At 48.1% G+C, this 71,760-nt stretch overlaps 2 protein-coding genes across 6 annotated transcripts in view; one reads left to right on the forward strand and one right to left on the reverse strand.

The window, feature by feature from the left end:
* Positions 1-423: 423 nt before the first annotated feature.
* eif2ak2 (eukaryotic translation initiation factor 2-alpha kinase 2) lies at positions 424-46,228 on the forward strand. The gene is made up of 21 exons (XM_078399093.1): positions 424-553; positions 8,368-8,511; positions 10,245-10,377; positions 12,574-12,716; positions 17,025-17,148; positions 17,599-17,684; positions 18,042-18,138; positions 19,298-19,410; positions 24,137-24,245; positions 26,615-26,670; positions 27,100-27,163; positions 29,538-29,566; positions 30,516-30,558; positions 32,910-32,944; positions 34,605-34,724; positions 35,858-35,941; positions 37,877-38,057; positions 38,381-38,512; positions 39,566-39,667; positions 42,658-42,720; positions 43,066-46,228. The coding sequence occupies exons 2-21, from the start codon at positions 8,381-8,383 to the stop codon at positions 43,222-43,224; spliced, it is 2,004 nt and encodes a 667-aa protein (XP_078255219.1). The 5' UTR covers positions 424-553; positions 8,368-8,380; the 3' UTR covers positions 43,225-46,228.
* Positions 46,229-48,463: 2,235 nt separating this feature from the next.
* The window catches only part of slc35f3b (solute carrier family 35 member F3b), a 46,710-nt gene continuing 23,413 nt past the window's right edge, over positions 48,464-71,760 (reverse strand). For 3 of the 5 annotated variants that reach the window (XM_078399097.1, XM_078399095.1, XM_078399098.1), the window contains exons 3-8: positions 62,701-63,076; positions 60,574-60,793; positions 59,284-59,409; positions 58,374-58,566; positions 57,249-57,338; positions 48,464-52,447 (exon numbers count right to left, since the gene is read on the reverse strand). In XM_078399097.1, coding sequence (XP_078255223.1) covers positions 52,188-52,447; positions 57,249-57,338; positions 58,374-58,566; positions 59,284-59,409; positions 60,574-60,793; positions 62,701-63,076 — 1,265 coding nt within the window. In that variant the 3' untranslated portion in view covers positions 48,464-52,187. Of the gene's footprint in view, positions 52,448-57,248; positions 57,339-58,373; positions 58,567-59,283; positions 59,410-60,573; positions 60,794-62,700; positions 63,077-68,456; positions 68,829-71,760 lie in introns of those variants that run through there. The other 2 variants (XM_078399099.1, XM_078399096.1) reach the window with 2 other exon arrangements.

Genomic DNA, 71,760 nt, shown 5'->3' on the forward strand with positions numbered 1-71,760 from the left:
ACACCCCTCACCCCAACTACACCCTCACCCTAACTACACCCTCACCCCAACTACACCCCTCACCCCACCTACACCCTCACCCCAACTATACCCTCACCCCAACTATACCCCCTCACCTCAACTACACCCCTCACCTCAACTACACCCCACCTACACCCCTCATCCCAACTACACCCTCACCCCAACTACACCCCACCTACACCTCTCACCCCAACTACACCCCCTCACCCCAACTACACCCCCTCACCCATCACCACATCCTTCCCTGCCCCTCACACACCCCCAGACTCCAGCACCCACCCCCTCCCTCACCACCCCTCCTTCTTTCCCCTCCCTCTTTCCCCCCCGGCCCCGCTTGCGTTGCTCAGCTCTCTCTCTCTCTCTCTCTGCAGGCGGTTCTCCCGAGAGAACCTACGCTGTAAACTGGAGGAAAGCGAAAGTGAAAGCGCCAGGCGCCGAGGAAACGTAACTGAAGTGGGGTTTGCAGCGGCGGGTCCCTGACTCTGCTGGGAGGAGGCGAGCAGAGCTACTGCGGAGGCGACGGCTCCACACGGTAAGTGAATGGGGTCACCATGTAACCATTTACAGCGACCTGAGTTTGTAAACATACCTCGTGGAGGGGAGAGGAATGGAGGGAGGATGAAGGAGGGGGGGGGGGGAGATGGAGGGGGAGGGAGAGACGTGGAGGGAGATGGAGTGGGAGTGGGAGGGAGGGAGAGGGAGAGAAGGGGGTGAAAGAGGCTCCAGGGAGGGAGAGAGAAGCAAGAGCGGGAGGGAGAAGGAATGAAAGAGGGGATGGGAAGGTATGTGGAGGGGGAGAGTGATCGTGGGGAGGGTGGAGCGGGTGAGAAAGCGAGGGGGCAGGTGGAGAGGGTGGAGGGAGGGAGAGGGGGACGGTGGAGAAACTGTCATTTCTGGTTTTTTTTTGGCAAAACCATCAATCAGATCCCAGCCATGACAGATTAATAAGCTGGTTTGCTTGGCAAGAGCGCAACTGCATTAAAACAAGGAAATATTCCCAACCTTCCCATCTGCCTCATCGCAGCCCTTGCACTTTTTTAATGTGCCCTTAGTTTTCTCTGCAGTTGTAACACTATAGTTTGTACTCTTGTATCCATTCTCTTTTTGCACCACCTCTTTTACCCCCCCCACACAATCAATCTGAAGGGTCTCAACCCAAAACGTCACCAATTCATGTTCTCCAAAGATGCTGCCTGACCCGCTGAGTTATTATCATATCATATCATATATATACAGCCGGAAACAGGCCTTTTCGGCCCTCCATGTCCGTGCCGCCCAGCGATCCCAACACATTAACACTATCCTACACCCACTAGGGACAATTTTTACATTTACCCAGCCAATTAACCGAGCACTTGTCCTTTTTTTTGTAAAGCAGCATCTACAGTTCATTGTTTCTAGATGAAAACAACAGGAGCCAGGAGTCCAAATGTCAATGCATCTAAAAGTCATCATTTTTTTACTCACTTCACTCATAAATAAAAGCTGCTCAAGCAATCTGAACCAAAGTCAAAAATGGCAACTGAAGCCATGGTAACAATGTAAAAAGTTGATGAGTGGGGATGAGTCTGTTTCTGCTGCCTGCGTATTTAAATTGAATTCTCATTGGTTTATAAAGTAGCCCACTGGGGACTTGCTGATTTTTTGGAATATAGTTTGGGCAGCAGGGACAGGTTTTGTGGCGCATGTAATGTAAGCATCTGGAACTTTCAGCCTAGGTTGAAGCTGTATGTTTAGTCTTTACTTTGTTCTGGAGTATGGTCAGACCAAAGCAATAATTGATATGAATGCTTCATTTTTGGTTAAAGGGAACTGAAGATTATCCCACAAGTGATATATTCTGTTTGGAGTTCAAATTCTCCCCCTCTATGTTTCCCTGTGCTAAGCCTTAGGATCTGCATCTGCATATACATTCCATGAGCCATATCTAACCTTGTCACTTAATACGTCCATGTTCTCCATAAGAGCAGCACAATGGTGCAGCTGGTAGAGCCCCTGCCTCACAGCGCCAGAGAATCAGGTTTGATCCTGAGTTTGTTTGCATGTTCTCCCTGTGACAGCGTGGGTTTCCTCTGGGTGCTCCGGTTGCCAGAGGTGCGGGTTTTTAGGTTAATAGGTCTCTAAATTGCCCCTAGTATGTAGGAAGTGGATGCAAAAGTGGGGTATCATAGAACTAATGTGAACAGGTGAGGAAAAACTTTTTCAGTCAGAGAGTTGTGAATCTGTGGAATTCTCTGCCTCAGAAGGCAGTGGAGGCCAATTCTCTGAATGCATTCAAGAGAGAGCTAGATAGAGCTCTTAAGGATAGCGGAGTCAGGGGGTATGGGGAGAAGGCAGGAACGGGGTACTGATTGAGAATGATCAGCCATGATCACATTGAATGGCAGTGCTGGCTCGAAGGGCCGAATGGCTTCCTCCTGCACCTATTGTCTATTGTGATCAATGGTTGGTGTTGTCTTGGTGAGCCAAAGGGCTTGTTTCCAGGTTGTATCTCTAAACCTAAACTAAACTAAACTCTCTATGATTTCCTGCAACTGTACTCACCACATTGCTATCAAATCCACACTAATTTTATATCTCACCTACATTTGGGGAAATTTGCAGTAATCAGTTAACTTACAAACATGCAGCTGAGGAAACATGGAGAATGTGCACACTCCACACAGACAGCAATGGAGGTCAGGATTGAACTCAGACCAGTGGAGCAGGGAGGCACAGATATTTGAGCAATAAGGCAATATCAGATATCGTCTCGCCAGCTATTCCCAATGAGGTCGTTAAAAGGCCTTTATTTAATGTCAACACTTGGCAATGGAACTTCTACAAATATCCAGTAAATAAATGTGAAACTAAATGAGAGATAGGGAGACCATCTATAGGGAGACTATAGAGAGGCGAGGCTGCTCCTGCTTTTAGCCGGTCTCGAATAAAACCTGAGGGCTATAAGACTGTTGACGGTAAAGTTATTGTGGAGGACGAGCTACTTAACTTTCTCGCCGTGAAAATTAAAACATTAAGCCAGGACGAAATTGTCCTGTTGGCTGCAAACACGTTTGATTTCGAGTGGATTGAGGCCTCGAAGAAAGTTCTGTTTGAACTCTGCCCCATTACCCAGCGGAACGTTTCCCATAAAGGAACACAGAAAGATGTCAACAACATAAAGAGTTGCCTTAAAGTAATGAATGAGTGTAGAGAAAATATTCCCAGATTTGTTTCTCATTACTTGGATGAACTGCCGCCATTTTCCAACATGGATGTCTTGAGTCTACTTGGGAGAATGGAGCAGCTGTACGCTGAGGTCTCTTCCATGAAGCACGCCAAGCAGCTACAGGCTGATGTAAGCGAAGATTTTCGCGGCATCACAGTGGAAATTAATCAGCGAGTGTGCGCATTGGAGCGTCACACTGACCTGACTCGGGGTGGTGGTCCGGTTGCGTCGGCGGCGATGGATGGAGCCTCTGGCATGGTTGCACAGCGCTGGGGGCCACACCGGCAGGAGCCTCGGGCTTGGTCGCCGGAGTGAGGGCTGCGGTGGGGGACTCCGTTTTAAACGTGTAGAGGGCTACGACAACGGATGGTCCCAGTGGATTAACGTCCTTGCCAAGCCCTCCAAAGTGGTCTTGTTGTAAAAAAGGGCTGAGGTCATGCTGCAGAGAACACTGCTGGTAAGCCAGGACTACGCACTTTTACACCCGGACTGAAACATAAAGCCGGTAACGTTATATCTATTGTTGGTACCGGAGCTGCGGGTAACATCAAAATGGTTAAGACCAAGCTGATGAGTGGTTTTGCCTCCAAATTTTCATGATACTTAGATGCCGAAACCTTATCTGCGTATCTTAAAGAAAAACTTGGCCGTGAGGTTACCTGTCAAAAGATTGACACTGTACACAGTAGATGCTGTTCATTTAAAGTGTCTGCTGAATGCAATGAGGTTGGCGAAATGTACAATCCGGAGCTCTGGCCAGAAGGGGCATTTGTCCGGCGCTATTATGAGCCGCGCAGGGCTGGAGTCATCGGATTAAACACTGTGCCTGCAGCGGGGGGAATGAGTCTGTCTGCTGGTGCGATGGGCACTCACTGGTCTCGCTAAATGACCATACGGGTTTTGTCGTACAACTGTCGTGGCCTGCGTTTGGGCCAGAGTGCAGGGGATAAAGCTCGCCGCATAGCTGTTGACACCCTTCTGGAGAACTGTGACATGCTATGTATGCAAGAGACATTCTTAGCGAAGCAAGACTTGGACAAACTAAACTCTCTCAATGTTAACTCATGGGGCTGGGGAGTCTACAACTGACCTTGGCATGGGCACAGTCAGAGGTAGGATATCTGGAGGTGTGGCTGTTCTATGGAACAAGAAGCCTGACTCATCAATAAATGTGGTTAGGCTTGATGCTGGCTGGTGTATTGCAATACACTTTGTTCACAACAACAAGGAATTTGTCATCCTAAATGTGTACACATCCTACGAATGCTATCAGAATGAGAATGAATATTTAAATAGGCTTGCATTCATCAATTATTTTATTCAAAATAATAATTATTCTAGTGTATATGTCACTGGGGATATGAATGCAGATATCTCAGACAGGAACTCATTATTTGCCAATCATATGGTTCAGTTTTGTCAAGATAATAATCTTATTTTGCCTAGCAAGGTTCTCTTACCTAAAGATAGTTATACTTACATTAGTGAGGCCTGGCGTAGTACGTCGTGGCTGGACTGTTGTATTAGTACAGCTGATGCACATGCCTCATTGGGGTGTATGAGCATTCTGTACGGGGCAGCAATGACTACTCGTATACCTGTTGCTATGTCAATAAATGTTGAACATCTACCTGTGGTATCCAGAGATGGAGATAGTGTTAACACAGAAAAACTGGATTGGTCGACCCTCACAAAGGAAGACATCTTAACCTATTATGCTCATACAGATAAATCCTTAAGCAATATTCATCTACCTAAAGAAGTTATTATGTGTAGTAATGTTAATTGTAAAGATGAGAGGCAGAGGAGAGATATCTGCTCCATGTAAGTGCTTTATATGTAGGCAGTAAGCCCTACTACAAGCATAAAAATAAGACACATAACATCAGGCCTGGATGGAATAAGTACGTAGCTGAGTAACATGCTGAAGCCCGTGAAGCCACTAAATCATGGGCTAGAGCAGGTGGACCCAGACAAGGCCTTGAGCTTGTGTACAAGAAGCTCACTAATGCAAGATATAAGTATGCTGTTCGATTCATCTGTAAAAATGAGCAAGCCATGAGGGCTGATTCCATGGCTAAGAAGCTGCTAAGTAACAATGTAACTGATTTTTGGAAAGAAGTGAGAGTTCTTAACAACTACAAAACTTCTTTACCATGCACTGTAGATGGAATTTCCGGAAACAGACAATATTGCGGTTATGGCGACAGCACTATACTACTTTATTGAACTGTGTCCAAAGTGATTTGTATAGGGTGGACAATATTGAGAGTAATGATTCAATGGTGATTATGTCACATGAGGTGTATCAAGCTGTCTGACAACAAAGCAAGTGGTTTAGATCATATTACTGCTGAACATATTAAATATGCCAGTATGAGGATAGCTCCTCTCCTTGCTATTTGTTTTACTGGTTTTATGATTCATGGTTTGTCACCAATGTTGTCTGTTCTGTTAGTGCCAGTCATTAAGGACAAAGCTGATAAAGTGGGCAGCCTAGATAATTACAGGCCCATAGCTTTAGCAAGTATACTATCAAAAGTTCTAGAACGAATTCTGCTGAATAGATTGAATGAGTTTGTTCAATCCACAGATAACTAGTTTGGTTTTAAAGCTAAACATTGCATCGACTTGTGCATTTATGCCTTAAAGGAAATTGTAAACAAATATAGAAGTAAAAATTCATCAGTCCTTATGTGCTTTATTGATGGCTCAAAGCCATTGATCGTGTTAATCATAGAAAGTTGTTTGTTAAATTGAGTCAAAGAGGGGTGCCCAAATACATTGTGAGAATTCTGGCTTACTGGTATGCCCACCAGACTATGCAAGTAAAATGGGGCAATAGGGTCTCAGCCCCATTTGGGGTTAGCAATGGTGTCAGACAAGGGGGAATCTTGTCCCCAGTTCTCTTCAATCTCTATATTGATGATCTGTCCAAGCAATTGAAAGCCTGGAATACTGGGTGCATGATTGGTAACACTTTAGTGAACCATATTATGTATGCAGATGATCTTGTGGTCCTTAGTCCATCTAGCGCTGATCTCCAGCAGCTCCTTACTATATGTTCTGTGTTTGGTGTGGAACATGGTATCAAATATAATGCCGGTAAGAGTGTTGTTATGATCTGTAGAACCAAAGAGGATAAATGTCTAAAATTTCCTGATTTTAAATTGACTGATAATAATCTTAGTGTATGTAATAAGGTAAAATATCTTGGACATTTTATTACAGAACAAATGACAGATGATGGGAATATTTATAGGTAACGCCCCTTGATGAATGCACAAGCAAACATTCTCTTGCGAAAGTTTGGTGCATGTACAGATGGGGTGAAGATGTCTCTGTTCAGAGCATACAATATACAACTCTACACTGCACACCTGTGGTGAAACTATTTAAAAAAAGCTAGCTTACAGAGTCTTCAGGTAGCTTTTAATGATGCCATGAGGATATTACTTAAGAGACCTAGATGGTGTAGTGCAAGTGAAATGCTTGTGGCTGTAGGAGTTAATACCCTACAAGCCGTGCTAAGATATTTAATGTATAAATTTATTTGCCGAATTAATTACTCTGAAAATGAGATCATCTTAGCATTATCACTAATAAGGTTTAGTACTACACGCTACCAATCACAGTTGTGAAGACATTGGTATAGTTGTCTCATTGTTGATCACTGATGGCTGATGCTTTAAACCATGCATTGTGCTTGTATGTAATTTATTGTGCTTTTGTTAGTAATTTGTTAGTAACTTACTGTGCTTTTGTATGTAACTTATTGTGCTTCTGTATGTTTATTATATGTAATGTCTTGGTTTTTATCTGGACCTTAAGTCTGTAATAAAGTATTGATTGATTGATTGATTGATTGATATACCTTCTCAGAGAGTAATAATAACTCGGGATGCTTACTGTTATCCTCAACCCAGTTAATAGAACTCTTAACCTTTGGGTTCAGAGGACATTTGAGTGAAGCTGGACTCAAACCAGTGTGATACTGGCAAGTGTCTTTTTGTTGGAAGTGAAAAGCTAAAATGCGGCTTCAAGCAGGTGGATATGTTTCTGTCCATACTGACACTATCACAGGCAGGTTAGGTGACACCCATCTCATTGCTGCTTGTGGGACTTGCTATACACAGACTGGACACCAAAATGTACCTTATTGATTATGAAGGACATCGGCAAGGCCATCAGCATAATCAAGGACAAATCTCACCGTGCTTACTCCCTCTTCGCCCCTCTCCCATCAGGCAAGAGGTACAGAAGTGTGAAAACACACAGCTCCAGATTCAGGGCCAGTTTCTTCCCAGCTGTTATCAGGCAACTGAACCATTCTATCAACAACCAGAGAGCGGTCCTGAGCTACTATCGACCTCATTGGAGAGCCTCAGACTATCTTCGATCAGACTTTACAGGACTTTATCTTGCACTAAATGTTATTCACGTTCCATCACATATTTGTACACTGCGGATGGCTCGATTGTAATCATATATTGTCTTTTAGCTGACCAGTTAGCATGCAACAAAAGCTTTTCATTGTACCTCAGTACACGTGACAATAAACTAAACTCAACACATCCCGAGAACAAGACAAAGGTCGTCCTCCTTCCGTTAAACACATGCTTGATGTAATGTTAATTCTGAAATTGGAGAGACCGGAATATAGAAACTGGTATCTGTTTCCAATTCAATTAGATAATGTCTTGTTAGTATATGTACTGCACCTGCCCACTTTGTTTCTGTAGCTATTAAATACCCTTTCCTAAAAAATAAATTCCAATTTTGAAATTTTCAATGGACCCCTGGTTTGCCCAGTTTTGTGGGGAGAGAGAGAGGTCCAGAATTGCACTGGCCTCTGTGTGAGTGTCCGGCATTACTGTTGAACCACGTATTCTAACTTTATTCCTCATTATCTGGACCCCCTACACCAAATCCATCAATTCCCCTCTCCTATCCCATCACCCTTGGATCACACACCTCAATTAGATATAATTTTGACCTTTGTCTTTAAAGGATGTCAAAGTCCAGCCCCATCCTCGTAATTTTAACTCTTCTAGATCTGCTGAATGTGTGGTGCTTTGCTAATTAACGGGTTGTTTGACACCTCACGATATATGAATGGGGTTTTAATTTTATTTCAGCTCCTGAAAGAAAATGGCGACTGCAGAATCAGGAGAGCCCGATGCTTCATACGAATATGTGGAGCAACTCCAGCTTCATGCTGGGAAAATCAAGGAGCCCTTGGCCTGGGACGAGTCAAAAAGTGGACCACCTCATGACACTGTGTAAGCTGTTAAGGAGCATGTTTCTGATCTTGCCATTCACAACTGCAAAATACAACACTTCCATGGCCACAACCCTCCCCTTCATGTTAGAACCATAACACATAGAGGCAGAATTAGGCCATTCGGCCCATTGATCACAGCAGATCAATATTTTCCCTCTCAACCCCATTTTCTTGCCTTCTCCCCATAACCTTTACTAATCCAGAACCTATCAATCTCCGCTTTAAAAGTGCCTAGAGATTTATCTTCCACTGCTGTCTGTGACAATGAATTCCACAGATTCACCACCCTCAGTCTAAAGAAATTCCTCCTCATCTCCGTTCTAAAGGTACATCCTTTTATTCTGAGGTTGTGCCCTCTGGTCCTAGATTCTCTCACTAGTGGAAACTCCTGTAACCTCTTCCAGATGTATTGTCCATCATGATCTTGGTGCTCTCCCATAATTTTGTGAGAAATTGAAACAGGAGTTAGCTATTTGGCCCCTCATGCCTTCTTTACCATTCAATTAGGTCATTTCCCTCAGGGCTATTTTTCTGTACAAGACCCATATCCCTCGATTTTCTTAATTCCCTTAATTTCAAAGTAGCTTCACATCCACAATAAATATCCTCAGCCACCGAATGTCCAAGAGTCTTTTTGGGGGGAGAATTCTGAGTCTGAGTGAGGAAAGTTATTTTCATTTCATTCGTGAATACCCTTTCCTAATCTCTCTTAACTTTGACATTGAGAGAGGTTCATTCGTGTTATATCCAATTTGCAGTGTGTTGTGTGCAGGTAGGAACTGCAGATGCTGGTTTAAACCGAAGGTAGACACAAAACGCTGGAGTAACTCAGCAGGGACAGACAGCATCTCCGGAGAGAAGGAACTCTGCAGCAGAAGACAATTCTCAGTACTGGACAGCTGTAGAACTACAGGTCTAATAATGGCCCTTCCTTCCTTCCAGGCATGTCGTTCTTACCTCGGGTTATATATCAATTAACTTGTGCAATCTAAATTTCAAATGAAAGATAAATTCATTCCAAGACGTAGACATATCAAACCAGAAGAAATTGACAACTAATCTTTGGTGGAAAGGATTCATTGTTCTGGTCATTGCCCTGTATCGGTTCTCACTTTCCATGGGAAAAGCCCAGCCTTTTAGTTTCTGAATTGCTAGTTCTATTTATAGAACATAGAACGGTACACCGCTGGAACAGCCCACAATGTCTATGCCGAAGATGATGCCAAGATAAATTAATGTCACCTGTCGCACATGATCCATATCCCTCCATTTTCTGCATCTCCGCGTGCCTATCTAAAACCCTCCGAAATGCCACGCTTGGAAAGCACATGTACGAAGGAGTCAAGTCAAGCAAGTCCAGAGGAGCCTTCAGGTGTTTCTTGGATCTGGAAACACGCAGGCGGAAAAAATCAACTGTTCTAAGTCTTTTAGGACCGAGATGAGAAAACATTTCTTCACACAGAGAGTGGTGAGTCTGTGGAATTCTCTGCCACAGAAGGTAGTTGAGGCCAGTTCATTGGCTATATTTAAGAGGGAGTTAGATGTGGCCCTTTTTGCTAAAGGGATCAGGGGATATGGAGAGAAGGCAGGTACAGGCTACTGAGCTGGATGATCAGCCATGATCATATTGAATGGCGGTGCAGGCTCGAAGGGCCGAATGGCCTACTCCTGCACCTATTTTCTATGTTCCTTTGCTAATCTCAACCCAATGCTCCTTTTTTTTAACTTTAGGTTCATAATTAATGCAAAGATTGGGGAAAAAATATTTCCCGAAGCCCAGGGTAAAACGAAGAAGAAAGCTAAACAGAAGGCAGCTAAAATTGCCTGTGAGGAATTGGGTCTTCAAAATGCAAAAACCAATCAGGTAAGTGGTGTGCGTTGTATTTCAGTCATTAACTACCACTTTAAAACTGCTCCGATACGATTAGAAGCACATGTTTTGTATTGGATCTGTGTTTTAGCCAGGGGGGGCATTATTATAGTCTAGACTATTAAAGTGAAGATGACAGACACTAGGAACTACAGATCTATGTTGGCCTCAACTCCTCTTCTATATATCCTCTTCCTACCCCTTAATTTCCTGTGTAAAACACAAACTGCTGGAGCATCTCAGCAGATCAGGCAGCATCTCGGGAGGACATGGATAGGTGATGTTTTGGGTCGGGACCCTTCTCCTCACCAATTGAAAGGGAAGGTGAAGTTGGGACTGTTGGTGAGTGTGGAATTGGGTTAATTAGTACAGAAGATACTTGGCAGTCAGCTTAGATATGGTGGGACATGAGGCCTGTTTCCGTCTCTGTGACTATGCAGCACTATCGGATTCATTGGTCACAGTGAGTTCAAAGAGACGAGGTACAGAATGGATTGCTCCTCCCATCCCACCGGCCTCCTCTTTCTACTCACGAGCGGGCTGTTTTACTCTATGAGTTTCTTCTACAGTTTATTGAGAGCATGGCTGATCTGTGACATTTTCCCCTAATTCCAACAACGTATAAATCAAGTCTGACATGACTGGTCTTGTTTCTGAGTCCGTGTGAGGAATTACTTTCTGCTCCTCTCAAAATGTATGCAGATTGCATCTTCTTAACTTCCAATAGATAGTCCTGTTAAGTGAGGTTTCCCATTAGAATGGTGTAAATTTCCCATTGGAGGTTATTGCCGTCCCGAGAAGTTAGAGAGATACAATAGACAATAGGTGCAGGAGGAGGCCATTCGGCCCTTCGAGCCAGCACCGCCATTCAATGTGATCATGGCTGATCATTCTCAATCAGTACCCCGTTCCTGCCTTCTCCTCATACCCCCTGACTCCGCTACCCTTAAGAGCTCTATCTAGCTCTCTCTTGAATGCATTCAGAGAATTGGCCGTCACTGCCTTCTGAGGCAGAGAATTCCACAGATTCACAACTCTCTGACTGAAAATGTTTTTCCTCATCTCAGTTCTAAATGGCCTACCCCATATTCTTAAACTGTGGCTCCTTGTTCTGGACTCCCCTAACATTGGGAACATGTTTCCTGCCTCTAATGTGTCCAACCCCTTAATAATCTTATATGTTTCAATGAGATCTCCTCTCATCCTTCTAAATTCCAGTGTATACAAGCCTAGTCGCTCCAGTCTTTCAACATATGACAGACCCGCCATTCCGGGAATTAACCTAGTAAACCTACGCTGCACGCCCTTCAATAGCAAGAATATCCTTCCTCAAATTTGGAGACCAAAACTGCACACAGTACTCCAGGTGCGGTCTCACTAGTGCCCTGTACAACTGCAGAAGGACCTCTTTGCTCCTATACTCAACTCCTCTTGTTCCAAATAGAGCTACAGCACGGAAATAGGCCCTTCGGCCTACTGAGTCCGTGCCAACCAACGATCCCCTTACGCTAGCACAATCCTACACACCAAGGACAATTTTATTAAGGGGTTGGACACGTTAGAGGCAGGAAACATGTTCCCAATGTTGGGGGTGTCCAGAACAAGGGGCCACAGTTTAAGAATAAGGGGTAGGCCATTTAGAATTGAGATGAGGAAAAAAAAAATCAGTCAGAGGGTTGTGAATCTGTGGAATTCTCTGCCTCAGAAGGCAGTGGAGGCCAATTCTCTGAATGCATTCAAGAGAGAGCTGGATAGAGCTCTTAAGGATAGCGGAGTCAGGGGGTATGGGGAGAAGGCAGGAACGGGGTACTGATTGAGAATGATAAGCCATGATCACATTGAATGGCGGTGCTGGCTCGAAGGGCCGAATGGCCTCCTCCTGCACCTATTGTCTATTTATAATCTTTACCGAAGGGAATTAACCTACACACCTGTAGGTTTTGGGGATGTGGGAGGAAATCAGAGCACTTGGAGAAAACCTAAGTGTCACAGGGAGAACGTGCAAACTCCGGATCAGAATCAAACCGGAATCTCTGGCGCTGTAAGGCAGCAGGTCTACCGCTGCGCCACCGTGCCACCATTCACGCTCTAGTCAATGCCTTGCTCACCACACAAGATGATGCTTTGGGCACCTTCAGCGTCAGCTGACCGCAGAAACAGGCAGTGTTTGCTGACTTATCTTGGATGTAGTCTTTTGACAGCACTTCCCGAATACCAAGTCCCGTCGGTGTGGAAAGTTACATCAGCAAGCTCAATATATACGGGCAGAAGAAAGATGTGCACATTGACTACATTGTTGATCAGATCAAGACCGGGATGGATCACATACAGAAGTAAGTATAGCTTTCAAAAAATAAATTAATATATCTTTTGTTTCTGAGCCACACCAAACAACCCACCTCGCTTTGTTATTGAGCCTCCTTGTAGAATATAAAACGGTGCAGCACAATATATCTCTGGCTGCCATGATGCCAAATTAAACTAATCCCAAATGCCTGTATATCATCTGCATCCCCCCGTACCCTGCTTGTTTATGTGCTTATCTGAATGCCTCTTAAACTTGCTATCGTGTCTGATACCAGGCAGGTTTCCCCTGGCAGGTTATTCCAGGCATCAACCATACTCTGTAAAAGAAATTTGCCTCGGAAATCTCCTTAAACTTTGCCCCTCTCACCTTAAACCTATGCCCTCTAGTATTTGACATATCCTTAGTTTAGTTTAGAGAAGCAGCGCGGAAACAGGCCCTTTGGCCCACCAAGTCCGCACTGACCAGCGATCCTTGCGCACTTACACTATCTTACACAAACTAGGGACAATTTACACACATATCAAGCCAATTAACCTATAAACCTGTATGTCTTTGGAGTGTGGGAGGAAACTGAAGATCTTGGAGAAAACCCACGCAGTCACGGGGAGAACATACCGACTCCGTAAAGACAGCACCCATAGTGGGGATCGAACCCAGGTCTTTGGCGCTGCAATCACTGTAAGGCATCGACTACTGCTGCGCCATCATGCCGCCCTCTCGGGAAAAAAGATTACGGTAGACTATTCTACCTAAGCATCTCATAATTTTATGAACTTCTCTCAGGTCTCCTCTGAGTCTTTGACGCTGCAGAGAAAACAATCCAAATTTGCTCTCATAACTAATATAAGCACCTCACGTTTTATGCATGCTCGATTTATGCTTTTTTGAAACAATGCATTTTTCTTTTAATACCAAAGCTTGATTTACTCGCTTGTATTTATGGAATAATGCTCTCAAATTTACTGCTGACAGCATAGTGGATTGTGAAATTGCTAATGACGTTTATAGACAATAGACAATAGGTGCAGGAGGAGGCCATTCGGCCCTTCGAGCCAGCACCGCCATTCAATGTGATCATGGCTGATCATTCTCAATCAGTACCCCGTTCCTGCCTTCTCCCCATACCCCCTGATTTAATTCAAGTAAGTGGGAGGTGTTGAATTTTAGATAGTCAAATCAAGGCAGGACCTTTAGAGTGATTGATAGATGCCCGGGGACTGTTGTAGAACAGAAAGATCTAAAAGTATAAGTACATAGTTCCCCTGAAGAGATGTCGCAGTAGACAGTTGGCATGTTAGCCTTCATCGGTCAGTGTACAGAAGTTGTGACGTTATGTTGCAGTTGTACAAGACATTGATGAGGCCACACTTGGAGTATTGTAAAAAAAGAACACACACTGCTGGAGTAACTCAGCAGGTCAGACAGCAACTCAGGAGAACTTAGATAGGTGATTTATTCACAAAATGCTGGAGTAACTCAGCAGGTCAGGCAGCATCTCCGGAGAGAAGGAATGGGTGACGTTTCGGGTCGAGACCCTTCTTCAGACTGATGTCGGGGGTGGGACAAAGGAAGGATATAGGTGGAGACAGGAAGATAGAGGGAGATCTGGGAAGGAGGAGGGGAAGGGAGGGACAGAGGAGCTATCTGAAGTTGGAGAAGTCGACGTTCATACCACCGGGCCGCAAACTGCCCAGGCGAAATATGAGGTGCTGCTCCTCCAATTTCCGGCGGGCCTCACTATGGCACTGGAGGAGGCCCATGACAGAGAGGTCAGACTGGGAATGGGAGGGGGAGTTAAAGTGCTGGGCCACCGGGAGATCAGTTGCGTTAATGCGGACCGAGCGCAGGTGTTCAGCGAAGCGATCGCCGAGCCTGCGCTTGGTTTCGCCGATATAGATAAGTTGACATCTAGAGCAGCGGATGCAATAGATGAGGTTGGAGGAGGTGCAGGTGAACCTCTGTCTCACCTGGAAAGAATGTTTGGGTCCTTTGATGGAGTTGAGGGGGGAGGTAAAGGGACAGGTGTTGCATCTCGTGCGGTTGCAAGGGAAAGTGCCCGGGGTTAGGGTGGTTTGGGTAGGAAGGGACGAGTGGACCAGGGAGTTGCGGAGGGAACGGTCTCTGCGGAACGCAGAGAGGGGAGGGGATGGGAAGATATGGCCAGTGGTGGGGTCCTGTTGTAGGTGACAGAAATGTTGGTGGATAATATGTTGGATCCGCTGGCTGGTGGGGTGGAAGGTGAGAACGAGGGGGATCCTGTCCTTGTTGCGAGTGTGGGGATGGGGAGCAAGAGCGGAGCTGCGGGATGTAGAAGAGACCCTAGTGAGAGCCTCATCTATAATGGAGGAGGGGAAGCCCCGTTTTCTGAAAAACGAGGACATCTCGGAAGCCCTAGTGTGAAACACCTCATCCCGGGCGCAGATGCGGCGTAGACGGAGGAATTGGGAGTAGGGGATAGACTTTTTGCAGGGGACCGGGTGGGAAGAAGTGTAGTCCAGATAGCTGTGCGAGTCGGTGGGGGGGGGTCAAGCTTAGATGTTTTGGGTGTAGACCCAGTTTTGTTCACCCTGCAAGAGGAAAGATGGCATTAAGCCGGAAAGGGTACTGAAAAGATTTACAAGGATGTTGCCAGGAGCTGATGGCCTGAGCTAGAGAAAGAGATTGGGCTAGCTAGAACTTTATTCTTTAGAGCGCAGTAGGCAGGGTCTTACAAAGGTGTGTAGAATCATGAGTCAACCAGATGATTTAAATGTATCATTTTCCCAGAGTAAGGGAATCAAAAACTAGAGGGCATAAATTTAAGGTTTCAGGGAAAAGATTTACTAGGGACCTGAGGGCCAACGTTCCCAGAAAAGCGTGGGTATATGGAATGAGCTGCCAGAGGAAATAATTGAAGAAGGTACAATAACAAAATTTAAAGGACATTTGGACAGGTACATGGATAGCAAAGACAAGGATATGGGCCAAATGCAGGCAAATGGAACAAGCTTAGATGCTTCGTGGTTGCATGGATTAATTGAGCCAATGGGCCTGTTGCCCTGCTGTGTGACTCTCTGACTCGCAATACTGGACACATTCTACATGATTTAGCCCAGGAACAGTCACAAGTATGCTTTGCTCCAGATTAAATTGATTTTGAGTCACAAAGCACAGAGTACACCAACTGAGTATACACTGAGTATAGAAAATAACTGCAGATGCTGGTTTAAATCGAAGGTAGACACAAAATGCTGGAGTAACTCAGCGGGACAGTCTGATTGACGGTCTGAAGAAGGGTCTCGACCCAAAACGTCACACATTCCTTCTCTCTTAGATGCTGCCTGACCCACTGAGTTACTCCAGCATTTTGTGATACCTTCGATTTGTACCAGCATCTGCAGTTATTTTCCTACATAAGTTACATTGAAGATCTGTTCCTGAAAATTGCCCATAAACTGATTTCTCTGTAAGTCAGAAAGGTTTATTTCTACAATAATCCATGATAAATTGTGCAACATCCACTTGCTGTGATTCTTTCATTTCATTGACTATTCACCCTAATACCACCCATAATTACACCTAATGAATACAGTAAACCCTCTTTATTACGTACCTCATTACAACAGATTTCGGTTATAGCGGACGAACCAACTGACTTTCACTGCCAGGCTGGGCTGCCAACTCCACCCCCGGCCCTTACCTGCCCGCAGGCCATGACCAATGACTCCGCCTATCCTCGCATTAACTTGCCTGGATTCAAGGCCAGTTCTATCTACACTGAGAGTCTGAAGAAGAGTCCCGACTCAAAACATCACCTATCCGTTCTCCAGGGATGTTGCCTGACCTGTTGAGTTGAAACTCCAGCACTTTGTGTTCTTTTAGGTATTAACCAGCAACCTTATTTATAGAGTAATACAATGTGGAAGCAGGGCCTTCAACATGCCCATACTGACCAACATGTCCCATTTACACTCGTCCCACCTGCCTGCGTTTAGCCCATATCCCTTTAAACCTGTCCTAATCATTTATCCAGTTCTTTGTTACTGGATACTTTGAGTACAATGATACCATATTACTCGGTAATCCCTTACTCAGTTACAACGGACAATCGGCAATAACGAACACCATTCCTCCCACTATGGTCTACTGTATACAATATTCAGACTTAGTGAATACCACATAGCTTTTACTATTACTACCTTGAAAAATGCTTTACATGTGTCTGGGTGAATTTGTGTAAAGTCAGATCTTTTATACTCAGGTCATTAGTAGCCCAGGGAGCCCCTGTGTGTACGCGTGGCCACATTGCAGCGTTAATGTTACAGTGGCTAAAGCACGTGTCCTTGTGTTGCAGGTTTGTTGCTCATTGTGTCATTGAGAATAAGAAATATCCAGAAGCCCTTGGTGGAAGCAAACAAGTGGCCAAGCGGGAAGCAGCAAAACTTGCCTATGAGGAAATTCAGGAATCGCTTTTCAAGGTATTTACAAAGTAAAAGTATTTACAAAGTAAAAGTATTTACAAAGCAAAACTTGCCTATGAGGAAATTCAGGAATCGCTTTTCAAGGTATTTACAAAGTAAAAGAGACAAAGGTCACTGGACTATTGTCAAGAGTAAAGAGTGTTTAAATGTTATATGTACCAAAATCAGAACCATGATCTTCTCACTTGCAGCAGCCCAACAGGCCTGTAAACAGAGTACAGGCATCTTGCATTATACACGTGTTTGATCTATGCGTTTTTGAAATAACACGTTTGTTCCTTTAATACCAAAGCTTGATTTTTGTGCTCGTAATTTAGGAATAACGTACTCAAACTTTCACTGCTGACAGCGTAGTCACCGCTGGGTGCGGTGGGCCAAATGGCCCGTTTCTGTGTTGTACAATGTCGTGCCTCTAAGGTCAACCTGTTTTCTAATTATTTGAATCAGAGTCAGGCGAAATCATCACTTGAAGAGAGGAGTGAAGAAGAGCCCAAGGATGCAGCTGAATACTTGCCGACCAACAATCCCAAAAGGTAGTACCTTTTTATTTTGGTAGGTGGTACCCTTTTAAGAGAGAGGACATCGTATTCAAAAATTGAGCCCAGTTAATTAATGTCTGATTTATTTAAAGATACTTTTTCCCTCACGCCCTTTTCCCCTCACGCCCTCTTCCCCTCACGCCTTCCTTGCCATCTCGCCCTCCTTGCCCCCCTCTCGCCCTCCTTTGCTTCCCTCATTCCTCGCCCCCATCTCTTTACCTCCCATTCTCCCTCCTCCTGCTTTGTTCCCTGTAGACATGAACAACCCTAAGAATCCCTGCAGAGTTGTAAAGCACAGGGGGTAGTGTTAAGCTCAGGATGGATGACACTTCAAATAAACTTCTTTATTAGTTTAACAGAAGATCAAATGGTGCAGAATGGGAAGATGAGTGATATATCCTCTGGCTCAACCTCCGATGGCAACTCCACAGACTTCAGCTCCAGAATGGTATGGTGGACTTCAAGATGTTCCATTGTGCTGAACTTGCCTGTTGATGTGGGTTCAGCACATTGCTGAACGGAGGGATCCAAATGAAAGCAACTTTCCGCACACACTAGCAGCGCTCGGGATAGTCCGATTCCCAGCCACCGTACAACCAGGTTTTCATTCTCCCCTGCACATTTTTACCAGTGTAAAACTCCCCAAAATATGCCAACACCAGTGCAAGTTACTCTACAGTGAGATTTTCAACCTCACTTTCCTGAAAACAGACTCTTCAGCTTTGACCGCAGATCGTTTCCCTGAAAGTATTTATGGAGATGACACTAAATGGCTTCCTTTGTTAACATTGGGATCTGTGACCTCAAAGGCAGCCTCACCTGTGTCCAAACAGTTTACTCCCAGGAGATTAAGTTTACAGTCCTTTACCTCAGAAATAATTCCAGGCTGCCAATGTTGGCCTGACTTTACACAAATTCACCCAGACACATGTAAAGCATTTTTCAAGGTAGTAATGATCTTTGGTGTTTATTGTTGTATCAGGGAGCTCGCTCAACTTCTGTGCTCAGAGAGAGAAACACCATCTTTTTTTTGTGCAGGGTGGCACAGCTGGTAGAGTGGCTACCTCAGCACCAGAGACCCAGGTTTGATTCTGACCTTGGGTGCTGCCTGTGTGGAGTTTGCATGTTCTTCCTGTGACCGCGTGGGTTTCCTCTGGCTACTCCGGTTTCCCACACATCCCAAAGACATACGGACTTGTGGGTTAATTGGCCTCTGCATATTGCCAGTCTGTAGGAAGTGAATGGGAAAGAGGGATAACATAGAATTAGTGTGAATGGGTGATCGCAGGTTAGCATGGATTGTGGGCCAAAGGGCCTGTTTCCATGATGTATCAATAAACTAGTAGGTTTTCCCAAAGGGCAGATATTTGTACTCTGCACTCATGTTGTCACAGAAACCTCCCTGGTAACCTTGTGCCAGGAGGATCTCCTTGGTAGCTCTGCTTTAAGAACATGCCTCCATGTTTAAGTAGCCCACTATGTTATCTTAACACCATCAATAGGCAGTCAGGAAATCAAGAGCTCCACATCTTCAAACTTGGCTGTTTTTAAAATGCAAAGAACCAATAAACTCAGTTTAAAATAATCTATTTCTTGATTGCTTGCAGTCCTTCAGTGGTTCCAAAAATGTGATTGGAGATTTACATGAAATTTGCCAAAAGAAGAAATGGAACATCAAGTTCGAACAAGTGGACAGACGTGGACCTTCACATGTTCCAGAGTAAGAGAACCATTTTCATTACTTGTTATTATAGAAACATAGAAAATAGGTGCAGGAGGAGGCCTTTTATTGGCACATGTATCGTGATAAAGTGAAAAGCTTTTGTTTACATGAGCTCCAGTCAAATCACGTTATACTATACATGAGTACAAACAAGCCCGACACCCCAGAGCAGAAAATAGTTATAGTGTCAGAGAGCCATATTGCACTGAAACAAGCTACCCAGCCCAACTTGTCCATGCCAACCAAGATGCTGCATCTAAGCTGGACCCATTGCCTGCATTTGGCCCATATACCTCAAAATCCTTTCTATCCATATACCTGCCGAGGTGTCTTTTAAATACTGCTATAGTATCTGCCTCAACTACCTCCTCTGGCAGCTCGATCCATATGCCACCACCCTCTGAGTCAAAACCTTGTCCCCCAGATTCCCATTAAATCTTTCTTCTCACACCTTAAACCAATGTCCTTCTTTGGCACCAGGATGATAGTAGTCTTCTTGAAGCAGGAGGGGACCTCGGAATAGTGTAGGAGATGTCTCTGCCAGCAGGTCCACACAGATCCTGAGCTTGTGGCCAAGGACTCCATCAGGCCAGTTGCTTTCTGTGGGCTCACTCTCACGATGGCTGATCTTACTTCTGCCATGGTAATTGTTAGTTCAGGAGTGCCCAACATTGACTGTGCAAGTGACGTTCCTCCAGTGACCTGCTGATTAAAGGGAGTGTAGAGTGCATTGAGCAAGTGAGGCAAAGATCCAATGTTGCAAGCAATACTGCCGACTTCACTTTGTAGCCTGTTATAACGTGCAAGCCTTGCCACAATCTACGGGTGTCCGTGCCATTGCCTCGGGACTCCAGCTTGTTCCAGATTTCCTTCTTGATGTCCCAGATGTCTTTTCCAAGGTCGGAAATAGATTTCTTGACTTGAACATTGCAGACTTGAACTCCACCCGGGTGTGGACCTCAATGGTTCAATTTGTTATCATGTTACCAAGTTATAGTGAGATTCAGATTTTGTGTACAGATCAGTGAGATTATTGCCATACATAAATACAATCGCTAGTTAGCGCATAGTGCAAAGAAACAGCCCACAGAGTCAATGTGCAATAGTCGCCAGGTTTTGGTGCCATTTCACAGTCGGAGCTGCATTTGGCCATCAAGGCTTGTTGCAGCCACTGCCTCCATCCAGTGAACCATTGTCCTTCTCATTGCCCGGACATCTTCAACTATCGTAGCACGGGGGTGGGGGGTCCTGCAGCCGACCTTGAAGACATGGAAGGTAAGAACCCCCCCCCCCGGTTTTTCCAACCGACCCTTGTGCAATATCCATCGCCATAGCTCACTCCCTCCACCTCATCTCCAGTTCCCGGTATTCGAGGCAAGCATGGGCCGAGGCTCGGCAGCTTCCCTCTCCCGGTCCTGCGGCGGGTGGGCCAGGCCTGCGGCCGCGGTATGGCCGAGGCTCGCCGGGACCTTCTGCCTCGCGCGGCAACCGCACGGTTCATCCATGGTAGCATTGTGTACTTTGGCTCGCTTTCCGCTGCGCACTTGTTGAGCAAGGAAAGGAGGAGGGAACAGAAGAGGTTTTCTTGTGTCGGTATCGGGAATGAGTGGTGGCCTGAGGGAGGTAGTTGAGACCATGAAAGGGTTTAGTGGGTCGATGCAGAGGAGATGGTTCCTCCGCATGGATTCCAATGTAAAGGACCAGAAGTATTAGGGAGCCACGCGGAAGTGTGAGTGGAGTTGAAATTCCTTCATCCAGAGTGCTGGGACTTGCTGTCAGGAGGAGAGGTTGGGGTAACTCACAGAGTGGGCCATTGGGTAAACACATGAATGGTGAGGTGTGGAGCATGTCATTTCTTTAGTCGGAAGCTGGTGAATCTGTGGAGTTCATTGCCACAGGCGGTGGTGGAGGCCAAGTCAATGGATATTTTGGTAAACACATGAAGGGTGAGGTAAGGTGAAATGTGTCGTGTGGAGTATAAAGTCCGACATACAGCAGTTGGTGCCAAGTGGCTTATTTCTGAGCTGGGGTTTCATTGTAATTCTGGTCGTTGGTGATTTAAGCGTTTTTAGATAGCGATCCTTCCACACTGCGCAAGCCTACCTCTCTGTGGAGTTGTTGTGGGAGAAAGCTTTGCCTTAAAGCAGAGTTTACTGCTGAGGTAAAATTAGTTAAGCATTTGAAATGAGCTCAGGGCTGTTGCTGTGCGAGCTCTGGCTTCACATGTCACTCCTTTTCTGATACCTTTTGTCTCCTTTATCACGAGCCTTCTCCACCATCTGTCAATCAATCTCTCCCACCCCGTTCTCATGTATCCACCCTTCACTTGCTTGGCTTTGTCAGCTTTTCCCCCGTACCACAATCAGTCTGAAGAAGGCAGCTGACCTAAAATGTCACCTATCACCTCCTCCAGAGGTGCTGCCTGACCTGCGAGATACTCCAGCAGTTTGAGTTTTACACAGGAGAGTAGGGAGGAAGAGAAGAGGAGGATATACAGAAGAGGAGTTGAGGCCAACATAGATCAGCCACAATCATATTCGAAGGGGGGGCTGGCTTGAGATACCGTTGCCAACTCTTGCTCCTATATTATGTTCAAAATGCAAGTTTAGTTTACAGATACAACATGTAAACAGTCCCTTTTGCGCACCGTGTCCTCGCCGATCATCAAACGGTGTCGGCTCGAATGGTCTACTCCTGCACCTATTTTCTATCTTCTGTGTTTCAATCACCCGTTCACATTATTTCCATATTATCCACTTTCTCATTCACACCCTGCACACTAGGGGCAATTTATTTTACCGACCAATTAACCTATAGGGCGGCACCGTGCCATGGTGGCGCAGCGGTAGAGTTGCTGCCTTACAGCGAATGCAGCGCCAGAAACCCGGGTTCGATCCTGACTACGGGCGCCGTCTGTACGGAGTTTGTACGTTCTCCCCGTGACCTGCGTGGGTTTTCTCCGAGATCTTCGGTTTCCTCCCACACTCCAAAGACGTACAGGTATGTAGGTTAATTGACTGGGTAAATGTAAAAATTGTCCCTAGTGTGTGTAGGATAGTGTTAATGTGCGGGGATCGCTGGGCGGCGCGGACTCGGTAGGCCGAAGGGCCTGTTTCCACGCTGTATCTCTAAATCTAAATCTAAAAATTAAAAAATCTAAACGTACAGAGCCGCATGTCTTTGGGATGTGGGAGTAGACCGAAGCACCCAGAGAAAACCCACATGGTCACGGAGAGAGCATGCAAACTCCACACAGACAGCACTCAAAATCAGGATCGAACCCAGGTCTCTGGTGCCATGAGGCAGCAGTTCTAGCAGCTGCCCTACTGTGCCACCCAGGATAGTTATAGCAGTTAAGTTATACGTTATTTTTTCACAAAATGCTGGAGTAACTCAGCAGGTCAGGCAGCATCTCGGGAGAGAAGGAATGGGTGACGTTTCGGGTCGAGACCCTTCTTCAGACTGATGTCGGGGGTGGGACAAAGGAAGGATATAGGTGGAGACAGGAAGATAGAGGGAGATCTGGGAAGGAGGAGGGGAAGGGAGGGACAGAGGAGCTATCTGAAGTTGGAGAAGTCGACGTTCATACCACCGGGCCGCAAACTGCCCAGGCGAAATATGAGGTGCTGTTCCTCCAATTTCCGGCGGGCCTCACTATGGCACTGGAGGAGGCCCATGACAGAGAGGTCAGACTGGGAATGGGAGGGGGAGTTAAAGTGCTGGGCCACCGGGAGATCAGTTGCGTTAATGCGGACCGAGCGCAGGTGTTCAGCGAAGCGATCGCCGAGCCTGCACTTGGTTTCGCCGATATAGATGAGTTGACATCCAGAGCAGCGGATGCAATAGATGAGGTTGGAGGAGGTGCAGGTGAACCTCTGTCTCACCTGGAAAGAATGTTTGGGTCCTTTGATGGAGTTGAGGGGGGAGGTGAAGGGACAGGTGTTGCATCTCGTGCGGTTGCAAGGGAAAGTGCCCGGGGTTAGGGTGGTTTGGGTAGGAAGGGACGAGTGGACCAGGGAGTTGCGGAGGGAACGGTCTCTGCGGAATGCAGAGAGGGGAGGGGATGGGAAGATATGGCCAGTGGTGGGGTCCTGTTGTAGGTGACGGAAATGTTGGTGGATGATATGTTGGATCCGCTGGCTGGTGGGGTGGAAGGTGAGAACGAGGGGGATCCTGTCCTTGTTGCGAGTGGGGGGATGGGGAGCAAGAGCGGAGCTGCGGGATGTAGAAGAGACCCTAGTGAGAGCCTCATCTATAATGGAGGAGGGGAAGCCCCGTTTTCTGAAAAACGAGGACATCTCGGAAGCCCTAGTCTGAAACACCTCATCCCGGGCGCAGATGCGGCGTAGACGGAGGAATTGGGAGTAGGGGATAGACTTTTTGCAGGGGACCGGGTGGGAAGAAGTGTAGTCCAGATAGCTGTGCGAGTCGGTGGGCTTGTAATAAATGTCCGTCACTAGTTTTTCTCCTGTGATGGAGATGGTGAGGTCCAGAAACGGGAGGGAGATGTCAGAGATAGTCCAGGTATATTTAAGTTATACGTTATAACTGATCAGTTATGTCAGAACTTGAGGGGAAAAAAATTGCAAGGGAGTAAGACAAATTGGACCCCTCGTAACTGAGGGTCGGTGAGGGACTGATGATCCAGACATTTGCTGTCAATGTATTAGGAACTTGCCTCATCCAGTGTTGTGCTGATGAAAGTTGCTGTTCTCTTTTCCAGATTCAGTATAAAATGTATCGTAGAAGGAAAAGAATTTCGAAGTGCCACTGGAAGGACCAAGCAAGAGGCCAAGCAGAGAGCTGCTCAACTTGCTTGGGATGAACTAAAGGTACAGGCTGAGCTATTTTGCAATCCTCCCTGTTTATTTTTGTCCTATCAAGTTAATTTGGGCTTCACCACTTGAGGCCTTCTCTGTGTTTTTGATTAACTCACCCGTCTCCACAAAGCTTTGTGCTATACCCTGTATCGTGTACCTGTGCATTGTGGAAAGCTTGATTGTAAATCGTGTATAGTCTTTCCACTGACTAGTTAGCACACAATAAATGCTTTTCACGGTATCTCGGTACACGTGACAATAAACTAAACTAAACTAAATTAAACTAAGCCATGGATAGACACAAAAAGCTGGAGTAACTCAGCGGGTCAGACAGCATCTCTGGAGAAAGGGAATAGGTGACGTTTCAGGTCGAGACCCTTCTTCAGACCCAACCTGTCTCGAACCGAAAAGTCACCTATTCCCTCTTTTGCAGAGATGCCGTCTGACCCGCTGAGTTACTCCAGCATTTTGTGTATCCGGTTTAATCTAGCATCTGCAGTTCCTTCCTACATAAAACTAAACCATACTGTGTTGTACTTTGTGAAAACAATTGTGGAATATTTCAAGATGAAGAGAGGAAAATAATAGTGGAGAGACAAGAGACTGCAGATGCTGGAAACTTGAACTAAAAATGAAGTGCTGAAGGATCCGAGCAGGTCAGGCAGCATCAGTGGAGGGAAATGCACAGGTGACGTTTTGGGTCGGGACCCTTCTGAAAATCATAATAGTTGTGGATCTGAATTTATGGTCTTGAGCTTATGTGTAAAACACTCTTCCCCTCTCTACAGAAGCAATAGAATTGATTTTAATAACATTCGATTCATTTTTTAGAACATAGAATGGCACAGCACAAGAACAGGCCCTTCGGCCCACAATTTATGTGCCAAACATGATGCCAAGACCATTTCTAAGCTACCTGCACATAATCTGTGTCCCTCCATTCCCTGTACATCCAGATATCTATCCAAAAGGCAAATACCACCATTGTAACTCTTAAATGCCACAATTGTATGTCTTAAATGTTATTTTCATATCTCTTAAATGCCTCTATTTTATCTCTTAAATACCACTATTGTATCTCTTAAATGGCACTAATATATCTCGTAAATGCCACAATGGTATCTCTTAAAAGCCACTGTTGTCTATCTTGGGTCAGTGCTTGCGAAGATTGTTAGCAAAGCCACATTTTAATATGGGGTGATAGGGAGAGGAATAGTTTGATGAAATTAGGACTAGTTTAGTTTAGAGATACAACACGGAAACAGGCCTTCCGGCCCACTGGGGTTGCGCTGACCAGCGATCCCCGCGCATTAACACTATCCTACATACACTAGGAACAGTTTAAAAAAAAGATTTACCAAGCCAATTTAGTGGCATACCTGTACGTCTTTGGAGTGTGGGAGGGAACCAAAAACCTCGGAGAAAACCCACGCGGTCATGGGGAGAACGTACAAACTCCGTACAGACATAGTCAGGATCGGGTCTCTGGTGCTGCAAGTGCTGTAAGGCAGCAACTCTACCGCTGCGCCACCGTGCCGCCCTAATGGAATGTTGTTGTGAAATTAAAGAGATGGTCATAGCAATGATGGGCGGTTATAATCGAGTGCACAGAGGAAACTTACTCACTGATTAGTGAGGCAATAAGAAGATCTAGAGGGGGGAGGAAGAGGCGATATCATTTAACTTGATTAACTAGAAATTAGATTGTTGGTACCTTTCTTCAATCCGCAAATAATGCATAAAAGTATATTTCTCTGATCATGGCAAGTATTGTTTCAGAGCCAGGTACTACCCAATGGGAAATTGAATTGGGTACAATACTGGGGAAGGATTTAAACGTGGGTAAGATGACACGTCCTCATGATTTTTGTACTAAGATTTTGCTCAATTGTGTAATTTTGTTGCAGGCGTCTGATTGAGTGTGAACGCCCATCAAATAACAGTGAGCTGGAGGCACAAGCAACTGCAGGCGCTGAAACACAAGCAGAACACAAAGTGATGGAGCATCTCAGCAGATCAGGCAGCATCTGTGGAGGGAATGGACAGGCAACGTTTTGGATCGAGACACCTTCTTCGGACTCTTCAGAATGGGAGTCTGAAGAAAGATCCCAACCCAGAACCTTATCTGTCCATCTCCCTCCTCAGATGCTGCCTGACCTGCTGAGTTCCTCCAGCAGTTTGTTTATTTCAAGTAACAGTGAACGCCTGTTCTTAAGCAAGAGTTTTGTCAGGGTCTGGCATTGCGGATTCCATGCATACAAAGTGTTTGGTTCGAAGAGTAAATTAAATTTAGGAAATCAGTTTTCTAGTTTGATTAGTTTGTTTACTCGCATACTCGCATACTAATTTTGTTTTTTGTTTTTGTTTCATACATTTGATAGCCCAATAGCTCCAGTAATATGTTAAACAGTTCTTCACAAGATGGGCCTGTGTCCACGTAAGTATGTGAAAGTGCGCACAGATACTTTGTACTTTAATAAAAAGAAGCATGTAAAATTCCAAACATTTCACTTTGCTCATAGTGTTAATAACTTAGAGTCGTGTTGGTAATGTTAGGGGTAATGCTTTTATTAGTTTATTATTTCATAATTCGCTCAAGAGAATATTCATAGAGGTCAGACAGTTTTACAGCATGGAAACAGGCCCTTCAGCCTGCCAAGTCTGCACTTTCAATCAAGCAGTGCAATTTCAGTGCAATTTATTAACAATTTATTTGAATGAATAAAATTAATCCCTGACTTGTTGGCAATGGCGTATGATCTTCCTGGGTGAGTTATATCTACTTCAAGTGGGAGTTCTCTGTTTCAATCAGAATGGCAATGAATCAATTAAAATATATTCAGTTTCCCTTTTCTCATTCTCCTAGGGGAAGTGCCAATTCTGGGGATAACTCCAATTCCACATCATCTGAACCTTCTACACCCAGCATGGTAAGCTACTCATTAAACCTGTCATTAAGCTGGAAAGGCTGCGGAGAGATTTACAAGCATGTTGCCAGGACTCGAGGGGCTGAGGTTGAGCAGGCTAGGACTATTCCACAGAGGATGAGAGCTGATCTTTTAGAGGTGTATAAAATCATGAGGGGGATTGATAGGGTTAAAGCACAGAGTATTTTACGCAGAGTAGAAGAATCAAGAACCAGAGGACCTTTGTAAAAGGTGAGAGAGGAAAGATTTAATACAAGCCTGTTTAGTTTAGATATACAGCTTGGAAATAGGCCCTTTGGCCTACCAAGTCAAATAGGCCTACCAAGTCAAATAGGCCCTTTGGCCTACCAAGTCAAATAGGCCCTTTGGCCTACCAAGTCCGCGCCAACCAACTATTACCCTGCACACTAGTACTATCGTACACACAAGGGAAAATTAACAGAAGCCAATTAGCCTACAAACCCGCAAGTCTTTGGAATGTGGGAGGAAACTGGAGCACCTGGAGGAAACCCACATGGTCACAGGGCGAACTTGCAAACTCCATAAAGACAGTACCCATAGTCAGGAACGAATCCAGGTCTCTGGCGCTGTAAGACAGCAACTCTACTGCTGCGCCACTGTGCCACTAACAGGGCGAGGAACGACTTTTTCACACAGAGGCTGGATGTATGAAACAAGCTGCCTGAGAAGGTAGCTGAGGCAGGTAAATGTAAAAACATTTAAAAGACACTTGGAAAGGATTAGAGGGATATGGGCCAAACGTGGACAGGTGGGACTAGATAAGATGGGGCATCGTGGTTGGCATGGACGAGTTGGGCCGAAGGGCCTGTATGTGCGCTCTATGACTCTGACTCTAATTATAACAGGGAATAGCAAGCCCCTTGCCCTTGGTTATACTTTGCTTTCTGGACAGGGGATTTCCCAGGAAGAGCATCTGGCCTGGTCCCAAGGCACTGCTCGGAATGGCAACAGGTGTCCTCCCCATTGTACCTTGTCTGATGTTTATTCTCCAGCCAATATCAGTATGATATATTTTGTGGCAATGATTCCAGATTTCTCTATGTCAGGGGCCATTCTGCCCATTGAGGCTACGGCAGCACATGGGTTAGCCCCATTCCCCCATTAATTATCCTGACAACCCATTCTCCGCACATTCCCGACAATCCTATCACGCACCTCCACACAAGGGACAATTCACAGTGGCAACGTAATCTGCCAACCTTTGGGATGTGGGAGGAGATTGGAGCACCGGGAGTAAACCCACACAGTCACAGGGCCAACACTTTTCCTAGCTTAAAAACACTAACATATTTCTAAAAGGCTATGAAGTAAATGGAGACATTTTGTGCTGGGGATCGGCCTGTGCTGATCCCAAGGCAGTGGTCAGAAGAGCAGGTGACTGTTCCATTGTGCCCTATCCAATATCCTTTCTATCCCTATGTTTGAAAGCATAATATAAATGTGTAAATATATAACTCAGCGAGATATATTTACACAAATAGCGAGACCTTGCTCCCCTCTACTCTCAGAGATTTTAATGCAACACAGAGACATGATTTGTTTGTGATGGATATTTATCTTCCAGTCAGATGTGCCTGGTCAGTATAACATTGAGGGAGTCTTCCTTCCTGCTTTGGTGCTGACCACACCCAGACTGTCTACAGGTGGGCTTCCCACTGGGAGGGACAGCTTACATCCTTTGCATTATGCTTTCACATTGTTAACTTCCTCTGTCCACTCCTACCCTTCCAACAACCCTGGCCCCATGCTTCCTGTCTCTGTCTCTGCTCACTCCCTCACTCACTCCTCCACCCTCAATCCCTCCACCTCCTCACACACTTCCCACACTTTCTAGCGTGTTTTTCACTCCACAGTGCCTCTGTTCACTCACTCATTGCAATCCCGAACTACCAGACTGGGTCTGTGGGAAATCAAACTCGGGGCAGGTCCAAGGTTCTAATGCAGATACAACAGAACACAGATCTGATGCTGAAAATTCAAAATGACACCAGAACACTCTGTACTTGCCCTTTGCTCTATCTATTGTACTGGAGTTTGATAGTATTTATCTATAGTATATCTGATCTGTTGGGACAGCATGCAAAACAAAGCTTTTCACTGTACCTCAGTACATGTGACAATAATAAACCCAGGGAGCAACGGAGACCTGAAACGTTAACTCTTTTTCTCTCTCCTCGGAAGCTCCTGACCTGCTGCACATTAGCAGCATTTTCTGTTTTTCTTCTTAAAGGAATAAAAGGCTGGTCTGTTACAAATGGCAAGATCTCCCTATGTCCTCCAGTTATGTCGGGCAGGGTTTGTGTCTCCAAGTTCTGTGTTGTCAGTTGTTACTCAGATTTTTGTTCTTACTTTGCAGATGAGCATAAGTGGATCCAGAGCCAGAAGGTACTGTCTCTCACTGTCATTTATGTCCCGACTATGGTGCACTTTTGAACGGAATATTTCACAATTCATTTTACCAGCTTAGTTTAGTTTAAAGATACAGTGGGGAAACAGGCCCTTCAGCACACCGCGTCCACGCCGACCAGCGATCACCGCGCACTATCACTATCCAACACACTAGGGACGATTTACAATTTTACCAAACCAATTAACCTGCAAACAGGTATGTCTTTGGAGTGTGGGAGGAAACTGGAGTAAAGCCCACACAGGTCACAGACGTTTTACTGACAGCACCCGTAGTCAATATCAAACCCGGGGCTCTCGTGCTGTAAGGCAGCAACTCTACCGCTCCCCCTGTCGATTATTGAGAAGGCAACATCATCAAGATCCACTCTGGAGTCCTGAGCCGACTTTTCTGGCTGATGCTGAGTGTTGGCCATGAATTGAGCGTGTGCTACACTGTTGGAGGCATTATCATGCGGCTCCAATGTTAAAACAAGCACCCATCTCCTCATACAGGAGATTCCAGCTCACTCTCCCATAGGTCCGGGATAATATATGACAGCTGACCTAGCCACAGCCTTGTTGTTGTGTATGAGCTTTCACTGGCAATGCATTGGCTGCAATGGTCCTGCATTGCATTATAACCGTGATGCACCTCAGAGGTGCACTGCTGGCTGCCAAACCCTTCCAGACATCCTGGGGTCAGCAAAGACCTGGACCATCTCCAATGCACTGCTGGACTTGACAGACCCTATACTGCCCCTTACATGGAAACGTCTAAGATGTTTGCGAGGGCTGATGTTACAGTTTTGTTTATAGAGGCCTCCATAAGATCATCACTTTGTGCCTTGTAAGTTATTGTCTGACACCTGTCTGGTGACTGAACGTAAGAATGATTGCATGTTATTCTAACCGGGTGATCACTATTCCTTTGTTCTTGTGACGTTAGATCATTAGCACCGACCTGGACTGCTGAAACGCCATTCCATCAGGTACAATAGCTCTAGTCAATATTGAATCACTGGATGAAACTCGTACTACCCTTGTGCACATAGTGACCATGAAGCAGGGAACCATTCAGCCCATCTAACCAATGCTAACTCTTTGCATGGGCTATTTCCATTGACCTCTATTGCTTTCATATTTTTCTTCACCCAAAGAGCTTGAAGAGCAGCTCCTTCAGACAGTGGACGCAGAAGCCTCCCACTTTCTACGTAAATGTGGGAAAAAAGGTCTCAGGAATGGCAGGTGTAACCAACTTCAAACTCGGTTTCAGAGGGTAGCGCTGTATAGTAACCCCCTGTGACTGTGCACCACCGATAACTCGTTGATTGTGAGGTTCTTCCATTTTCCTCTGCATCTTCCGACTGACCCCCCTGTTCCTGAGGCAGTCCCGGTGCAGGGCTGAGGGAGTGCAACACTGCCAGCTCTGCAGTCACTCGGGCACAAGCCCCTGACTGCTCCCTCTGCTGGTTGTGTGGAGCTTCTGCAGTGAGCATAGACGCAAAATGCTGCAGTACTCAGAGGTCAGGCAGCATCCGTGGAGAAAAAGAATAGGTGGCATTTTGGATCAAGACCCTTCTTCAAACAGATAGTCAGGTGAAAGGGAATCAAGAGGTGTAGAAGATACAAGGAACAAATGAATGAAAGGTATGCAAAAAGCAACGAATATCAAGGAAAGGTGGAGCCCACAATGATCCATTGTTGGCTGTGGGCTAGGTGATAACGAGATATGCAGACAGTGCAACTCAACAGGACAACAGTGAAATTAGTACGATAACCAGGTTGGTGGTGGAATGGAGAAAGAGGGGATGTAATGGTGACTTAAAGTTGGAGAAATCAATAATCATACCACTGGGTTGTAAGCTGCCCAAGTGAAATATGAGGTGTTGTTCCTCCAGTTTGCGTGTGGCCTCGCAATACAATACAATATATCTTTATTGTCATTGTACAGGGGTACAACGAGATTGGGAATGTGCCTCCCATACGATGCAATAATTTAATTAATTTAAACAACAACAACCCAACGAAACAAATTGTAACAGTTTTAAGACAGAATAAAGTGCAAGTAGATCTGTGCCGGATCACTGTGTGTTTTGACCATCCGGCTCAGCAGGACCGGTTCATAGCAGCTATGGCCCTGGGGATGAAGCTGTTCCCCAGCAGTTCCACTCTGACAGTGGAGGAGGCAGTGAGGGTGCTGTCACTGTGAGCTGCACACCAGCAGAGGGAGGGCTGTAGGAGCATAGCACCACCATTATTTGCCCAGACACTCTCAAGCGCCAGCAAACAGCAACTTGGGCTGCTGACCTGCTGCCTTTCCTCTGTATCATTTAGATAATAGGTGCAGGAGTAGGCCATTCGGCCCTTCGAGCCAGCACCTCCATTCACTGAGATCATGGTTGATCATCCGCAATCAGTACCCCGTTCCTGCCTTCTCCCTATATGCCTTGACTCCGCTATCCTTAAGAGATCTATCTAACTCTCTCTTGAAAGCATCTGGGGAATTGGCGAGAATTCCACAGATTTACAACTCTCTGAGTGAAAAAGTTTTTCCTCATCTCCGTTCTAAAAGGCCTACCCCTTATTCTGAAACTGTGGCCCCTGGTTCTGGACTCCCCCAACATCGGGAACATGTTTCCTGCCTCTAGCGTGTTCAATCCCTTAATAATCTTATATGTTTCAAAAAGATCCCCTCTCATCCTTCTAAATTCCAGAGTATACAAGCCTAGTCGCTACAGTCTTTCAACATAGGACAGTCCCGCCATTCCGGGAATCAACCTCGTGAACCTACGCTGCACTCCCTCAATAGTAAGAATGTCCTTCCTCAAATTTGGAGACCAAAACTGCACACAGTACTCCAGGTGTGGTCTCACTAGGGCCCTGTACATCTGCAGAAGGACCTCTTTGTTCCTATACTCACCTCCTCTTGCTATGAAGGCCAACATTCCATTAGCTTTGTTCACTCCTTTTGTACCTGCATGCTTACTTTCAGTGACTGATGCACTAGGACACCCAGATCTCGTTGTACGTCCCCTTTTCATTGCCGAAATCTTCCCCTTTGTTCTATCTACCGCACTTGAATTTGTCTTGATCATATTTATGTATAATATTACCTTATCTGATTAATAGCATGCAAAACAAAGCTTTTCACTGTACCTTGATACACATGACAATAATAAACTTACCCTGATCAAACTTAAATGACCTAAGTATTTCTTCCTCCCCTTGGTCTCTTTTGAGGTAAAATACTGTCTCATTGCTTGGCATTAAATCAAGAAATGCTTCCCTAACAAGCAAAACTAGAGAGATTTAATCATTTATGCATCTTTCTGACTTACAGGACAATGGGCAAGATAATAAGAGGGAGATGATGAGGTAAGAGACTATAGATTTGCACAAATATCAGAATCGCAGTTCCGCCAACTGGGTTCAATCCTGACCTCCGGTACTGTGTATGTGGAATTTGCCTGATCCTCTGTGACAGCCCCAGATGCCCAGTTTCCACCCACATCCCAAAGACGTGCGGATGAATAGGTTAATAGGCCTCTGTAAATTGGCCCTTAATGTGTGTAGAGAGTATAGAGATAGCATAGAACTAATTTGAATGGGTGATCGATGGCTGGGGTGGACTTGGTGGGTTAAAATGCCTATTTCCATGCTGTTTGTCTCTAAACTCTAAACTCTCTAAACATAGGGGAGTAGTGGAATCTGAGGAGGATTTGATGGGAATATGGAGAAAATAAGATGGGACCATTGTAAATGTTTGTGGCAGACTCACTGGGCAAGGCCTGATTGACTTCATGCCTCTATATGTTCCTCAAAGTGCAACAGAAGTTCATAAGTTCTGGGAGCAGAATTGGGCCCTTCAGCCCTTCAAGTCTAGTCCACCATTCAATCATGACTGATCTATATTTCCCTCTCAACTCCATTCTCCTGCTTTCTCCCCATAACCCCTGACACCCATACTAATCAAGAATCTGTCAATCTCTGCTTTAAAAATATCCACTGACTTGGCCTCCACAACCTTCTGTGGCAATGCATTCCACAGATTCACCACCCTCTGATTAAAGAAATTCCTCCTCATCTCCTTTCTAAAGGTATGTCCTTTTATTCTGAGGCTATGCCCTCTGGTCCTGGACTCTCCCACTAGTGGAAACATACTCTCCACATCCACTCTATCCAGGCTTTTAAGCGTTGAAATGTACGTTCAATAAAATCTCACTTGGGACACAGTTTAAAGAAAATGGATGGGTCACATGATGCTTTCTCTGTCAGCGTCCTCGGCCTGAGTAGTAGATGAAGGCCAGCGGGGTGTAGGAGATGAACTGGGCCACATCTATGGTCCTAGTGTGCTTTCGGTGCCTCCCATGGAATGTACAGATGAATCCCCTCGGCACCTCTCTCGGGTATTGGCCACGTGCTCTCAAACCCCATCCTTAAATGTCGCAGTCGCTCCATTTTGCAATCGTAGATTCATCAAATCATAGAGCACGAAACAGGCCCTTCGGCACAACATGCCCATGCCCACCTGAATGCCCCATCTACACTAGTCCCACCTGTCCGCGTTTGTCCCACATCCCTCTAAACCTTTCCTATCCATGTACCTGTCCGAATACCTTTTAAATGTTGCTAAAATACCTCCTCAGGCAGCTCATTCCATGTACCCATCACCCTCTGTGTGGAAAAAGTTGCCTCTCAGGTTCTTATGAAATCTTTCCCCTCTCACCTTAATCTTTCCCCTCTTACCTTAATAATCCTTTATAATTTCCAATAACTTATCTTGGCCAAAAGTTTGGTCACTTAGTAAGTCTGAAGAAGGATCCTGACCCGAAATGTCACCTCTCCATGTTCTCCAGAGATGCTGCCTGAGTTACTCCAGCACTTCGTCCCACTAAGGTCTGACTGGGTGCCTTGATGGGTGCTTTAACTATGTGGGTAATGTTCCTGTAAAATGTCTTGCAAGATTACTTACTGATTTCTTTTTGTGTGTTTTTTTTCCCCGAATGCCCTGATGGATTATCTGAAACATCTGCAGCTTTCGTAACTTTACAAATATAGAAATAATTGGTAATGGTGGATTTGGCCGTGTTTACAAAGCAAAGTGTACCCTCGATGAAATTTACTATGCTATAAAGGAGGTTCTTTTCCAGGATGAGTGAGTATATTTTTATTTCTCTTCCTCCCGTTTTAATCTTGATCCTAAAGCTTTTCACTGTACCACAGTACACTTGACAATAAACTAAACTAAAACTAATCTAAAACTAAATCTCTCCTGCTGTCCGTGTGGAGTCTGCATGCTCTCCCTCTGACCACGCGGGTTTCAGCCGGGTGCTCCGGCTTCCTCCCACATCCGAAAGGCATGATGTTCACCAGGTTAAATGTCCACAGTAAATTACCCAAAGAGAATTGGTGTGTGGTGGAATCTGGGGCGAACTGATGGGGATGGGAGGAGAGAATAAAGAGGGATTAGTATGAACGGTTGGTTGATTGTAGGTGGGTCCAAGGGCGTGTTTACGTGTTGCACCATTCTCTGATTTTAAATGTCCACAGAATTCTCTCAAGTGGAATAAAATAGCTGTTTGTAGGTTCAGGTTTATTATTGTAATGTATACCGAGATACAGTGAAACACCTTGTTTTAGCTCTCAGCATTGCAGTGCCAAAGACAAAGTCCAATGTCCGATATGGGATAGAGGTGAATCAGACTGTGCCCTATTTATGGTAGGACCATTAGATAGAAGCCTGATAACAGAGGGGAAGCATCTGTTCCTGAGTCTGGTGGTGCACGCTTTTATATTTCTGTATCTCCTGCCCCATGGGAGTGGGGATAAGAAGGAATGGTCGGGATGGGACAAATCTTTGATTATGTTGGCTGCTTTTCCGTGGCATACTGAAGTGTATATGAGAGCCAATGGTGAAGAGTGGTCTGTGTGGTGGAACGGGCTATATCTACATTTCTCTACAATGACTGGTCGACTTGTCCTTTCTGGCATTGACTAGATGGAAGATAGATGTAAAATGCTGTAGTAACTCAACATGACAGACAGCATCTCTGGATAGAAGGAATGGTGACGTTTTGGGTCGAGATCCTTCGTCAGTCTGAAGAAGGGTCTCGATGCGAATGGTCACCAATTCCTTCTCTCCAGAGATGCTGTCTGTCCCAATGAGTTACTCCAGCATTTTGTCTATCTTCGGTTTAAATCAGCGTCTGCAGTTCCTTCCTACACATTGACTAGATGGACTTCTCATATGTTTTTGATTCCGACATGATGCTTTTGATTTCTAATTAGCAATGTAAGACGTGAAGTCACCGCGTTGGCAAAGATGGAACATCCCAACATTGTCCGATACCACACTTGCTGGACTGAAGAAAGGTAGTGGAAGTCAATGGGTTTGTTACTATGTGAAGAACATTAAATGTCTTTAAGAGAAGACTGTCCTCTGTTTGAACAGCACTCTTACCTCTGAGTTGGCCTTAGATTCAAATCACATAATCCAGGCTAAAACCCCCAGCGTCTTTATTGGGGCAGAAGTGCCTTCTTCTGAACATGAATAAACAGAGATCCCAGCGGCCATTGCAGTTGAATGTTGAAATTCCAATGGAGGTTTAAATGATCAAGGAAGATTAGACTTTACTTTAGACTTTAGAGATACAGCATGGAAACAGGCCCAATCAGTCCACCGAGTCCGCGCCAACCAGCAACCATCCCGTACACTAGCATTATCTTTCACACTAAGGACAATCTAAGATTTTTACTGAACCCAGTCAACCTACACACCTATACATCCTTGGTGTGCGGGAAGACACCGGAGCACCCGGAGAAAACCCACACAGCCGCAGGGAAAACGTACAAACTCCATACAGATCGCACCCTTGGTCAGGATGGAACCCGTGTCTCTAGCGCTGTAAGGCAGCAACTCTACCGCTGCACCACCGTGCTGCCCTGAGATCTCCTCAGAACCCTTCAACATTCACCCTTCAACTAATAACATTGATTATCCCGACAATATCACACCACTGCTTATGTCACACCCCAATTACTCTGTAGTAATTGCCTACCACACATCCCGTGTTGCAGTGGCGATGACAATTTGAGTAATTACACTTGCGATGGAGGGTTTGTGCATGTGCTAAGCTTGTGAAAAGCAAATCGTCCTTTCCTGGAATTCTTGTCTCAGGGCTGTCTATGACTGTTTCCCAATTATTAATGAGACCTCCTTCCACACTTGGGCTGGGAATGGCAAACCGCAGTACTCATCGTTGACAGCTCCACTGATATAAAGGGTAGACATTTGGGATATCTACTTGGTATGTCTACTTTGAAGAAGTTGTCCAACGAGAGCTCTGCAACATCATCTCTTGCTGCTCCCCCCCTGTGATTCCTCCTGTTCTCCGACTCTACAACCATGTTTTAACCCAGACTCGCTACCACAGCCACGTGTTTTTTCTCGGTACTTGCCTGCGTCTCCCACCTTCCAGCTCCTGTTCCAGACTCTTCTACATCGGCGAGACCAAACGTAGACTCGGCGATCGTTTTGCTGAACACCTTCGCTCAGTCCGCCTGAACCTACCTGATCTCCCGGTTGCTAAACACTTTAATTCTCCTTCCCATTCCTACACAGATTTTTTCTGTCCTAGGTCTCCTCCATTGTTAGAGTGAGGCTAAATGCAAATAGGAGGAACAAGGTTCAACGTTTGTTTACTGTCACATGTACCAATTAAGGTACAGTGAAATTCAGCACCTCATATTTCGCTTGGGCAGCTTACAGCCCAGTGGTATGATTATTGTTTTCTCTAACTTTAAGTAACCCCGGCATTCCCTCTCTCTCTATCCCTCCCCCACCCAAGTTGCACCAGCTTCTCATTTTCACCCAACAAACAGCTTACAATGGCCTGTTTCCTTTATCATTGTTCCTTTTTTGCCTATCAATCATTCATTGTTCTTTATCTTTCTACATCATCGTCTATATCGCTCGTTTCCCTTATCCCTAACCAGTCTGAAAAAGAGTCTCAACCCGAAGCGTCACCTATTCCTTCTCTCCAGAGATGCTGTCTGTCCCGCTGAGTTACTCCGTTTTTTTGTGTCCATAGACATTTTGGATGCCTGGGATATACTGTCCAGGTACAGGACATCCCAGCATACATGTTACAGAGGTTGCTGGGGTTACATTAGCTTTGTGGTGAAATTGTGTCTGGTTAGCACGCAACAAAAGCTTTTCACTATACCTCAGTACATGTGACAATAAACTTAACTCATGTGGGTGACTGCATCAAGTTTCTTACGATGTCTTTTCATTTTCAATTGTAGAAATAAGAAGAAATATCTGTGCATCCAAATGAAGTTATATGGCAAGAACTTGAGTAATTGGATAGAAGATCCTAAAAATTATCAGTCCCAGACGAACGTTAAATCGCTGGACATAATGCGCCAATTATTACATGGAGTTGGCTACATTCATCAAGAAAATCTGTTTCATCGAGACCTGAAGGTCAGACCATTGGAATTGTGTGGGGGAAAGATTTAATAGTCTGAGGGGTAACTTTTTTGCACGAATAGTGGGTGTATAGAATGAGCTGCCGGAGGAGGTAATTGAGGCAGGTACTATTAATGTTTAGGAAACATTTAGAAAGATACATGGATAGGACGGGTTTTGAGGGATGTGGGCCAAACGTGGGTAGGTGGGACAAGTGTAGATGGGATATGTTAGGTGATGTGGGCAAGTTGGGCTGAAGGGCCTTCCACGCTGTATGTGTCAATGACTCTATCAAATGTTGCAAATTAACTGAATGGATTTTGTTCTGGTGAAAATAGCCAGCGAACATCTTCCTGACAGAAGAAACCAAGCTGGAGGCAAAGATCGGTGACTTTGGTCTCGTTAGAGTGAAAGACCAGATCCCTGTCACCATGAACGTGGGAACACGTCCGTACATGAGTCCGGAACAGGTATGAGGACAAATCGATCAGTCGCTGAATCACAGGAGATGTTGGCTAGGCCCATAGCCTGTGCAGACACTTTTACAAAAACATTATCCGGTTACTTCCTGTTCTCATCTTCCTGCAAATGCTGTTGAACTGCAGAAGGAGTTAAAAAATGTTAACCTCTTTCAGCTTTCGGCACTTGGCCTTCATCGGTTAGAGTATTATTGGTTGTAGAAGTTGGGAGTCATGTTACAGTTATGTAAGACGTTGGTGAGGCCACATTTAGAGTATTGTGTTCAGTTCTGGGCGCCATGTTAAAGGAAAGATGTTGTCAGTTGTTGATGTAGCAGTCACACCATCGCTCTGCAAGAACGGATTTCGGGAAGCTTGTCCTCCTTCGCTGAGCCGATGATCTTCCAGCAGAACTTGACGTCCATCTCAGAGATCGGAGAGTCCTCTGTACACAGTTGTTGCTTTTGGGGGGGGGCAGGATCCGCAACCAGGATAACTAACGTGCTTTCGCAGTCCCACTGGGCTGGAGGGCAGCAGCAGCGAAATCCCAGCTGTTGTGTTTGGATGAGCTGAGGAGGGGGTGGGAAGTTCTGCTGGAAGTAAAGGAGCAGACCAACATTTATGTGGAAGCAGCATCCTTATGAATTGAGAAGGCAGGAATTGAGCAGGGAGGGAGGAACATACTTTGTAAGCAAGGGCAGCACGGTGGAGCAGCAGTAGAGTTGCAGCCTTACAGTGCTAGAGCCCTGGGCCCCGGGTTCAATCCTGACCACCGGTGCTGTCTGTATGGAGTTTGTACGTTCTCCCTGTGACCGTGTGGGTTTTCTCCGAGATCTTCGTTTTCCTCCCACATTCCAAAGATGTACAGGTTTGTAGGTTAATTGGCTTGGTGTAAATGTAAATTTTCCCTAGTGTGTGTAGGATAGTGTTAATGTGCGGGGATTGCTGGTCAGTGCGGTCTTGGTGGGCCGAAGACCCTGTTTCTACGCTGTATCTCTAAAACTAAAAACAACCACCTGAAGAGGGGGAATGCTAACTAATTTCTCATCTGCCTTGCCTCTACAGTGCACACAGGACTACAACCACAAGGTCGACATCTTTGCCCTGGGGCTGATTTTCTTTGAGCTACTGTGGATGTATCTTGGCACAGAATCAGAAAAAGCACACGTGAGTTTGTCAGTCACATGTATAGGGCAGCAAGGTGGCACAGCGGTGGAGTTCTTGCCTTACAATGCTTACAGTGCCAGGGACTGAGGTTCAATTCCAACTACGGGTGCTGTCCGTACACAGTTTGTACGTTCTCCTCGTGACCGCGTGGGTTTTGTCTGAGATCTTCGATTTCCTCTTAGTCTCCAAAGATATACAGGTTTGTGGGTTAATTGGCTTGGTATAAATGTAAATTGTCCCTAGTGTGTGTAGGGTAGTGTTCATGTGCGGGGTTGCTGGTCGGTGCAGTCTCGGTGGGACAAAGGCCCTGTTTCTGCGCTGTATCTCTAAACTAAAGTAAACTTCCCCTGAAGCCCGGGCCCAGTCTCGGGGTGGGGGGTCGGTACGAGTTGGGACTGGAGGGAGGGGAGAGCCGAGTCCTGGGGCATGTGGGCTGGAGGCGGATACAAATGTGAGGAGACGTGATGGAGGGGCTAGGGAGTGGGTGAGGGAATGGAGGGGGTGGAGAGGGATTGGAGGGTAAGGGTGAAGAGGAGCGGGGGGAGACGGGATAGAGGTTTGGATTGGAGGGAGTGCAGGATAAGGGGACTGGAGGGGAGAGGGAGTGTGGGAGAGGGGACGGTGGTGAGAGGAAGGTGGGGTGCAGTGACGAAGGGGAGTCAGGGAGGTGTGGGAGAGGGGACGGTGGTGAGAGGAAGGTGGGGTGCAGTGATGGAGGGGAGAGGGAGTGTGGGAGAGGGGACAGTGGTGAGAGGGAGGATGTGGTGCAGTGATGGAGGGGAGAGGGAGTGTGGGAGAGGGGACGGTGGTGAGAGGGAGGATGTAGTGAGAGGGAGGTGGGGTGCAGTGATGGAGGGGAGTCAGGGAGGTGTGGGAGAGGGGACGGTGGTGAGAGGGAGGTGGGGTGCAGTGATGGAGGGGAGAGGGAGTGTGGGAGAGGACGGTGGTGAGAGGGAGGTGGGGTGCAGTGATGGAGGGGAGTCAGGGAGTGTGGGAGAGGGGACGGTGGTGAGAGGAAGGTGGGGTGCAGTGATGGAGGGGAGAGGGGGTGTGGGAGAGGGGACGGTGGTGAGAGGGAGGTGGGGTGCAGTGATGAAGGGGAGTCAGGGAGGTGTGGGAGAGGGGACGGTGGTGAGAGGAAGGTGGGGTGCAGTGATGGAGGGGAGTCAGGGAGGTGTGGAGAAGGAGACGGTGGTGAGAGGAAGGTGGGGTGCAGTGACGAAGGGGAGTCAGGGAGGTGTGGGAGAGGGGACGGTGGTGAGAGGAAGGTGGGGTGCAGTGATGGAGGGGAGAGGGAGTGTGGGAGAGGGGACAGTGGTGAGAGGGAGGATGTGGTGCAGTGATGGAGGGGAGAGGGAGTGTGGGAGAGGGGACGGTGGTGAGAGGGAGGATGTAGTGAGAGGGAGGTGGGGTGCAGTGATGGAGGGGAGTCAGGGAGGTGTGGGAGAGGGGACGGTGGTGAGAGGGAGGTGGGGTGCAGTGATGGAGGGGAGAGGGAGTGTGGGAGAGGACGGTGGTGAGAGGGAGGTGGGGTGCAGTGATGGAGGGGAGTCAGGGAGTGTGGGAGAGGGATTGTGGGCTCCACCTTTCCTTGATCATCGATGCTTGTTGCCTATCTTTCTTTTATTCATTTGTTCTATTTACTTTCTACATCTCATAATCATATGTTTTGCAACATACAAGGAATTTGATGTGCCATACAGTCACACCAATAAAAAGCAACAAGACACACAAAATACATTTTAACATAAACCTCCACCACAGTGACTCCTCCATATTCCTCACTGTGATGGAAGGCGGAAAAAAAAGTTCAATCTCTTCCCTTCTTTGTTCTCCCGCGATCAGGGGCCTCGATCCTTCTGTTGATGGGACGATCATGGCTACCATAGCCGGCGGTCGGGCCCTGCACGTCGGGGTGATCAAACTCCTGCATCGGGGGGATCTCAGCTCCCCCGCACCGGGCAATCGGACGCCGGTCGGGGCTAGTTGAACCTCCTGTGACTTTGGAGCTTCCCAACATCAGTCTCTACTCGAGACTACGAGCTCCCCGATGTTGAAATCCGCAGGCCACAGTAGGAGCGTTGATCCCAGGCAAGGAATCGCAGGCTCTGATGGTAGGTCCACGGCCCTGCAGTCGGGCTCATAGTTAGTCTCGAGCAAGGCCGCCAGCTCCATGATGTTAGGCTGCATTGCAGCTGGAGATACGATCCGGAAAACAATCGCATCTCCGGCAAGGTAAGAGATTGAAAAAAGTTTCCCCCTCCCCCTCCCCCACCCCCCACATAAAACAAACCAGAGAACATTAACACAAACTTTAAAAACACACTAAAAATAACAAAAAAGACAGACAGACTGTTGGCGAGGCTGCCATCGCTGACGGCGCCACCCGGTGAATCTTGCATTTGCATTTCCCTGGACTCTTGGTCTGAAGAAGGGTCTCGCTACAAAACATCTCCTATTCCTTTCCTCCAGAGATGCTGCCTGATCCACTGAGTTAGTCCAGCATTTTGTGTCTTATCTTTGAATTTGGGTGGCTTATGCCTTTGGCATGCTGGAGCTAAGTTGGCATGTGATGCTGCTGCCTGTGTGCCCAACTGAAGGGTCTCCAGGAGCAATCCTTGTCCTTCCATTAATTGGCTGTTCAACCGAGGAGGCGGCTTGGGGGGAGTGGGCTGCACTCAGCACATCCCCCCCGCCCCCCCGGTTGGCATAGCAACGTGTTTCCAGCTCCACGCCGCCACTTGGGGGCCCAGAATGGAAGTGGCTCCACGCCGCCACTTGGGGGCCCAGAATGGAAGTGCGGGCAGGTGCACAGTGAAGATAGACACAAAATGCTGGAGTAACTCAGCGACTCCAACATTCTTCAGTGTAAATCAGCATCTGCAGTTTCTTCTTACACATTTTGGGTGTACAGTGAAGTTGCCTCAGGTTGAGGGGGAGAGATAGAGATGGAGGAGTAATTTTAATCTGTTTGTTTTTGGTTTATTTAGCATTGGAATACAATTCGCAAGGGAAAGTTTCCTGAGAAGTTTGTTGAGAAGCATCCCGCTGAGGTAACTCTGACCTATTTAATTCTAATCGTATTTTACCAATCAATCATTAACAATATGATATTGAATGCCTTATCCAAGATACCGCCCAACCCAGGCGATTCTGTGTGCTGGTCACAGAAGTGGACCTGCAATCACGTGTTACAATTCTCCACTCTTTTAAATCTCTACCGCTACAGCGACGTTATTCCCTTATCATGTATCTCTGCACCTGGAATGGCTTGATTGTAATCATGTATTGTCTTTCTGCTGACTGGATAGCACGCAACGAAAGCTTGTCACTGTACCTCGGTACACGTGACAATAAACAAAACTCAAACTAAATCCCTCTCCGTCTGTTCCCATCAGAGCGCCTTAATCCAGAAAATGCTGTCGGAGGATGCCAATGAGCGGCCAGAGGCAGATGAGGTGAGGCGGGAACTGGAAGCTTTGTGTGACCAAACTAAGGAAGAAGACAAGGAGGAAGACCCTCCCCAGATACCCATCTCCGATCAGCAACCCAACTAGCCAGCAACTTTCCGATGGAGAAATCTTGTCACATTCTCTTCACAGCTCTATTTTAATACTTATTTTTTACGATAATTTTTTCACAGCTGCACCAAGCAACGTGCGGTATCTGCTTCTATCATTCGAGATTGGTTTCTGGGGGCAGCTTAACGTAAGATTCCTGTCAATGCAACAGGGAATAACGTTTAAGGCTAAGCGGTTGAAAGGTCACTGTGGGTGAATGGGAATATAGATTTGAACGTACAGTCACAGAAGCTTATTAAATGATGGGCAGAGAAGCCTCCTAATTCATATGTTTGTATGAACATTTGTATGTTCACACGGCAGCATTATAAGGCAGCACTCAGTGGGTCCCAGCCTGGCGGTAGATCTGGGAAGGGTGTGCATGGCAGTGTGAGTGGCAGATGCTGGTTTAAACTGAAGATAGACACAAAATGCTGGAGTAACCCAGCGGGACAGGCAGCATCCCTGGAGAAAAGGGTCTCGACCCGAAACATCACCTAGTTCTTTTCACCAGAGATGCTGCCTGTTACTCCAGCATTTTGTGTCTATCTCCTGTTGTATAGGTAGCCACATCCAGCAAAATTCAGCCCAACATCACAGGCTTTGACTTAACACTTCCTTTTTCCCCTTTGGGGCCATTTCCATCTCTCCCAACTACTCTGCCCAGGATTCTTCCTGCAAAGAAACAAGAAACTGCAGGTGCTGGTGAATACACAAAAGGACATAAAGTGCTGGAGTAACTGAGCGGGACAGGCAGCATCTCTGGAGAACATGAATAGGTGATGATTCTGGTCGAGACCCTTCTTCAGACTGGAGATTCTCCCTGTGAACTTGCTCGTCCTCTTCCCCCAACTCACGGTGCATCCTAAAGCCGGTGGTCCTTTGGTCTGGACTTAATTCTTCTGAGCTCCTCGAGATGGTCCTTTATCAAAAAGCAAAAACTGGAGGACGATGCAAATCTAAAATAAAATCAGAAGTTGCTGGAAATACTCAACAGGTCAGTCAGCATCTGTGGAAGGAAAAACAGCGTTAACAATTTGGGTCAACAACATAAATCAGACGTGGGGAAGGTAAGAAAGCAAATGAGTTTACAATAACAGAGAACCGGCAGGGTTGGAGAGAACAGAAGGAATATTTGTGACAGGATGGAGACCGAGAGAGACTGACTAACACGTGGTGATGGTGTTGGCTGGGAGAGGGTGGTCAGAGAGAAACGCAGCACAGACAGAGGCCTTCAGCCCATCAAGTCCACACTGACTATCCACCATCCATTTACACAAATCCTCGTTGAGTCGAGGATCCAGTGGCAGAGTGGGGTGCTGACTCCAAGGTCCGGGTGTTTGGAGAGGCATGCGTTTGGGATCATGGTGTTGAAGGCAGAGCTCTAGGTAATTAATGGGATTCTGATGCAAGTATCCTTGTTATTCAGACGTTCCTCTGTGTGGGTGCAGGCTGGGAGAGGGTGGGGAATGCTTGTTGACAGTCTGCTGGAGAATGGTGACTGCAAATCCTTGAGAAACAGCATCTTCAGTGAATCCAAAATGGGACGGGCGGAATTCCCATGGAATGTCAGAGCTGAAGACATTGGCTGCGGAAGAAAATTCTGGCCCACCGCTTGTTGGAAACAAGGAATGCAGAAAAGGGAAAGGAGAGGGAAGAGAAACAAGGAAGTGCAGATGCTGGTTTACACAAAAAGACACAAAGTGCTGGAGTAACTCAGCAGGCCAGGTAGTATCTTTGGAGAACATGGATAGGTGACGTTTGAGGTCGGGACCCTTCTTCAGACTCGGAATCTGAAGAAAGGCCCGATCCTAAATGTCACATGACCATGTTCTCCGGAGATGCTGCCTGACCAATTGAGTTATTCCCGCGCTCTATGTCCATTTTTAAACTAAAGGGAAGTCCTGTGAGAGGTGAGGAGATCAGAGCTTCCTCGTGGGGTCTATTCTTGCAGGAGAAGTGGCCATCACCCCAGCAGTGATGGGAAAGCTGGAACCCTCTCCTGGCTTCTCTCCTCCACCAGTCTGCACTTCAGACGGACCCATTGCATCAATGAGCACAAGTGATGTAGCTGGTTGAGCCGCTGCCTCAGCTCCCGCCAGGTTCAATCCTGACCTCTGCTGCTGTTTGTGCAATTCTTTGCCACAGAAGACTGTGGAGGCCTTGTCAGGGGATATTTTAAAGCCAGAGATAGATAGGTTCTGGATTCATACGGGTGTCAGAGGTTATGGGGAGAAAGCAGGAGAATGGGGTTAGGAGGGGAGATAGATCAGCCATGATTGAATGGTGGAGTAGACTTGATGGGCCGAATGGCCTAATTCCTCCTATCACTTATGACCTGTGAGATGTTTTAGCACGTTCTCCCTGTGATCCCTTGAGTTTCATTGGATCAGTCTGGATTTCTCCTACATCCCAAAGATTGGCCACTATAACTGCCCCGGGTATGTGGGTAAGTGGTGGAATCTGAGGGGGAGGGTGGATCGGATTTGGCAGCAAGGGGTTAATATAGGATTTGGGTAGCTGATGGTCATTGTGGAGTTGATGGGCTGAAGGGCCTGTTCCTGTGCTGTGACTCTATGACCACCCTCTTCCAGCCAACACCATCACCACATGGCTCAGCCAGTCCCTACTGAGAAAATTCCTGACCCAGAAACGTTAACTGTGGCTCTCACTCCCCAGACACTGCCTGACCCGCTGAGTGTTTCTGTTTTATTTTCTGTTTTTATTTCAGATTTACAGCATCTGCAGCTTCTGATTTTTGATGAGGGATCATTTAGCTGAGCTGAGTGGAGCCAAGTCCCGACTAAAGAAATGTCTCTGGAATGCACCATGAGGTTTGGGAAGAGGCCGAACAGTTCCGTAGGGAAGGATCAGGGCAGAGAGGGTCCATTTGTTGGGAAGGATCTCCATAGACATTCCAAAGACGTACAGTTTTCTGGACAGTGGGTTAATTGGCCACTGAAAATTGCCCCCCTTCCCAGTATGTGGATGAGGGGTGGAATCTGGGGGAGAGTCGATGAAAATGTGGGGGGGGGGGGGGGGAGAATTAATGTAGGATCAGTGTAAATGGGCGGTTCATGGCCAGCACAGACTTGATGGGCCGATGGGCCTGTTTCTGTGCTTTTTTTTTCCTGGCTAACACTGTAGATACATAATGCTGGAGTAACTGAGTGGGTCAGGCAGCATCCCTGGAGAAAAGGGATAAGTGACGTTTCAGGTCGAGACCCTTTTTCATACTTTTGAAAAAAAAAGTTTGAAGAAGGGTCTCGACCTGAAACATCACCTATTCCTTTTCTCCAAAGATGCTGTCTCACCCACTTTTTGTTTATCTTCAGGTTTGTAGGTCAATTAGCTTCTGTAAATTGTAAATTGTCCTTAGTGAGTAGGACAGTGCTAATGTACGGGGTGATCGCTGGTCGGCACAGACTCAGCGGGACGAAGGGCCTGTTTCCACGCTGTAAGTCTAAAGCTAAAGATACAGCCTGCCCTGCTACATTATCCTTCGGCTGTTCATCTTTCTACACCCATGGGTTTGTTTAATTGTAAGCCGGTGAGAGTGGCAGCAGGGTTATTGTTATTTTCCCTGATGATACATTCCCACTCTGCCTAATCTGACCCTCAGGTTTGTAGGTTAATTGGCTTCGGTAAAGATTGTAAACTGTAGGATAGTGTTAGTGTGAGGGGATCGCTGGTCGGCTCGGACTCTGTGGGCTGAATGGCCTGTTTCCGCGCTAGAATGCTGCAAGGGACCAACACAGAAAATGAAGGATGAGTCTAAAGAAGGGTCCGACTCGAAGTCACCTATCCGTGTCCTCCAGAGATGCTGCCTGATCCGCTGAGTTACTCCCGCACTCTGTGACTTTTTTTTGTAAAAAAGCATCTATAGTTCCTGGTGTGTCTACTCTCTAAGAATGGAGAGCTGCTGCAGGAACTCCCACGGGAATTGTCATTTTATAACATCAGAACTTTATTGTAAAATTGAAATAAACTATGGCCTCTCAACAAGCAATGGCAAAATTCATTTGACAGCGGGCTGATGTGAACTGACCGTGAGGGTGTCCCTTGGGTGCTCCGGTTTCCCTTGGTGCTCCGGTTTCCCTCCGGTGCTCCGGTTTCCCTCCGGTGCTCCGGTTTCCCTCGGGTGCTCCGGTTTCCCTCGGGTGCTCTGGTTTCCTCCCACATCACAAAGAGCCGCTGGACAGTGGGTTAATTGGCCACTAAAAATTGCCCCCCATCCCAGTATGTGGATGAGGGGTGGAATCTGGGGGAGAGCGAATGGAAATGTGGGGGGGAATTAATGTAGGATCAGTGTAAATGGGCGGTTCATGGCCAGCACAGACTCGGTGGGCCGAAGGGCCTGTTTCTGTGCTGGTTTTTTTCCTGACTACAATGACTTTGTGGCCCCAGGTAGTTGGATGATCTTGGTTATGCTTGGAGTCGCTACACAGACAGTTCGTATCGGCGCTGGGTCTCACAATTTCGCCCGCCAGTTCTCTGCTCTGATGTTTTCCAGCCCAGGGGTGGGGAGGGATGCACGGATATTTCAAGAACAAAAGAAGTCCAAAGACCAACTTTCTTACCAATGCATTTTATTGTTGATTTTTTGCAATTTCTTATAAAATAGACAATAATTTTTCATTCCGATCTGACATGATACGCAGGTGAATGAATTTCATCCTTTCCAGATAAAAGTTGTTTTAAAAATATGAGCACAGTCTGAGGCAGGAGAAGCCCCTTTGCCCCATCCAGCCCCCCCTCTATCCACAGTGTTCCAGCACTCATTCTAACAAGCCAGCACATCATCAGTGAGCAAGGACCAATCTAATGTCCTCTTGAATCCCATCAAGCCTCGTTTTATCTCACAACCAAGCCAGCCTCGTGTAGCTGGATTGTATACTTTTGCAGCACAAGATGGACATCATTCAACCCATCATGTTTCTGGCAGCCCTTTGAAGGATGTACGCGATTAGCCTGCTGGATCTCTCGATCGATCGGTCTCCAGTTTAATCCTTTCCATTCCCACACTGACTTTTCTGTCCTGTGTCTCCTCCATTGCCAGAGTGAGGTCACATGCAAACTGGAGGAACAACACCTCATATTCCACTTGGGTAGCTTACAACCCAACGGTATGGGCATTGTAATTTTAGGTAACTACATAACCCCCCCTCTCTCCCTTCCCCCATATAATCCCGTCTTCCCCTTCTATCCCCCGCCCCCATCCTGTGCCCCACCTATTTCTCCCCTTCCACCTACATTCCTTCCTCCAGCTTCACAATTTGCAATTCTTCAATCTTTTTGTCTCACACCCTCTGACTTTTCACTTCTGGCCTTTGACCAACCATCTGCCTATCAATCCCCCCAGCTCACCTGCATCAACCTATTACCCGTCTGACGAAGGGTCATGACCCAAAATGTCACCCATTCATTCTCTCCAGAGATGCTGCCTGTCTCGCTGAGTTACTCCAGCATTTTGTGTCCATCAAACCTATTAACTGCCAGGCTTTGTCATGTGCCTTCTCTCTTCCAGCATTCTCTCCATCCCCTTCTCTTCTCACCCCCACACACCTACAATGTGTCAGAAGAATGATCCTGGCTTGAAACGTCACCTATCCATGTTCTCCAGAGATGCTGCCTGACCCACTGAGGTGCTCCTGCATGTTGGGCAATTCCTTGTTTTTACTGCTCGTGGCACCTGTCTCCACTCTCCTTTCAGTCATCCACTCCCCTTCACAACTCGCTGTGCAAACAAATTCTCAATGACTCACGTCTCGTAACGGAGATCTGAGTTCTCATCTGCTCCTAAACATTTGTTTTCCAAATGCCCACCATCAGAGCCACTTGGCATTTCAAAATATCACCTTAACCGTAAGGATCTTTTTCCCTCTAGTCCCCCTGTAATTGGAGACGTGTACATTCCTGGGATCCCTCTGACTGATGGGAGTGAGAACTCACTTCTCTTTGGTCCCCTGAGCTTGTTGGTGCTCACCCATGGAACTAGAAGCTGACACACTCTCTTCCCTCAGCCTTCGCCTATGTATTGTCCAGTCTGTTCCTACAAAGGGAGAGGTGCAGGCCTTCTACCATGGCCCCAACAATGTTGTCTGAAATCAAACCCCTCTCTGCTCCTCATACACTCATGCCCATCTGCTCTTTGATGTGGATTGAACAGTGAGGAAACGCAACAGGAGCGGTGATCTTCAGTGGCTGGCGTTCATCAGACCTTGGTCTGTCCATGAGCTTTGTGGAGATGTAACAGGTTAGGTTGTCAGCACTCTGGAGTCGGCCTGGAGGCTCCAGCAATGGAATGGTCATCTTGGGAAAGGTGCCGCAAACAAAGCAAAATGGGGAACTTCACAGGGAACAAAAGGGAATGCCTTTGCCTCCTTCCGTCTGTGTTAACACTTGTCTGAAACGCTTTGGATTCGAGGGAAGATGATTCAAGGTCAGTAGGTCTGGCTGCTCTGAGTGGCCAAGTGTTGGGTGGGGGTGACGCGGGGTCAGTGGACCAATGGCGGGGCGGTTGAGTGTAGGGGTCAGGGGGTCGGGTGGTGAAATCTCCAGGGCTCGGTCCAACCAGGCTGGCAACCAGGGGCTGGGGGAGTGGGTGTTGGCAGTGAAGACCATGCATCGTTGATGCTGTTGTCTACCTGAAAGTCATGCTTTCTGTCCAGTGACCAGCAGAAATTTATTTTTAAAAACCACGTACATTCAGACGCATTTAATATTTTGAAGGAACATGCAAGCACTACCTAAAATTGTTTTGGTTGCTACTAGTAGAAAATTCAAAGATGGGAGAGGAGTGGGCATCAGTAAACACAATTGTTCCCCCCTACATTTAATACTGGTGCTTTGATTCAGTTTTAAATATTAAAAGAGCACGTTGCACTTTGGGGCACCTGCACAGGACTGGTGCAGTGCAGGGGTCCCTCAGTGAACCTGCTGTGAGCTGGGGCACTGGTGTTCAGCCCTGGAGATGGTGGGTTTGAACCCTGCACCCAGGGACCTCACCCCACCCCTGGCCTATTCCCCCAGTGCCAAGGGCATGGCGGTGATGCTGGCTTTTGAGGGAACTCCACATGAATAATCCCTCTTTTTCTCGATGGTCTCGTGGGCTGTGCAGCACTCTGGTTAATGTACCAGCTGCAAGCCGGTGGCTACAACATTGTGCCAACCTCCAGGCTGGTTCCATGGGCACCAAGCCTGAAGTCTGACCTGCTGGCAGCGGGCACGGCTGGGCACTAAACAACCTGTGATGTTGGGCAGTGGAAGGAGTGGGGCAAAGGGAGGATGATTGTAGTGTTAGTGTAGGAGGGAAGGGGTTGTGTGAGGTAGAATGGTCACTGGCCACACAATCCCTTCCCTCACGCCTCACACAGACAACAATTGAAGATGGCCTGGGTGGGGCCTCTGCCTTGCAGCTCCAGAGACCCAGGTTCGATCCTGCCCATTGCCCTCGGTGTGGAGTACGCACATTCACATTGCGACCAGGTGGGTTTCCTCCCACAGGTCGGTGGGCGAACTGGCAGGTGTATAGCACACCTTGTGTGTAGGTGAGTGGTGAAATCTGGAGGAGCAGGGGATTCGACATGAACGTGGGGAAGAATAAAATGGGATTAGCGTAATTGGATGATTGGCATGGACAAGGGCCTATATCCATGGTCCGTGACGGGCGTGCCACTTTACGTGTCTGCGTTGCTCCCACCACTCGGTTTGTGTGGGTAGTCTACACATCAGACCACATGTTTCACATTGAAGCACGCCGCCCAAGTCACAATAACTGGGGGACATGAGAATGGGATCTGTGGCGTTTCCCAGGCACGAGGCAGCTCCGTGTCACAGTCCACAGGACAAGGGGGCTCTCCCACTCTGCCCGCCACAGCTGTACATGCAGAAACCATCCCACAGGCAGACCCTCCTCCAGTTACCGTGGCGATGCCTGGGAGGCCATCAGTGGGACTTTAGAAACAAACTGGGGTCACAGCCAGAGAGTAGCTGCACACTGGCAGGTAGACTCCATGAGCAGACGTTGACTGGATTGGGCCTGGGGAATGCCAGGCATGGAAGGGGGAGCTAGCCTTGGTCGGCAGGTCCGGGGGGTGGAGTGGGACGTCGGTGATGCAGGCAGTGGTGGAGGTGGTTCTAGGCGTCGTGTCGCTGAGTGGACCAGTCAGCAGGGCACGGGAAGAGCTGCTCAATGGTGTGAGGCGCGACGGAGAGATCGGCACAAGGCCAGGGAGAGGGTGAAAACTGCACCCAAATGTCATGGTGTAAAGTGTACCCTGTGCCCAAATGTCAGCGTATCAGTTGTACCCAATGCCCAGGTGACAGAGTGTAAACTACAACTGTGCCCCTGTGCCCAAGCAATAGGGGCGAGGGTTCAGTTGATGCCCACTTCCTCCCATGCCCATCAGCAGGATGGAAAGGTTGGATCAATGCCCATCCAATCCCATGCCCGTGGCAGAGGGAGTGGGTTGGGTTGATGCCCACTCTAGCCCATGCCCATCAGCTGAGTGAGATGGTCGGGTCGATGCCCACCCAATCCCATTTCAGACAGTAAATGGTGATGGTACGGTCGATGCCCACTCTATTCTGTGCCCAAATGGCAAGAGGTGAGTGCACAATCAATATCCGATCAACACTACACCTGGACAAGCCAGGAGTCTGGGAACGATGGCAGCTAAATGGAACACCACACATCCCTCTCACAGCCACCTGCCTCCCACATACCTTGAGGCCACCGTCACTCTCCCACCACCAACCCCAGCCCCATCCCTGGCCAATGAAACACCACTGACTGTCAATGTGGACTGTGCCAGGACACACCATCTTACCACACAGCGTGTCTTTGAAGGTCTCGGTACGAAGTAGGCGCCCATTTGCAGCGTGAACTCTTCGTGCCTGCCTGCCTGCCTTTCACCGTGCAGCTGTTGATTGTAGTGCTCCGTGCCGCCGCCGCTGGGCTAGAAGGAGTGGGCCAGCGTGGCGGTGGATGTCCGTGAGCCCTTGCTCCGCCGGCTCTGCCCCGCGAAGCCCCCGTCCGCCCCCGCCGCCACCTCGTCCGCCTCCTCCCGCTTGCTGACACGGAAACGGCTGACCAGCCCCACCGCCATCTTGTCCCACTCCTGGGGCAGCAGCAGCAGCAGGAAGCCCAGGCAGATGAGCAGCACCGCGATCACCCGCACACCGTTGAAGATGATGTCGCTCGTGTAGGCATCCGCAACTGGGCAGCCAGGCAACAGTGGGGGAGGGGGAGAGGGGGGGGAGGGTGGGAGAGGGAGGGATGGAAGGGGAGAGGGGGGGAGGGAGGGACAGGAGGAGAGAGGGAGGGGGAGAGGGAGGGATGGAGAGGGGGGAAAGAGGGAGGGGTGAGGGAGGGATGGAGGGGGGGGAGAGGGAGGGGGGGAGATGGACGGGGAGAAGGAGGGGGAGGGGAGAGAGAAGGAGAGGGAGGGGGATGGATAGAGAGGGGGAGAGGTAGTGGGGAGAGATAGAGCGGGGGGAGAGAGAGGGAGGGGGTAGAGGATGGGAGAGAGATGGAGGGGGTAGGGGAGGGATGGAGAGGGGAAGAGCAAGAAAGGGGGAGAGGGAAGGAGGTAGGGAGGGAGGGGGAGAGTGGGTGAGGTAGAGAGGGTGGGGAGAGAGGAAGAATGGGGGAGTGAGGGAGGGATGGAGAGAGGGAGGTAGGGGTGAGGGGAGGAGGGAGGGAGGGAGGTAGGGGGTGAGGGGAGGAGGGAGGGAGGGGGAGAGACAAGAGGCAGTCTTAGTTCTCTGGGCTGGGTCTCCGCTTAACATAGAACAGAACAGTACAGCACAGGAACAGGCCCTTCGGCCCTCAATGTCCGTGCTGAACATGATGCCAAGTTAAATTGATCCTCAGTCTGAAGAAGGGTTCCAACCCAAAATGTCACCTATTCCTTTACTCCAAGGATGATGCCTGACCCGCTTAAGTTAATCCAGCATTTTGCATCTATATGAGGAGCCTAGCACTGAGGTTCACAGCCTCAAAAAGAGGGATAGGCCATTTAGGAGTGTGATGAGACCAAATTCTGCAATCAAAGGGCGACAAACACTTGGATATTCTTTAGGTTCTGTTATCTAAGAAGACAACAGGATCTAGATCATCTGGGAAAGTGGACAAAGGAATGGCAGATAAGTTAAACCAGAGTCGGACCAGAGAATGGCAGGGCCCTGGAGAGACCTAAGGGGATGGTACATTGTTCCCTGAAAGTGGCAACACAGGTATCCAGGGTGGTGAGAAAGGTCTATATCATGCTTGCCTTCATCAGCTAGGGCAGTGTGCACTGGAGTTGGGATGCCATGTTTAGACTTTACTTTAGAGATACAGTGCGGAAACAGACTTTCGGCCGACTGAGTCCGCACCAACCAACGATCCCGTACACTAGCACTAGGGACAAATTACAATGTTACCATATCCGAATAACCTACAAACTTGCACATCTTTGAAGTGTGGGAGGAAACCAGAGCACCCAGGGGAAACCCACAAGGTCACTAAGAGAATGCACAATCTCAGGTTTGGGGGGCTTTAATTGGCTTTGGTAAAAATCGTAAAATTGTCTCACTCGTGCGTAGGATGGCATTAACGTACAGCGATCGCTGGTGGGCATGGACTTGGTGGGCCGTAAGGGCCTGTTTCCACACTGTGTCTCTAAATTCTAGAGGTCGTCAGGTCGATGCCGGGGATGGCAGCATGCCCACTATGCAGGTCATGAAGATTCCCAAATGTAACCACCTGCCCATGGGGCATAAACCTCCAGCTGACACTCCCTTCCTGAAACACTCTCTCCCTCTGACTTGGCCACGTTATCCGCCACCTCAGTATCAGATTGTGTTCACTACAGCTGCAGCAAGACGCTAAGGGATGTTCCACTGTACTATTAATAAAGCAATGCTGTGTTGTAAAGCGACATTGATGGAATATTGTTGAATCTATCCGCCACATTTTACTTTATTGAGCAATCAATTCTAAATTCTCAGACTGGAGAATTTGTACTCTGCAAGCTCGGATTATCATCCCGAGTCTCTATTTCCACCAAACTTTATTGTGAGTCCTCCAGAGATGCTGCCTGACCCACTGTGTTATTCCAGCACTCTGTGTTTCACTCTCTGCTTTGCCAGCAGTAGCACAGCTGCGACACCTTGTGGCATATTGTGATGTTGCAGCCCAGGGGTCTGATGAAAGGTCCCGACCCGAAACCTCACCTATCCGTGTGCACCAGTGGATGCTGCCTGACCCGCTGAGGTATTCCAGCACTTTGTGTCCTTTCGGGTTAACGAGGCCAATTGGCAGACTGGCCCAGGTTGTTGGCTTTCTTCCCTCAGAGGTTCCTCCATCGCCAGGCTGCAGGGAGCCGATCTCAAACTGTGGCCCATCTGCCGTCCAGGAGGTGTACCAAGGGCCAACACCTGGTACTTGCAGCTGCCACTGGCCCCAACCCAGAACCCACCCGAGGAGCACAGAACCACACGTCGCTGGCAACCAGCGGAGGGGGCAGAGATCTGAAGGCTGGAGTGAAACTACAGAATACAGGGATAGATTTGAACGAGCATCAAACAGCTCCCGTTACCTCTAACTGTTCCGGAATCACAACCCCGGTATCTTGAGGTGAGCTGACAGGCCACTGTGAATCACCTCTAGTGTCTAGGGTTGAGGGGGAGAATCTGGGGGAGTGGATGGGACTGTGGGGGGCATGGGAAATGAGATCAATGTAGGATTAGTGGAAATGGGATAGGGAGTTGTCACTTTCGATGGGATGAAGAGCCTGTTTCTGTGTTGCATCTCGCTATGACTCCATGAACTCATAGAGACATACAACATGGAAACTGGCCTTTCAGCCCAATTTGTCCATCCTGACCAAGATGCCTCAACTAAGCTAGTCCTATTTAGCTGTGCATAGGGTGGTTGGCATGCAGTGGGCCTGGAGATGGCTATCGACAGGGGCAAGGTCTTTAAGGCCCACTGACAACTGGGGGCCATTGCCTCTGGTATTCTCATGAACCACCCCCAATGAAACAATGACACATTTGTATGGCTTTTAAGGGCACAAAGTTAGAGTGACAAACTGATTTTCCTGAAAATGTCCCGTTATGGGACCCTAATCCTCTCCCGCCCCTGCCTCCATGGATTAACGAACCTTGCGCCTGCTCTGGGTGATGCCATCTCACTCCCTGCCTCCACGCACAAATGGAAGTCATTCACACCCCTCAAGCCTGTCCTGCCGTTCAGTCAGAGCACGGTCCATCTGTACCTTGACCAATGGGCACTGCATGGGTCCTCAGCTCCCGGTAGCAATGCAGTCATAGAGTCTTACAGCATGGAAACAGGCTCTTCAGTCCAACTGACCAACATGCCTCATCGGCACTAATCCCATTTGCCTTTGTTTGGTCCATATCCCTCTAAACCTGTCGTATACATAAAGGCCCATACGAGGTCCATATCCGCAGTGAACAAAGTCCATGGAAAATGCTTCAACACCTTCCGCGTTTATGGGAGGGGAGGGAGAGGGAGAGTTTTACCGATGTCACTACCTGCATCACAGTGAACAGCTCAAAGATTCTGCCTCCCTGGTCTGGGTTCCTCTGCCAGTGAACCCAGATCAGGGTTTCCATCTAACACAGACACTAAAAGCTGGAGTAACTCAGCGGGTCAGTCGGCATCTCTGGAGAAAAGGAATATGTGAGGTTTCGGGTCGAGACCCTTCTTCGCCCTTCCCATCTACCTCAATGGATGCTTTCATCACCCTCATGTCCCAATTAGATCTTCTATAATGGGACCTCATATGTCGACAACACTCAGACACCAAAGGCACACTGTCCTCGCCAGATGCTGCAGAGGTGTGTGGGTCATCACACGGGAACCTCTGCTGCTTTAATCACACTGCCTCAGAAAAGCAGCCAACGTAAGCAAAGACCTGTCCTGCCCCAGTCATGCCCTCTTCTCCCTGCTCCCATCTGGCAGAAGAAACAGGAGCTTGAAAGCGCACATCAGCAGACTTAGGAACGGCTTCTTCCCTTCTGCTATTAAACGCCTGACCCGTCCTTCTCCATAAGCCAGGGTGCTGTCCGATTCACCTCTACCCCATTGCGGACAATGGACTTTGTCTCTGGATCTGGTGCACTACATTGCTGAGAACTATATTCTGCATTCTTTATCTTCTCCTTTGCTCTACATATTGTACTGAGTTTGGCTTGATTGTGCATGAGTATCGTATTATCTGGTCTTTTTTATTTCACAGAATGCTGGAGTAACTCAGCAGGTCAGGCAGCATCTCAGGAGAGAAGGAATGGGTGACGTTTCGGGTCGAGACCTGAAGAAGGGTCTCGACCGGAAATGTCACCCATTCCTTCTCTCCTGAGATGCTGCCTGACCTGCTGAGTTACTCCAGCATTCTGTGAAATAAATACCTTTGATTTGCACCAGCATCTGCAGTTATTTTCTTACACTACCTGTATTATCTGATCTGATTGGAGAGCATGCAAAACAAGGCATTTCACAGTCCCTCGATACACATGACAATAGACAATAGGTGCAGGAGGAGGCCATTCGGCCCTTCGCCATTCAATGTGATCATGGCTGATCATTCTTAATCAGTACCCCGTTCCTGCCGTCACCCCATACCCCCTGACTCCTGACAACAATGAAGTTAAACCTAAAGCCATCTGCCACAATCCACAAGCTTTCAGTCAATTTTACAACTGGAGCCCTCGGCCATGTCACTGTGTCCCCTGATTCACAGAATACCCACCCGAGCCTTGTCCTCGTTCTTCCTTTAAACTCCATCTGCCACGGTATCACCCAGCCTGGACTGAAAGCATTCGCCCTATTTACTCTGTCACAATCCCTCGTGCTGTTGAGCTGCTCCAGGTGAGTTTCCTGCAGAGCTCTGAATAACGCACAGCAGGGCCAGGAGAAGGTTTGTGGGGCTTGGGGCCTTCTGCTCCCTTGCTCACGGCCGCAGCTCTGGAGATGTCTGGGGAAAGACTCAAGAGAGAAACCTCCTTACCGGCATTCACGGGGACACTGAGGACCACTCCCACTGATATCAACGTCGGAGAGGTGACGGCAATCCCGAAATTCATCAGGATGGTGAACGCTGGAGGGAGGGACGGACACAGAAACCACGATGTTAGGAGGAAGGACTCTGCTCTGTGCAACTGCAACACATCCCCTTAAAGCCAATGAGGTATTGATGAGCAGAAATCTTAAGTTCATAAGTAATAGGAGCAGAATTAGGCCGTTCGGCTCATCAAGTCTACTCCGCTATCCAATCATGGCTGATCTATCCCCCCCTCCTCACCCCATTCTCCTGCCTTCTCCCCATAACCCCTGACACCCGTACTAATTAAGAATCTATCTATCTCTGCCTTAAAAATATCCCCTAATTCTTGGTATCTACACATTCAATATTGCTATTGCTGTATCCGGTAGTGTCAGCATCTCTGGAGGACATGGGCCCCACGACTCCTCCACTCTCATCTGATTAGTGCAGACCTACTACCCTGTCCCAGCTTGGACTCTCAATGGCCTTTAGACCATAAGACATACGAGCAGAATTAGTCCATTCGGCCCATTGGGCCTCTTCCCCATTCGATCATGGCTGATCTATTTTTCCCTCTCAACCCCCATTCTCCTGCCTTCTCCATGTAATCTTTGACACTCTTACTAATCAAGAAACTCCACTTTAAAAATGCCCAATGACTTGGCCTCCACAGCCATCTGCACTAATGAATTCCACAGATTCACTACCGTCTGACTAAAGAAATTCCTCCTCAGCTCCTCAGCTCAATTCTAAACGTATGTTCTTTTATTATAAGGCTGTGCCCTCTGGTCCTACACTCTCCCATTACTGGAAACACCCTCTCCCCATCCACTCTATCTAGGCCTTTTATTATTCCATAAGTTTCAATGAAACCCCCCCCCCCATCCTTCTAAACTCCAGCGAGCACAGGTCCAGTGCCATCAAACGCTGCTCATATATTAACCCACTCATCCCCGGGATCATTCTCGTAAACCTCATCTGGACCCTCTCCAACCCCAGTACATCTCTCCTCAGACATGGCCAGTGGTAACTCTGGGGCGGGGAGTCTGGTGGGGAGGGGCGGGAGACGGTGAGCAGATTGTGACTTACAGAGCAGCAGGATGGCTATTCCGCACAGCTTCTCCCAGGGGATGAGGCTGAGGGATGTCCAGTGCTCGATGCCGGTTAAGTAGAGGGCCGTAGGCACGCAGATGATGAAGATGACGTTGAAGAGGCCGAGCACTGTCAGGAATAAGGCGGCTTCACCGTACTTGGCACTGCCCAGCAGCATCTTAAACAGGACCTGCAGGTAAGGGACAGATGTGTTTCTACGGGGCTTCCTGAGCTGGCCGGATGTTCCAGGGCATTTCCCAGCCCACCTCAGGCAGTGTGAGTCATTACCTTTGTTAGTTTGGTTTAGAGATACAGTGTGGAAACAGGCCCTTCGACCCATCGAGTCCGCATTGACCAACGATCACCCATACACTAATTCTATCTTATACACGAGGGACAATTATGTGCCTAAGTCCCTATACAGTTGAGACAATTAGTGCAAAACATACTTGGCTAATAAAGTATGATTATGATTATGATCCTATACACTATGGACAATTAGTGTATCCTATATACTCAGACAATTAGTGTATCCTATACACGGACCAATTAACCTACAGACTTGCTCAATATCCTTAATTGGTGTTAAAGGTAAAAATCGTGCACACAGGGTCTGTTGACCCAACCTGCCCCCAGCCCAGCCTGCCCCCAGCCCAGCCTGCCCCCAGCCCAGCCTGCCCCCGAAGCACACAGGGTCTGTTGACCCAACCTGCCCCCAGCCCAGCCTGCCCCCAGCCCAGCCTGCCCCCAGCCCAACTGGCCCCCAGCCCAGCCTGCCCCCGAAGCACACAGGGTCTGTTGACCCAACCTGCCCCCAGCCCAGCCTGCCCCCGAAGTCGCAGCCCACCAGCATCCTCGGAGGGTTAACTGGGTGCTGCCGTGGGCAGGCTGGCCCCGGAGCTCTCACCTTGTAGAGAGCGGACATGGATGCCGAGGCCACCACCAGGGCGATACCGATGACCGAGTGGCTGTGGAAGCCGTCGGCGTAGGTGATCATCACGATGCCGGCAATGGCGAAGATGGCAGCCACGATCTGCCGCGGGAAAGAGAAGAGGTCATCAGGTCATCAGTGATAGGAGCAGAACTAGGCCATTTGGCCCATCAAGTCTACTTCACCATTCAATCATGGCCGATCTATGTCCCTCTCAATCCCCATTCTCCTGCCTTCTCCCCATAACCCCTGAAACCCGTACTAATCAATAATCTGTCAATCTCTGCCTTGAAAAATATCCACTGATTTGGCGATCACAGTGCAGCTCCTCCCCGGCCTACCGCAGGGCCCCGCTCCTGGGAGCCATGGTAACCAACAGCCTGCCAGAGGGAAATAACCCAGCCCTTATACTTAAACAACAGCCAATCCCATCCAAAGGCAGCCTGGAGTTAAACCAGGGCATTTCACTCTTTACACCTTAGACTTTAGTGATACAGCACAGAAACAGGCCCTTCAGCCCACTGACCAGTGATCACCCCGTACACTAGCACTATCCTACACACTAGGGACAGTTTACAATTCTCACCAAAGCCAATTAACCTTCAAACCTGTACATCTTTGGAGTGTGGGAGGAAACAAGAACACCCGGAGAAAACCCACACAGTCACAGGGAGAACGTACAAACCACACAGACAGCACCCGTAGTCAGGATCAAACCCGGGTCTCTGGTGCTGTAAGCTGCAACTATGCTGCTGCGTTGGCATGCCACCCAGGCCGTTTCAGGCCAAGACCTAACTTCAAACTGATTGTAGTCAGAAGAAAGGGGGGGGAGAGAGAAAGGTGGAAAAGGGAGGTGGGGGCAGGATGAAGCAGCAACTCTACCGCTGCACCAGCGTGCCTCCCCAGGCGTGCCTCCCCAGGCGTGCCTCCCCAGGCGTGCCTCCCCAGGTGTGCCTCCCCAGATGTGTGACCAGGAGCCTCCCCAGGTGTGCCTCCCCAGGTGTGCCTCCCCAGGCGTGCCTCCCCAGGTGTGTGACCAGGAGCCTCCCCAGGTGTGTGACCAGGAGCCTCCCCAGGCGTGCCTCCCCAGGCGTGCCTCCCCAGGCGTGCCTCCCCAGGCGTGCCTCCCCAGGTGTGCCTCCCCAGGTGTGTGACCAGGAGCCTCCCCAGGTGTGCCTCCCCAGGTGTGCCTCCCCAGGCGTGCCTCCCCAGGCGTGCCTCCCCAGGCGTGCCTCCCCAGGTGTGTGACCAGGAGCTGTGACTCACCCTTACACCCATGAACTTGTCCCGTAGAACTATCCAGGAAAGCAGAAAGACAAAGGCCTTGTTGCAGCAGAAGAGAGCAGAGGCATCAGTGGCACTAATCTTCTTCAGGGCCAACAGGTACAAGTAATTGGTTAAGGTCCACAGGACGCAGAAGGGGGCCATCCGGGTGAAGAATATCTTGATTGTTAATCCGTCGTCCCCGTAAAACCTGCAGCATTCCCTGGCAATGAGGAAGAGGAGAGGGGTCAAAGGTCGCAGAAACATGGAACGCCACAGCCTCTGCAGCCGATCATCTCTAAACGAGAGAGAAGCCCAATGAGCTGCCCATCGCGACTCTGCTCGGACTCCGTTGGTTAACGGCACAAAATGGCTGCCGGGACCACGGGGGAGGGTTGACTGTATCCTGGATCAGGATTCCAACGTACCCGATATTTGGCGGCCAAGGCAATGGATAATTTTAAGGCGGAGATAGATTCTTGACTAGTACCAGTATCAGGGGTTTATAGGGAAACGGCAGGAGAATGGGATTGAGTGGGAGAGATAGATTGAATGACGTAGACTTGATGGGCCGAATGGCCTAATTCTTCTCCTATCACTTATGAACATGAACATAGATAGACACAAAATGCTGGAGTAAATCAGCGGGACAGGCAGCATCTCTGGAGAGAAGGGATGGATAATGTTTCAAGTCGAGACTCTTCTTCAGACTGGTTATTTGCCAATACTGTAACACAGTTATTTGATATTTAGTAATAAGATACTTGTTTACATATTCTGTTGTGCTGCAGCAAGTAAGAATTTCATTGTTCTATCTGGGACATATGACAATAAAACACTCTTGACTCTCTTTGTAATTTTTGTATTATGTTGGTGGGTGTGATGGCATTGTTTTGTAAATATTGTTGTAAATAATTGAATAAATTTAGTTTTGATAATAATTTAAAAAACAGCACAAAATGGCCTCTTAGCCTGGAATTCCAAAGAGGGGTCCAGGGAACCGGATAGGGATTCTGGGAAGTCCCACCCTCAGTCTTCCCATCATCCCAGGCCTGCTCTTATGTTGGGGAGCTGGGAGCATGGAGGAGATGTTCCTCGGGAAGCCGAAGCTGGAACAAAGTCATCAACACAACGTTGCTGGTGGCCAGGGAAGTGATTGATTAAAAAATTGATGGGTGGATTGATTGATACAGCATGGAAACAGGACCTTTGGCCCACCAGGTCCACGCCAACTATCGATAACCCATTCGCACTAGTTCTGTTAACCCACTTTTGCCAACACTTCCTGCACATTAGGGCCAATTTACAGAGCCCAATTCACCTACAGACCTCATGCTCATAAGTTATAGGAGCAGTTTTAGGCCTTTCGGCCCATCGAGTCTACTCCACCATTCAATCACGAATCAGGGTCTCTGACTAGGGCAGAGGTTCCCCATCCGTCTGCAAACCAGAGACATTGGACCGGCTGTGACTGCCTTAGGGGAGGAGTGGGCACCGCAGCCAGACACCTGCTACAGTGCCACCCCAGTGCCAGACCCTGACCCAGTGCCAGACCCTGACCCAGTGCCACCCCAGTGCCAGACCCTGACCCAGTGCCCGACCCTGACCCAGTGCCCGACCCTGACCCGGTGCCCGACCCTGACCCGGTGCCCGACCCTGACCCGGTGCCCGACCCTGACCCAGTGCCCGACCCCGACCCTGACCCAGTGCCAAGCAGAGGTCAGGGAGAGTCCATGAACCCATCCCCTCTGGTTCCAGAGTGTGGGTTCTCTGCTGACACCAAACACAGCCCTCCCTGTGGGTGTCCGACACACTGACCCCTCCCCAAGTGTCCCAGACGCAGACCCCTCCCAGAGGGACCCCTACATGGACACCCATCGCCAAGGGCCCCAGATACAGAGACCCATCCCTGTGTCCCAAAGCTGAGCTCCCTCCCCAGGAACTATGGACATGGACACCTGTCCCTGAGGAGCCCGACACACACAGAGACCTCTCCCCAGGGTTGTGTGTGTGTGTATGTGTGTGTGTGTGTGTGTGTGTGTGTGTGTGCGTGCCTGCGTGCATGTATGTGTGCACGCGCGTGCATGTGTGTGCGTGTGTGTGAGTGTCTGGTGTTGGCGGTGAGCCTACCTGAACTGCTGCAGTGGGTTCTGCTTCTCGTCGGAGCTCCAGGCGTAGCCCAGGTAGTAGAGAGGGAAGAAGAGGAGGTTCCAGGTGGTGGCAAACCAGGTGATGGCAAAGGGAGCGTCGAAGGTGCGGAAGGTGACCTTGGCCAGCTGGCTGGTGCCGGCCCAGGACGAGCACACACTCAGCACCACCGCTGAGCCCCACAGCGCCTCCTTCAGGCGCTCCACAGAGAGCCGGCGACTGCCACAGCACCGGGGTCCTGCCCGCCACCAGCGCCGCCCACCACCACCTGCTGCAGACTCTGGCCGATCCTCAGCCTCCGTCTGCACCGAGCCGGTCCCTGGCCCCGCCCCACTCCCCTCCTCCGGCCTCTCGTCTCCTGCGGGGCGGGAGGGGGGAAAGTCAAAGGTCAGTGCGGTGGCCAGAGACGACCGGTAACCGGATGGACACACACGTCTGACGGACACACGCCTGAAACACACACGTGACAGACACACGCCAGATGAACACTCTTGCCTGTGGACACACGCCTGAAACATACACGTGATAGACACAAGTCTGACGGACACACAAGTGACAGATACACACGTGACAGACACGCCTGATAGACACACGCCTGAAGGACAGATGTGGAAACAGGCCCTTCGGCCCACCAAATCCACACCCATCACCCCGTACACTAACATTATCAGTGATCACCCCGCACACTAACATTATCAGTGATCACCCCGTACACTAACATTATCAGTGATCACCCCGCACACTAACATTATCCTACACATTAAGAAAAATTTACAATTTGTTTTTACTGAAGCCTATTAAACTACAAACCTGTACATCTTTGGAGTGTGGGAGGAAACCAGAGATCCCAGAGAAAACCCACGTGATCATGGGGAGAGCGTATAAACTGCGTAGACATTCCTGTAGTCACGATGGAACCCATGTCTCTGGAGGTGTGAGGCAGCAACTCTACCACTGTGCCACTGTGCCGCCCATCTGAGAAATGTTTCACCCAAGGTGCACCGAACAATGACCCACACACCACAACACTCTCTGCACACACGTCTCCCCGAGGGACTCGGTTACAATGCGGCGGGTCATTGGCAAACTTATTCTCGGTAAATCGTCCCAAAGCTCCTGTTGTGAGTACAAACCACAACAACCGGATATGTACGGGGATATTGGGACAGCTGGTATTGGGACAGTTTGGTCAAAGTACCAGGTCCTAAACAGAGCTTTTTAAAGTCTCTTTACAGATCAGATAGAGAGGTTGTGTTAGAGCTCAGGGCCCAGTGAACAGAAGGCAGAGCCCCCAATGACAGGTTGATCCAACTCAAACGGCTCTGTCTGAATGGATGCAGAAATCCCAGGGTACACAGAGAGGGAGGGGTGTAGGGGCTGGAGGGGGTTACAGAGAGAGGGGTGTAGGGGCTGGAGGGGTTACAGAGGGAGGGAGGGGTGTGGGGGCTGGAGGGGGTTACAGAGGGAGGGAGGGGTGTGGGGGCTGGAGGGGGTTACAGAGGGAGGGGTGTAGGGGCTGGAGGGGTTACAGAGGGAGGGAGGGGTGTGGGGGCTGGAGGGGGTTACAGGGGGAGGGGTGTAGGGGCTGGAGGGGTGTAATATAATAATAATAAACATTTATTTTATATAAAGCTTTTCCAAGTGCTCAAAGACGCTTTACAAAAACAGTCATGACATAAAAACAAACAGACGAACTGTCCTGACGGAGAAGTGGCGAACAAATAGCACCAGCGTCCTCTCACGTCAGGGTCCGGCAGTAGACAATAAAAACACAAGACACACAATTACAATTTTAACACAAACAGCCATCACAGTGATTGCTCCAGGCACACCCTCACTGTGATGGAAGGCAAAGAAAAGTCTTATCTCCTCCTCATTCTTCTCCCGCGGTGCCACGAGTAGGGATGGGGTTAGGGGTTGGTTGCAGAGAGAGGGAGGGGTGTAGGGGGTTACAGAGGGAGGGAGGGGTGTAGAGGCTGGAGGGAGTTACAGAGGGAGGGAGGGGTGTAGGGGCTGGAGGGGGTTACAGAGGGAGGGAGGGGTGTAGGGATGGGGTTAGGGGTTGGTTGCAGAGAGAGGGAGTCACACAGTCTGGGACCAGGGGAATGTGTAGTCACAACACAGGGCCGGGGGAATGTGGACCTGTGTGCACAGTGTATCAGTGGGAGGGTGATGTAGCAGAGGGTGGGAGAGGAATAAAGAGCAGGTGGAGTGATGAATTACTGTTTCCAGTGGAACCTCCATGAACTGAGCAGCCAGCACCACAGTGACGGGCCAAATGTAATGTTTCAACATTTAACCGGATACACACAATGGGGAGACTCGATAATTCACTGGAAGCCCGTTCCCTGGCAGTGCCAGGTGCCCCTAAACCCCGTTTAAGAGACATTTGGACAGGTACACGGATTGAACAGGTTTCGAGGGACATGGGTGAAACGCAGGCAGGTGGTATTAGTATAGATGGTAATGTTGATCGTGTGGGCAGCTTGGACCAGAGGGCCTGCTTCCATGGTGTATGACTCCATGACCCTATGACTCCATGACCCTATGACTCCATGACCCTATGACTTCATGACTCCATGACCCTATGACTTCATGACTCCATGACCCTATGACTCCATGGCCCGATGACTCCGTGACCTCTCCACTGGTCCACTGCAGGTCTCCTGAACATCTCCTACCTCAGCCAACCCAGGGTTCGACCCACCCTGTCAGCTGACTCTCACTGGTTCATGGTCAAGATGGAGGGGTGGGATGTCAGCTGATCATCTCAGTATTTATTAAAATGTAGAACTGTACAGCATTGGAACAGGCACTTCGGCCCACAATGTCTGTGCTGAACTAAATTAAACTAATCTTGGCCTTGCACCGATCCAGAAGCCTCCCTAACATCACTATTCTACCTGTCTCCACCATCACTCCTGGCATCCAGCACCATCTGTTAAACTAATAAGTTAAACTAATAAACTAATAAGTTTATTAGTAATTAGTTTATTCGTTTATTAGTAAACTGTTAAACTAATAAGTTAAACAATGTCCGTGCTGAACTAAGTGAAACTAATCTCGGCCATGCACCGATCCAAAAGCCTCCCTAACACTACTGCTCTACCTGTCTCCACCATCTCTCCTGGCATCCAGCACCATCTGTGTTTAAACTCCACGTCGCACATCCCCTTTAAACTTTGCCCCCCCTTGCCTTAAAGCTATGCCCTCCAGTCCTTGCCATTTACACCCTTGTAAAAAAGGTTCTGACTGTCTATTCCATCCACACCCCACAACACTCTGCAAATTTCCATCAGGTCTCCCCTCACCCTCTCATAGTCCAGAGAAAATCTAAGTTCGTCCAACCTCTCCGACAGCTAATACCCTCTAATTCAGGCAGCTTTCTGGTGAAGATAGACTTAAGACAGATTGTGTCTGAAATGTCACATATTCCTTTTCTCCGGTGATGCTGCCTGACCCGCTGAGTTACTCCAGGATTTTGTGTCTCTCTTCGGTGTAAACCAACATCTGCAGTTCCTTCCTGCACAGCTTTCTGGTGAAGGTCTTCTGCACCCTGTCCAAAGTCTCCACATCTTGTAGACCTCCCCCCACATGTTCTCCATAGCACTGCCCCTGCAGACCCCAGACAACCTCTCTGCTTCTGTTCAACCAGCCAAAAGTTCAATTCAAACTAAACCTAATATAGTCAGTGTTTACGTGCACACACTCACGGGGTGAAATGTTACCCCCGGCAGGTTACAATTGCTGCTTCCCACTACCTACTTTTAAAACTTGCCACCATGTTCTGCCATCCTTTCATGACTTTGACTCACCCCTTTCTTTCCCCATCCTGGATCTCCGCTCCCTTCCTGACCTGGCCCCCAACACCTTCCCTGCTTTTATCCCTCCCACTCATTGTACCCTGTTTCTTCTCTGCAATTTCCTTTGAAAACCTCGACACTTCCCTCTCCTGAGAACACATTAATCACTGCCTCTTGGCCTCAGCTTTTGGGCAGCTGCTCTAAATGGGCTTGGTGAGAACTTCTGATCAATGATGCTTCAGAACTTTAACTCTGTTAAGAATACTATCAACAAGCGTTTCACCAATGATATAAACAACCAATAGCTGTCTCCACTGCTCCTGATACAGTAGTACTCTAAACAGAACAGTTGTAACCAGGTCAATATGCTAATATCGCTCAGGATTTAATAACACGATGCACTCTCATAGCATCATTGTGTTAGCTTGTGGTCTCTCTATAAAACATGTCAACATCACTGTCACATACATGATAATATCAGAGTCTGATATAATAATCTCACAATGGAATGCAATTTTACTGTGGTACATTTATTATATATACTTTTGCCATGTTAAAGTCACAATTGCTGACAGTGTTTGTTGCAAACATTACTGTGTCATTTTTTTGTGGTACCCCTGCTAATATGTCAGTGTGCGTGTGTGTACCACAAAAAAAGTTACACAGTAATATTGTATGTAACAAGCAGTTAGCAATATGTGTCATATATATGACATATATACATCAGATATATCAACACGCACACACACACACACATATATATAAGCATATATGTTGTATATTATATACACATCAAATTCCCTGCTTTAAACATTAAAATCACTCTGCCGCTGATTATCAATGTGATCCACGTTAACCTTCGTGCTACACCTCTTAAGATCACTGCATTAAATGTCTTTATCGCGATATTCATGTGAAACACAGTATCACCATTCTGTTTCACTTGTTAATCTCAGATATTGCCAGGCTCGTTGATATTTGTGTATCAGAGTCAATCACGGTCGTTAGTATTCTGCTGCTTACTGACATCACAGCGCTGTGCACAATGATCTGTTTTGAATACATTTGTATGCGATACAGTCATGTTAATATTTGCATCACACGTTGATACTGGCAACATATTTCTACATCACGATGCTTAAGTTAGTATCACTGTACCGAAATGTTAATAAATTATAGCTAACTTTACATCAGTGACCCACCCGCTGTCACACATTAATGACCCAGTGCCATTTGTTAATCTCACGCATTAGTGACAGTGGTTTGCACGTAAACGCTGCTTTCATGTTAAGAAATCTTAGCAGTTTCACCGATTAAGTATCATCTGTTAACATCACCGCAGTACGTTGTCATCGGCATTGTATATAAATCGGTATTATATGTTAATCAACTATCCTACCCGTATTAATATCACAACCTTAAACATGGGAACGCCATTGATAGTATGATTTTCGGTTTTGAAAGTGTTCACTTGCAAGTTACTGTTTTTAGTTATCGCACCATTCGCACTCTGTTACATGTCGTATTGCCGCTGTACTAAACTCATTCACTGTGATCTCATCGTCGTGACACGATTCCTGCAACGCTGGTGCCAGAGTTGAGCCAAGCCTGCAGACTACATACAGCCTTGAAGTGGGAGAAACACCACTCATTGCCCCTAACGCTGTTGTTTATGTTTGAACCGCACCGTGACCTCAAACAGCACGTCCCTCTCCCCTCTCCCCTCTCCCCTCTCCCCTCTCCCCTCTCCCCTCTCCCCTCTCCCCTCTCCCCTCTCCCCTCTCCCCTCTCCCCTCTCCCCTCTCCCCTCTCCCCTCTCCCCTCTCCCCTCTCCCCTCTCCCCTCTCCCCTCTCCCCTCTCCCCTCTCCCCTCTCCCCTCTCCCCGGCGGCTCCGCTCCTTCCCACCCGCATTCCGCAGAGATCTTCCTACAAACCTTTCACCTTGGTGAGGGTTAGCACCGGGCTGTTACAGGCGGTGAGGGGGGCCACCCTGGCCGAATGCTTTTTCATGGTGTCGCCGGCTCAAGGGCAGAGTGGGGAGCAGCGCAGTCTGCATGGCACCGGCCGCCCAGGCAGATGTGGTCTGCAAGCCTCTCGCAGTCGCATCGGTCCCCTCTCCGGCGGCTCCCCGCCTCCTTGTGTGTGTGTATGGGTCTTCCCGGTGTATCACACACATACAAACACACACACACACACACACACACACACACACAGCGAGTGTTTGCTGTAATCACAAGGCGTCACATCGCTGGCCCCCTTGTTTGGGAAGATGCAGCGCCCGGGAGCTGGTGCTTGGCGCAATGCTGCTCGCCCTTGCCGTCCCCCGTCCCCCCTCCCTCCCTCCCTCCCTCCCTCCCTCCTCTCCGTCCTCCCTCCCTCCCTCCTCTCCGTCCTCCCTCCTCCACCAAAGCCCTGCTCTGCTCTGCTCACACCTGGCCTTGCGGCGCAGAGAGTCCGACCCCGCTGCAAACAGTCACTATTCCTCCTCCACCACACATCACCTCCCTGCGATCAACCAACACACCAGACCTGCCTGCCTGGAGCCAGCCTGAGAGCTCTCGCCTACCTCCCTCCCCACCACAGTGGGGCTGTATCTTAGGGCAGGAAGACCAGAGCCCTGCACACACAAGACAATCTCAGATACAAACTTTTATAGAGTCAAAGAGCGTGGAAACAGGCCACACCGGCCCAACTTGCCCACACCGGCCAACATGTCCCAGCTACACTAGTCCCACCTGCCTCCGTTTGGCCCTTATCCCTCTAACCCTGTCCTATACAGGTACCCGTGCAAATGTTTATTTTTCTTCACAGGCTAGTTCTATGTAATCTCTCTTTCTCATCCGCTCCCGACACACTCGGGGCAATTAACAGAGACCAATTAACCGACTAACCCGCACATCTTTGGGATGTGGGAGAAAACCGGAGCACCCAGAGGAAACCCATGCGGGCACATTGACAACGTGCAAACTCCACACAGACAGCACCCGAGGTGGGGATCGAACCTGCATCTCTGGTGCTGTGAGGTAGCAGCTCTACCAGCTGGGTGCAGGGTGTGAACGGGTGATTGATGGTCAGCATGGACTCGGTGGGCTGAAGGGCCTGTTTCTATGCTGTATTTCAAAGCTAAGGTAGACTCCCTGAAGCACTGTGAGGTGGGTTTAACTGAGTTTAGTTTAGAGATACAGTGCAGATACAAGCCCTTCGACCCACCAAGTCCACGCCAACCCATTCACATTAGTTCTATGTTATTCCACTTACTCGTCCACTCCCTACACACAAAGGGCAGCCTTTGCAGTGGCCAATTAACCTCCGAGAAGTTTTCAAGAGATAGTTAGATTTAGCTCTTGGGGCTAAAGGAATCAAGGAATATGGGGGAAAAAGCAGGAATGGGATTCTGATTTTAGATGATCAACCATGATCATATTGAATGGCGGTGCTGGCTCAAAGAGCCGAATGGCCTACTCCTGCACCTATTTTTCTATGTTTCTAACCTACAAACTTACATGTCTTTGAGATGTGGGAGGAAACCGGAGCACCAGGAGAAAGCCCATGTGGTCACGGGGAGAACGTGCAAACTCCGAGGTTAGGATCGAACCTGGGTCGCTGACGCTGTGAGGTGGCAGCTCTAACTAGCTGGATGCTGGGGGGAACTCAGAGAATGGCACTGAAGGAAGTGTAGGTCAACATGACTGTAGAGTCAGTGAGCATGGAAACAGGCCCTTCAGTCCACCTCATCCATGCCAACCAAGATGCCCCATCCTAGCTAGTCCCATTTGCTGTCACCTGGCCAATACCCCTCTAAACCTTTCCTTCACATGTACCTGTCCAAATGTCTTTAAAATGCTGTTGATGCAATAATGGTGCTGACAATGAAGTTACTACAACATCCACCTTCATTTAAATAAGATAGACACAAAATGCTGGAGTAACTCAGCGGGACGGACAGCATCTCCAGAGAGAAGTAATGGGTGACATTTCGGGTCGATCCATCAGAGGGTGGTGAATCTGTGGAATTCTTTGCCACAGAAGGCTGTAGAGGCCAAGTCAGTAGATATTTAACGCAGAGAGAGATAGATTTTTGATTAGTACAGGTGTCAGAGGTTAGAGGAGAAGGCAGGAGAATGGGTGCCGGAAGAGAGGTGGGGGCGGGACAAAATACAGCAGGTGGATACAGGTGAGCAGGAGATGACTGGCAGATGGGTGGACAAAAACCCAGAGATGAAAAGAAGATAAAAGTCTCAGAGATAAGGAGAGAAGAGGCACAAGATGTGAAGCCAGAGGAAGGGATGTAGGTGGAAGGGCAGGGTGGGAGGGGGAAAGGGGAAGAGGGGGAGGGGGGAGTGGGGAGTAGCAGGATATTGAGAAATGAGTGCACATCAAGGTAGGGCTCAGGGAAGAGAGGGGGGTGGAGGTGAAAGAGGGCAGTGTTATTGAGTTAGTTACCTAAAATTAAACAATTCAATGTTGGTTTGTAAGCTTACAAGTTAACCTTACCCAAGTTTAAATGGAAGTGGTATTTAATGGGATTGAGAGAAGATCAGGGATGGGTGAGTAGGTGAGGAGAAGGCAGCAGAACTATGGCTGCCTGGAACACGTTCTGTGCCAAACAGATGCCTTTCATGTTCCTATTAAGTTTAAACCTATGTCCTCTGGTTCTTCATTCCCCTACTCTGGGTAAAAGACTCTGTGCATTTAACCTATCTATTCCCCTCATGATCGTATACACCTCTATAAGATTACCCAAGGAACAGAGTCGTTGCCTGCATTTGAGTCCTGGCAATATCCTCATAAATCTTCTCTGCCCCCTTTCCAGTTCTGTACATATTCGGATGCAAATGTACATATTATAAATGTGTAAATAAGACTTTTCATAAAGAACAGTAGCCTGGGAGCCGCAGCAAAACATGAATGGAGTGGAAATAATCCTCACTCTTCACTTGTGTTTCTCACTCTACTTCGGGGGTGCCCAGTCTTTCCCACTGCCCCTCCACTCCCCCCCCCCTCCTCCCGCCTCATCACACACCAGCTTGGGACTAAAAGTCAAATACAATCCCATCACGGCCCATCTGAACCCAATCTGGTCAGGGCCAATCCTTGCCCGATCCCACCACATCCATTACCAAATCCAGCCCACCCTGATTTAGGCCAATTTCAATCCGATATTGGTGGACAGTCAAAACCATTCTCCCAGAGTAAGAAATGTCCAAAAAAAATTAGAGAGCATATTTAAGGTGAGAC

The sequence above is a fragment of the Rhinoraja longicauda genome, chromosome 5 (assembly GCF_053455715.1).
Source record: "Rhinoraja longicauda isolate Sanriku21f chromosome 5, sRhiLon1.1, whole genome shotgun sequence".
Taxonomy (NCBI): domain Eukaryota; kingdom Metazoa; phylum Chordata; class Chondrichthyes; order Rajiformes; family Arhynchobatidae; genus Rhinoraja; species Rhinoraja longicauda.

Bases quoted from the DNA above. Each gene is read 5' to 3' on its own strand.
- eif2ak2 (XM_078399093.1), top strand. From the start codon at position 8,381: ATGGCGACTGCAGAATCAGGAGAGCCCGATGCTTCATACGAATATGTG. The intron at 12,717-17,024 runs GTAAGTATAGCT...CTTGTGTTGCAG, and splicing joins GGGATGGATCACATACAGAA to GTTTGTTGCTCATTGTGTCA. The intron at 30,559-32,909 runs GTACAATAGCTC...TCTGACTTACAG, and splicing joins CTGAAACGCCATTCCATCAG to GACAATGGGCAAGATAATAA.